The sequence below is a fragment of the Peromyscus californicus genome, unplaced genomic scaffold, assembly GCF_007827085.1.
Source record: "Peromyscus californicus insignis strain IS unplaced genomic scaffold, ASM782708v3 Scaffold_23__1_contigs__length_62951481, whole genome shotgun sequence".
NCBI classification, from domain to species: domain Eukaryota; kingdom Metazoa; phylum Chordata; class Mammalia; order Rodentia; family Cricetidae; genus Peromyscus; species Peromyscus californicus.
In genome coordinates this window covers 58,240,477-58,312,565 of record NW_026294534.1, presented here as the reverse complement: position 1 = coordinate 58,312,565, position 72,089 = coordinate 58,240,477, and the positions used below count along the sequence as shown (strand labels likewise).

General features: G+C 39.4%; 1 protein-coding gene across 1 annotated transcript; it reads right to left on the bottom strand.

Annotated features, from left to right (window-relative positions):
• Positions 1-17,237: 17,237 nt before the first annotated feature.
• Positions 17,238-43,784, bottom strand: LOC128119182 (zinc finger protein 431-like). The gene is made up of 4 exons (XM_052752430.1): positions 43,609-43,784; positions 20,591-20,717; positions 20,336-20,396; positions 17,238-19,198 (listed from the first exon to the last, which is right to left on the bottom strand). Exons 1-4 carry the CDS (start codon positions 43,645-43,647, stop codon positions 18,157-18,159), a joined length of 1,269 nt encoding a protein of 422 aa, XP_052608390.1. The 5' UTR covers positions 43,648-43,784; the 3' UTR covers positions 17,238-18,156.
• Positions 43,785-72,089: the final 28,305 nt, after the last annotated feature.

Here is a 72,089-nt window from a genome sequence, read left to right as displayed (position 1 = left end):
ATCTCTTTCTTTTCTTCTGATCAAATAACTCACCTTTTCATGCAGTGCAACTCATTGGTAGAAAGCTCGCATACCATCCAAATAAAGCAATTTTCTACATTTTTAAACTATACTATAATAGCGCATTTGCATCTCCTCTCTATGACAGCTGTGATATTTAATTTTTCTTCTCCACATACCAAATAAACAAATGTTAGAAAAACCCTTTGAAGGTGATTGTTTCAGCCCTTCATTTTCCATTGCAACCTGCAGTACAGAGATGGCTGAAGCTTTTTATCCATGTGACAAATAAGAGTGATTTAGAGATTAAAATCAGATGAAAGAAAGGAGTGGGTTGACAATGTCTAAGCTGAAATTACATGCTGCTTCATGACAGATACAGCACCAACTGTAAGAGTCCTTTATAAGTGAATAATCCTGTAACCACTGCTACAGTCTTCATTCATTTAGCACAGTTGGCCTGCTGAGACACCAAGCTGGTCCTCAACAAGTAAACATCTAGGTTATTTTCATATTTAGGCCACCATGAATATAACTGTAATGAGCATGAGAACTCTGATGCTTCTCAAAACTAATTCTAATCATATGGAAACTATACTGAGAAGATTGCTGGGATCTATAGCAATTGTGTCATTTTATGAGAACTCTATGCATTGTGGACACACAGAAACACATGGATATAATGAAAATGTCTAGACAACATGGTTTACTGTGTTGTTTGTGGTAATGGGGTTGGTGCTTGGAGGTAATATGTCCAAATGCATCAGAATACATACAGATAAAGTGCAATTTCACATCAGCCTTAACAATGCAACACGGTTTTAACTAACTTTGATATATGTGGAAAATCCCAGCTTAATGCTATCAGAGTTTATTTTGCATGCTAATACACAATCCCATGTCACATTCACATTCATTGTTCAATTCTGGAGCATGTTTTATTTTCACTCTTTTTGTTTTCTCAATTAAATCATACTTAGTGGGATATCTTTTATGTGAACATTAAATGAATTCTGTGTCACTACAATATACTATAGTGCTCTCTCTATGGCTTTGTACATTATTTCATATCAGTTTCAGTTTCACACACTTACTGTAGTTTGATAAATGAATGATTTTATAGAACAATATCTTTTACACTTTTATACCACTGTAAGCAATGTCATTAAAATGATGTATTTAAAAACAAAAGATGTTGGATATGTTCAATTTGTATCATAATTCAATACAATCCAAAGAAAATTCCTAACAATTAATAACAGGAAACTTGATTCCAAAGCTATATGCCATATGGAAAAACTCAGAATCCTCAATAAGATTATGAATAAATAGTACACACATTGACACAATGTGACTTCTATACTCACCACAAAGCTACAACAAACAAAAATGTATATACTATTGTAGGTGGACTTTTCTTTCCCACTACCCAGTTCCCAAATAACTGACATGGAGACTTAATTATCAATGCTTGGCCAATAGCTCAGGCTTGTTACTAGCTAACTCTTAAAACTTAAATTAACCGCCGGGCGGTGGTGGCGCACGCCTTTAATCCCAGCACTCGGGAGGCAGAGCCAAGCGGATCTCTGTGAGTTCGAGGCCAGTCTGGTCTCCAAAGCGAGTTCCAGGAAGGGCGCAAAGCTACACAGAGAAACCCTGTCTCGAAAAAAAAAAAAAAAAAACAACTTAAATTAACCTATTTATATTAATCTACATTCTGCCACGTGGTGTTACCTCTCTTTCATCTTGCACCTGCTGTTTCCCTTCTGTGTCTCATTGGTGACTCCTCTGACTCCAGACTTCTTCCCAGTGTCCTTAGTCTGGTTCCTCTGCCTAACCTTGTCCTATCCAGCTACTGGCCAGTTAGCTTCTTTATTAACCCAATCACAGTGACATATATTCACACAGTATAAAGAAATATTCCACATTTCCCCCCTTTTTGTCTAATTAAAAAGAAAGGTTTTAACTTTAACAGTAAAATTATATACAACAAAATAGTTATTAAGTAAGAATTACAGTTACAATATCTAGCCCATTTTATTTGGTAAATTTAAAGAAAATATTCTATTATTTATCTTATCTTTGTGAGTCTAAAGTTTTATACCTAATTTATATTTTGTCATAACTAAGGAAAACTTTAACTATGATTATCTAGTCTTCAATTCATCAAAGACCCCAGAAGGGTGAAATGTTACCTAACCACAGGGACATCTGGATGCCTAGACAGTCACCCTAGGTTCTTCTGTAATATTAGGGCATCTAACATTGGCCTACAGGCCTGGTATATCTGACAGACATTTCTGAGAAGCAGGGAATTTTGAAAGACTGTTTTGTCTTGGCAAAGTTCAGCAGTGCTTTTTTGTGTCCTGCTGGTCCAGTTTGGACAGTATATTGTCAGCAATTGAGGCAAGAGCAGTTTCTTTGCCCAAATGGCTAGATTTTGCCATAAGATAAGCAAATTTCATATGGATTTTCTTCAATGTCCATTATCTTCTCTGAAGCAAATTGATGCTTTCAGGAGCAGAGATGTCTCACTGTCAAGAAAAGTCTTACATTATTAAAACATTTTAAATGCCAGACTCTGTAGGTCTTTGAAGTGTTTGAAGACCATCTATCTATTAAAATATATCTGTTTAACCTTGAAAACATACCTAATATGACTATAAGTTTGATTACAGATGACTAAATACTAACCTGTATTTTTTAATTATACATTACATTTTCAAATGAGTTGTAAAAGCACAATATCCTAAACAAGAGTAGAAACATACATATAGTATAGCAAAAATAACTTTAAATTTGTATTAATAAACCAAAATCTATACCAATGTAAAATATTTAAGAATAGTAGTTGCTTTTTTAGTTTAAAAATAGATTCAATAATCTACCCTCTTATCCTATCATTTCTATATCCCCCTTTTTCTTTTCAGAACAAGATTCCTGAATCTAAACTCCTTTGTTCAGTTTTTCCCTGACCATTACCAATAGCAACTTGTAACTAACCCCCTTAAATGATAATAAACACCCATAATCCATCTTTTGGGAATGTAGGTGTCATTCTCCAGACTACTTCCTGTTGTTTGTGGGCACTGGTATTTTGGGAGGAACCTTGAGAAAATCAGGATAACTGCTAGATCTTGGCTAGAATAGTTTGTGAGGCAGGATCATCTCAGCCAGCAGTCTTGAAGCTGTTTTGGATACAGAACTCTGAGACTATAACAGAGGCATTTTCATTGGATCCCTTGTTCTAAAAACATGTAAACTTTTCAAAATAACGTACTTTACAAGTATGGAATATGTGGTGTGTACAGTCAGTTAAAGATGATATTTTGTTTTATGTTTGAGCAGGTAAAATATATGTTATATTTTGTAGTTTTTTTAGGTTTATTTCTTTATGTCTGTAGTTAGGATTTTCAGGGGGTCTTCCTTGATCAAACTTGATCATCTTTAACATGGAATAAATCCACAGCCTCTCATTTCCTTTGGAAAAAAAAAGCATAACCCCAAACCAACACCTTGGTTTTTGATCATATGAGATGAATCTTAAACTGACATATCAGTTGCCAGCATGGTTCAGCTTAGTGCATGGCATTGGCAGCTGGATCCTCCCACCTTTAGTTCCCTGAGAGCTTAGCTTCATAGCAGAGGTATAGGCAGGAGCCATTTTTACCATCTCACCTCTGGGAAGTTGTTGGGTCCATGCTGCCACTTAGTAACGTGCCAACCACTGCTCATGAACCCTATTAAATTGTCTGGTAGCCGGGCCTCCTATAAGAGCTGTGCTTATAGCAGCCAAGAAATCCACCTCATAAAGGAGCCATGCCTCTGTCTGTCATTAGTATTGAGTATTAGTACCCAAGAAAAGCCAGTTGTCAAGAAGCCTCATTTGGCTCCATTTTTGTGTGCTTAGAATCTTTTCTTTTAAGGTTTGTTAGGTCTTATGTGAAAATTGTAGCCCCCACATTGAAATGTCATATGTAGGCAGACTTTTCTTTCCCACCCCCCAGGTCCCAAATAACTGACATGGAGGCTTAATATTAATTATAAAGTCTTGGCCAATAGCTCAGGCTTGTTACTAGCTAACTCTTACAACTTAACCCATTTACATTAATCTACATTCTGCCACATGACGTTACCTCTGTTTCATCTTGTACCTCCTGTTTCCTTTTCATGTCTTGCTTGCAGCTCCTCTGGACACTGCCCTTCTTCTTCCCAGTGTCCTTAGTCTGGTTTTCCCATCTAGTCTTATTCACTCAAGCTATTGGCCACTCAGCTTCTTCATTAACCCAATTACAGTAACATATATTCACATACTATAAAGGAATATTCCCACACACTATTTGTGAAAGAATAAAGGGATGGAGAGAAAAATCCAAGAACACAAGCACAAAAATATACTCAAGTTTTCCTCAAAAGACCTAAGGAAACTCAGCCAGAAAAAAAAATGTGCACTTGACCCATGTTACCTACAAATGTGGATACAGAGAAATCAAATAAAGACTTTACAAAAGTGACTCAAAGTAGCTACTAACCTGTTATATTTCTGATTTTCCAGCTACTACTGATCTCTCTTCCAAACAGAGAGGCCCCATGCTCAAAAGCTATCTCTGGAAATGGAGGTCATCACAAAGGTTGTCTATGGCTCTTTAGCCCCTCCCTCATGCTCCCTTCTGGTTTCAGGCAAACCCAGCCCCACTGATGCCTACACATAAAACAATGTTGAAGAATAATTTAATGTCTGCTTCTGGTCACATGATGTGGAATCTGCCCTATAAACCTGTTGAAACCTATACAACCTGAAAAGCCTCTGCAGTTCTGAAATTCGTTTTGTCCCCTGGAATTGAATTTCCCTGAATCATGCCATTGTAGCTGATGGTAGAGGAAAATTAAAAGCATTCTAGTCAAGTATTGCTGAAGGATGATCCCCATCACCTCCTGTTTCTAAACCATTTGTAAAATTTATCACACAACCTGAATATGGAATCCAATGTTCAGGACTTTTAGAAACCAGACCTTCAGTTTTCCAATCTATCTTCCCACTGTACACCAAAACAATGTCTGTGTATGCACACTGGACAGTGATATTACATGCACCACAGTTTTCTATGTCCAGGGCTGCAGAGCTTCTCCCTCTCCAGTCAACCACACTCAGGGAGACTAAGAGGCCAAGGGCCACTGCACAGGTCACCACACAGGCCAAGAGAGCCACAGTCTGGCTCATGGCCCATCCCAATCCCAGCAGCTTGGACTCTCATAGCTCAGTCAACCTGATGTTCCTGGTCTGGGGACAGTGGCCCCATACTCACTATGACATGACTTCTGGTCTTCCTCACTGCATCAGAGGAGATTCCTGGAAAGGACCCACAAGCTACCACCCACTCAGATGCCCTCCTTCCCAGAGTTCCTCATTACCTTGGGCCACCCACTTGGACCTCAGGAGTGTAGCAGCTCCACCACTGGGTGAAAAGATATAAAAATGACTCAGACAGGCCTTCTCAGTTCTGCCCTTCTACTCATGGCCAGACAGGGCCAAAGTCTGGAAAATTTACATTTTAGTAGAAATTCTTCTAGTCTCCCAGAGCACTTCCTGTCCCTCTTCTAAAGTACAGGGTCCTTTTTGTGCACATTCCATTACACACACAATGTTGGGTGTAGCCACCCCTTTGCTTCATAGCAGGGAGATCCTGCAGCCAAACATAGGTCACTTTCAAATAATAACTTTTGTTACTGTTGAACTGTTGTTAAAGCAAAAAAGGACATGGATTAGAAAACAATGAGGATAGGCCGGGCGGTGGTGGCGCACGCCTTTAATCCCAGCACTCGGGAGGCAGAGCCAGGCGGATCTCTGTGAGTTCGAGGCCAGCCTGGGCTACCAAGTGAGTTCCAGGAAAGGCACAAAGCTACACAGAGAAACCCTGTCTCGAAAAACCAAAAAAAAAAAAAAAAAAGAAAACAATGAGGAGTCTATGGGAGGGCTTGGATGCAGGAAAGAGATAGCAGGGTTTATGTAATTTTAGTCCCAAAACATTTTTAAAAAGTTTAAACAGGCCATGTGTTCCAGAGACTAGGGATTTGTATTAGAGAACATCAGAAATTACTCATGTCTTTTCTCTCAGACTATACATATTAAACCTGGAAAATATACTCCTGTAAGGCAGGACCATGCCATTTTATCCTGTTTTTCTATTTTGGTGGAACTAGCATAACTACAGTAATTTGGCCTCACAATAAGTTCAGGTCTTTATAGAGAGCAAAGAGCCTTGTGTACACAGACAAGCACTAGAGAAGCCAGAAAGTTAAACATACATAGCTGCTCTTCCTGGAACTCTAGGAATGATGTCATTTTACAACCTTGGTGATCCTTTGGTGTGTGAAGAGACAGGCTCTGCCCTTGTCTCCTGGAAGTTATGTTTTTACTTACCCATGACCTTTTTCCCTAAATCTTGAGCATTGCTTTTAGACCATAAAACCTACTCTTATGAGTGAGGTCACTTGTGCTTTACAACAGCCTAAGTGACTTCTATGTTATCTTAGGGCCAGGCCAATCCTAACACCCACAGACATTATGTTTACCTCAGTCAAGTTTCCTAGACCCTAATTCTTGGACACTATCTCAGAATCAACAATACTTATTCTTATGACAGAAGCCAGATGTACTTTGTAAGGAATATCAATGTAAACATGTCTTAAATTGTTGTGCACTAGAGAGTGAGTTGTTATTTGAATATATTTTTTAAAATTGTGCTATGCTTATATATAGCTAAAGTAAGATGATCTGGGTCAGACTCTAGAAGTCCTGGTCCAGCTCTGGTTACAATAAAATTGGGCTGAGCCAAGCTGCATTCTTTTCTCTTCATTTGTATTCCCTACCTGCTAGAAAGGCTGCAGGGAAATCACATTTATCCATTCTTTATTGCCTGGTCTGTGGGTGCAAGAAGTGGCCATTCAGGACATTTATTGATCATCTATAATTGATTACCTCACTACTCATTGCTAATGTCAACTACTCTCAAAGCAGGAAAGCATTCACCCTCCTTCTTGCCCCTCCCTTTCTGTGCTGTGATTACACCTACATAAAAGTTGGTCAGTAAACTCAATTCTTATACTGTTCCCTCTTCATTTGTAAGTTTCCAATAAAAGTCAGAGGGATTGGATGACACTCATTAACTGATCTATTTTTCCTTCTCACTGACCAGTCAAGGCCCAGTCTGAAAGGAGTAGTAGGACTGTCTTGCCATCACCAGAGAGCAGAGATAGGATTAGGTGTTCAAACAATTCTCAATTACATAACATGAAGCAAGCCTGAGCTATAAGAGGCACTGTTCTATACAAAAATTATCAACAGTATTTGAGAAAAACGGAAAAAAATTCTTAATGACTGGGAAACATTGGAGAATAAAAACAAAAAAGAGATAAGAGCAGTGATGACTTTCAAAAAATCATATTTTTAAAAGGAAACTAGATCCTGTGCCCCTCCCCCAAGCCACTGGAGCTGCAGGGACTGGCTAGCTGCTCCTTTCCCTGCTCCCTTGCTAAGAAGACAGCCCCCTGCAACACCAGTGAAAACTGGAGTCACAAGCCCATCCTGCACTGATTAGGAACAGAATCCATCAGCACAGATTGGACCAAGAGCCCAGATTAGACCAAGAGCTCCCATTAGACCAAGAGTATCAACCAGACCAAAAGAGGCTCCCTCAGACACAGACAGCACTTGCATGGAATGGAGGACAAGATGGGTAGATGCCAGTGTAAACATACAGTCAACAACATAAAGACTAATATGGCACCAACAGAAACTAGTGGTGCTATATCAGCAAGACCTGAACATCCCAAAGCAGAAGAAATAGACCTTAAAAATGACTTTAAGAAGATGATAGAGGCCTTTAAAGAGGAAATAAAAACTACCCTTAAAGAATTCGAAGAAAACACAAACAAAAAATTGGAAGAAATCAATAAATCCCTTAAAGAAAGCCAAGAAAAAAGCAATTAAACGGGTAAATGAAAAAAGTCCAAGATTTGAAAACTGAAATAGTGGCAATAAAGAAGACAAACTGAAGGAAGGCTGGAAATGGAAAATCTGAGTAAATGAACAGGAACTACAGATGCAAGCGTAACCAACAGAATGCAAGAGATGGAAAGGAGAATCTCTGGCATAGAAGATACAATAGAGGAAACTGATTCATCAGTCAAAGAAAACGCTAAAGACATAACACAAAACATTCAGAAAATGTAGGACACCATGAAGACCAAACTTAAGAATAATAGGGATAGAAGAATGAGAAGAATACCAACTCAAAGGCACAGAAAATATACTCAACAAAATTATAGAAGAAAACTTTCCCAATTTAAAGAAGGAAATGCCTATGAAGATATAAGAAGCTTACAGAACACCATATAGACTGGATCCAAAAAAAAAAAAAGACCCCTTGCCACATAATAATCAAATTACTAATCATACAGAATAAAGAAAAAATATTAAGAGCTGCAAAGGAAAATGGCCAAGTAACATATAAAGGCAGACCCATCAGAATAACACCTGACTTCTCAATGGAGACTCTGAAATCCAGTAGGTCCGGGACAGATGTTATGCAGACACTAAGATACCATGGATGCCAACCCAGACTATTATATCCAGCAAAACTCTCAATCGCCATAAATGGAGTAAACAAAATATTCCATGATAAAACCAGATTTAAACAATACCTATCCACAAATCCAGCCCTACAGAAACCACTAGAAGGAAAATTCGAACCCAAGGAAGTTAGATACACCCATGAAAATACAGGCAATAGATAATCACACCACAAATACCAAGAAGAGAAACACACAACTGTAGCTAGAGTTTTCCTGCCTGGCCCACAGTCAGGACAAATCTCTCTCACCCGCCAGTCCCACAGCCGCTCAGACCCAACCAAGTAAACACAGAGACTTATATTGCTTACAAACTGTATGGTCATACCAGGCTTCTTGCTAACTGTTCTTACATTTTAAATTAATCCATTTCTATAAATCTATACCTTGCCACGTGGCTCATGGCTTACCGGCATCTTCACATGCTGTTTGTCATGGCGGCGGCTGGCAGTGTCTCCCTCACTCAGCCTTCCACTTCCCAGAATTCTCCTCTCTCCTTGTCCTGCCTACTTCCTGCCTGGCCACTGGCCAATCAGTGTTTTATTTATTGACCAATCAGAGCAATTTGACATACAGACCATCCCACAGCACACAACACTACCAACAAAAAATAACAGGAATTAACAATCACTGGTCATTAACATCCATTAATATCAATGGTCTCAATTTGCCTATAAAAGACACAGGCTGACAGAATCGATACGAAAACAGGATCCATCCTTCTGCTGCATATAAGCAGCACACCTCAACTTTAAAGACAGACACTACCTCAGAACAAAAGGCTGGGAAAAGACTTTCCAATCAAATGAACTTAAGAAGCAAGATGGTGTAGCTATCCTAATATCCAACAAAATAGACTTCAAACTAAAATCAATTGAAAGACATTGGGAAGGACATTACACACTTATCACAGGGAAAATCCAACAAGATGAAGTTTCAATTCTGAACATTTATGCCCCAAATACAAGGGCACCCACATTTGTAAAAGAAACATTACTAAAGTTTAAATCACACATCAAATCCCACACAATAGTAGTGGGAGAGTTCAACACCCCACACTCACCACTGGATAGATCAGCCAGACTGAAACTTAACAGAGAAATAAAGGACCTACCAGAAGTTATGACTCAAATGGACTTAATAGGTATCTACAAAACATTCCACCCTAACACAAAAGAATATACCTTCTTTTCAGCACCCCATGGAACCTTCTCTAAAATTGACCACATGCTCTGCCACAAAGCAAATCTCAACAGACACAAAAAAAATCAGAATAACCTCCTGCATTTTATCAGACCACCATGGCTTAAAGTTAGATATCAACAACAACAAAATTTACCAAAAGCCTACAATCTCATGGAAACTGAACAACACCCAAATGAATCACCAATGGGTCAAGGAAGAAATAAATAAATTAAAGATTTCCTAAAATTCAATGAAAATTAAAGTACAACATACCTAAACTTATGGGACACTATGAAGGCAGTGCTAAGGAGAAAATTCAAAGCACTAAATACCCACACAAAGAAGATGGAGAAATCTCACACTAGTGACTTAATAGCACAACTGAAAGCTCTAGAACAAAAAGAAGCAAAGTCACCCAGGAGGAATCAATGCCAGGAAATAATCAAACTGAGGACTGAAATCAATGAAATAAAAACAAAGAGAACAATACAAAGAATCAATAAAACAAAGAATTGGTCCTTTGAGAAAATCAAGAAGATAGACAAGCCCTTATCCAAATTAACCAAAAGACAGAGAGAGCATCAAAATTAACAAAATCAGAAATGAAAAAGGAGACATAACAACAAACAATGAGGAAATCCAGAGAATCAGCAGGTCATACTTCAAAAACCTGTACTCCACAAAATTAGAAAATCTGAAAGAATTGGACAATTTTCTGGATAAGTACCACATACCAAAGTTAAATCAAGACCTGATAAACTATTTAAATAGGCCAATAACACCTAAGGAAATAGAAATGGTCATTAAAAGTCTCCCAACCAAAAAAAAGCCCAGGTTTCAGCACAGAATTCCACCAGATTTTCAAAGAAGAACTATTTTCAATACTCTTCAAATTGTTCCACACAATAGAAACAGAAGGAATATTACCAAATTCTTTTTATGAGGCTATAGTTACGCTGATACCCAAACCACACAAAGATACAACAAAGAAAAGAATCACAGACCAATCTCCCTCATGAACATTAATGCAAAAACACTCAATAAATATTGGCAAACCAAATCCAAAAACACATCAAAAAAAATATCTACCATGATCAAGGAGGCTTCATCCCAGGGATGCAAGGATGGTTCAACATACAAAAATCTGTCAATGTAATACACCATATAAACAAACTGAAAGAAAAAAAAAACACACGATCATCTCATTAGATGCTGAAAAAGCCTTTGACAAAATCCAATGCCCCTTCATGATAATGATCCTAGAGAAATCAGGGAATACAAAGAACATACCTAAGCATAATAAAGGCAAATTACAGCAGGCCAAAAGCCAACATCAAAGTAAATGGAGAGAAACTCAAAGCGATTCCACTAAAATCAGAACAAGACAAGGCTGTCCACTCTCCCCATATTTTTTTCAATATAGTACTTGAAGTTCTAGCTAAAGCAATAAGACAACATAAGGAGATCAAAGGGATAGGAATTGGAAAGGAAGAAGTCAAACTTTCACTATTTGCAGACGATATGATAGTGTACATAAGTGATCCCAAAAATTCTACCAGGGAACTTCTACAGCTGATAAACTCCTTCAGGAATGTGGCAGGGTACAAGATTAACTCAAAAAAATCACTAGCCCTCCTATATACAAATGATAAATGGGCTGAGAAATAAATCAGAGAAACATTACCCTTTACAATAGCCACAAATAATATAAAATACCTTGGGATAACTCTAACTAAGCAAGTGAAGGACCTATATGACAAGAACTTTGGGTCTCTGAAGAAAGAAATGAAGATATCAGAAAATGGAAAGACCTCCCATGCTCATGGATAGGTAAGATTAACATAGCAAAAATGACAATCTTACCAAAAGCAATCTACAGATTCAATGCAATCCCCATCAAAATCCCAACACAATTCTTCATAGACCTGGAAAGAACAATACTCAACTTCATAAGGAAAAACAAAAAACCCAGGATAGCTAAAAGAATCTTGTACAATAAAGCAAGCTCTGGAGGCATCATGATCCCTGACTTCAAGCTCTATTATAGAGCTATCGCAATAAAAACAGCTTGGTATTGACATAAAAACCAACATGTGGACTAATGGAATCAAATTGAAGACCCTGACATCAATCCACACACTTATGAACACCTGATTTTTGACAAAGAAGCCAAAACTGTACAATGGAAAAAATAAAGCATCTTCAACAAATGGTATTGGCATAACTGGATGTCAACATGTAGAAGGCTGCAAATAGATCCATATCTGTCACCATGCACAAAACTTAAGTTCAAGTGGATCAAAGACCTCAACATAACTCCAGTTACTCTAAACCTGATAGAAGAGAAAGTAGGAAGTAGTCCTACTTTCACATTGGCACAGAAGATCACTTCCTAAATATAACACCAGTAGCTCAGGCACTGAGAGAAACAATTGATAAATGGGACCTCCTGAAACTGAGAAGCTTTTGTAGGGCAAAGAACACAGAAAATAAGACAAAAGGACAGCTTACAGAATAGGAAAAGATCTTCACCAACCCCACTTCTGATCAGACAGAGGGCTGATCTCCAGAATACATAAAAAACCCAAGATACTAGACATCAAAATACCTAACAGTCCAAATAAAAAATGGGCTATAAAGCTAAACAGAGAATTCTCAACAGAAGAATACCAAATGGCCAAAAGACATTTAAGGAATTGCTCAACATCCCTAGTCATCAGGGAAATGCAAATCAAACCAACTCTGAGATACCATCTTACACCTGTCAGAATGGCTAAGATCAAAAACACTGAAGACAGCTTATGTTGGAGAGGATGTGGAACAAGGGGAACACTCCTCCACTGTTGGTGGGAATGCAAACTTGTACAGCCACTTTGGAAATCAGAATGGTTATTTCTCAGAAAATTGGGAATCAATCTTCCTCAAGACCCAGTTATACCACTCTTGGGCATATACCCAAGGAATGCTCAATCATACTACAAGGACACGTGCTCAACTATGTTCATAGCAGCATTATTTGTAATAGCCAGAACCTGGAAACAACCTAGATGCCCCTCAACTGAAGAATCGATAAATAAAATGTGGTATATATACACAATGGAGTACTACTCAGCAGAGAAAAACAATGACATCATGAGGTTTGTAGGCAAATGGATGGAACTAGAAAACATCCTGAGTGAAGTAACCCAGACTCAGCAGGACAAATATGGTATATACTCACTTATAATTGGATACTAGACATAAAGCAAAGGATAAGCAGACTGCAATGCACAGCTCCAGGGAGGCTAGCTAGTAAGGAGGACCCTAGGAAGGACACATGGATTGCTCAGTGATGGAGAAATGGATGAGATCTACATGAGCAAACTGGAGGTAAGGGGGGTAATGGAGGGTAAGGGATGGGGTATGAGAGCTTAGGCAAGTGGGAGGTTTGAGCTGGAACAGGAACAGAGTGGGAGAGCAAGGAAAGAAATACCATGATAAATGAAGACACCATGGGAATAGGGAGAAGCCGAGTGCTAGGGAGGTTCCCAGGAATCCACAAGAATGACTCCACCATAGTCTACTGGCAATAGTCAAGAGGGTACCTGAGCTGGCCTACTCTGGTGATCAGATGGCTGAATACCCTAATTGTCATCATAGAATCCTCATCCAGTGACTGATGGAAGCAGATGCAGAGATGCATGGCCGGATTCCAGGCAGAGCTCCAGTAGTCCAATCAATGAGAAAGAGGAGGGATTCTATGAGCAAGGGATATTGAGACCATGATTGGAAAAAGTACAGACACAACTAGCCAAACTAGTGGAAATGCATGAACTGTGGACCAATAGCTGAGGAGCCCTCATGGTACTGGACTAGGCCCTCTGCATAAGCAAGACAGTTGTTTAGCTTGAACTGGATAGGGGGCCCCCAGGTAGTGGGATTAGGACCTGTCCCTAGTGCATGAGCCAGTTTTTTGGAGCCTAGTGTCTATGATGAGACACTTTGCACAACCCTGGTGCAGTTAGGAGGGGCTTGGACCTGCCTCAACTGAATGTACCAGGCTCTGCTGACTCCCCATGGGACACCTTGCCTTGGAGGAGGTGGGAATGGGGGGTGGGTGGGTTAGGGGTAAGGCCGGGTGCCAGGAGGAGGGAGGACAGGGGAATCTGTGGTTGGTATGTAAAATGAATAGAAAAATCTCTTGATTTAAAAAAAAGGAAACTAATAATTACCTTTTTAAAAAGATAAATATAATTGAAAAAGGCACAAAGCTATACAGACTTTTAAAAAGAGAAGGCCATTCCCTGGTAGAGGGAATGGCATTCGAAAGATATTGTATGACCTTGTATCTATGTGCAATGTTAGCTACTGAGATCTGACACACATAGATTCAGCCAATGGCCTATATCTCAATCTTTTCAATTGACTTAACTGTGTCAATCAGGATGGCAAAGGAGATATGTCAAACATGTGCATAGGAGAGTTCCCTAATTGGAAATTCAATTATTCATTGGCTCAAGCTAACCTTCCCAAATTGTACACCAATCTGTTCTGCCTTCATTTATATGACACGAATTAATACAAACTGGAATGTGGTGATATTGTGTTCCCCAATATATTGTGCACGCTAATAAACTTATCTGAAGTCAGAGAACAGAACAGCCACTAGATATAGAGGCCAGAAAATGGTGGACACATGCCTTTAATCCTAGCATTCTGAAGGCAGAGATCCATCTGGATCTCTGTGAGTTCAAAGTCACACTGGTAACAGCCATGCATGGTAACACACGCCTTTAATCCCAGGAAGTGATGGCAGGAAACAGAAAGGCATATAAGGCATGAAAACCAGGAACTAGAGATGGTTAAGTTTTTAGACTTTTAGCAGCAGTTCAGCTGAGATTCATTCTGGATGAGGATTCAGAGGCTTCCTTCCAGTTTGAGGAAACAGGATCAGCTAAGAAGTTGGCCAGGTGAGGTTAGCTGTGGCCTATTCTGTTTCTCTGATCTTTCAGTGTTCACCCCAATACCTGGCTCTGGGTTTGTTTTTATTAATAAGACCTTTTAAGATTCGTGTTACACTGGAAAATTACAAAACCACTCGCCCTGCCACAATCAAGTCCTTCTTCATAATGATGACTCCAACAGATAATTACCCACCCTGTTTCCCCCTGGGGTATACACAAGAAACTATTCCTCCTATTCTGGTCTAAAGGCAGAAGCTATGCTCCACATGCAAATCATTTTCTTGTTACTGTAATGGACAGTTGACTACATGACTCAAATGGGCAATTTTAAAACTCAGTGATGGTTGAGCCCTTAAAGAATTCAGTTGGTTTGATCAAGAGGACAGCAGGGTCACTGCCCCGTGGAGCAACAGAGTGTGATCAAGGTTACCTAAGTCAACATAGGAGAACTTGTCTCGGAAACATTTTTTTTTTCCTAAAAGGCTGGAGGTATGGCTGTTCTAGACTTATTACACTTTCCAGAGAGAAATCACCCCAAATACTTAAAAGGCTAATAAAAATCTTTGTAATAACAGTGTGTATCTAGCTCTGGGTAATGAATGCTAAAGGAGGAGCCAGCCTAGAACAGACTTCGCATTCCACACATGCTGTCATCCTTAAATCTATTTTAGGTTCAGGTCCCAGGTTATACTTTGAACAGGTTAAATAGGGACAGGAGCATGCAAGTCTAGCCACTTAGGCAGATGGAGATTTACATAGCAAATCCATTTTTTAGATTATATGATCTAAAATATACACTGAAAAGATGTATCAATGTCACAATTCTCACACATACAAAGGACAGAGAACACAAATTCTGAAATCACCAAGGAAAAGTCCCCTATCAGCACTGTGGATGCTGCTCTCAGATGAACAGTCCTGCCAAGCTACTCAAACTTCAGAATAAAGCTGTTTTTGCTTCTGAGGATGCTAGCTTAGAGGAAGGCCACAGCTGCTTCTGTGTAGTAACAGAAAGAGTTCATTTTACCTAGCACTGATTATCTCAGGGTTGTGACATCATCATAAAAAATTCCATTTTTTAAACAAATCTTTTTATTTGTTCATTTCTATTTTATGTACATTGGTGCTCTGCCATGGGTGCTGGGTTTCCTGAAATTGGAGTTAGATAGTTGTGAGTTGCCATGTGGGCGCTGGGAATTGAACCCAAGTCTCTCTCTCCAGCCATTAGAATTTCATTTTTAAGCTTTATTTTTGTAATGGATATGGGTGTTTGTCTCCATGTATCTGTGCAAAGTGCCTGCAGAGGCCAGAAGAAGGCATCAGATGCCTTGGGAGTGGAATTACAGCAGGTTGCTAGCTACCGGGAGGTTTCTGGGATTGGAACCTGCATTGTTTGTAACAATGTCTTAACTCTTATCTCTCTAGCCACCCTTTAACTTAAAGTTCATTTTCATATTTTAATTAAAATATTGTATCACTCTTCCCCTCCCTTGTCCTCTATCCCTTCCCAAATTCTTCCCTTCCAATTTCTTTCTTGTTAAGTATGTGTGAATAAGTATGCACAAATACATGAAGAAAACTGACTGAATCCGTTTCTGTAAGTTGTGTGTGTGTGTGTGTGTGGTTTCACAGCTGAACACATTGCACTGGATATGCTATTATCATATCTCATCTCTTCCTAAGGCTAATTCTCCCACCTGCAGACTTCTACTCTTTAACGAGCAACAGCATTCCAACTCTGAAGTGACCTAGGCTGCCTTGGACAGGAAACATTATCAAGAACAGAAAATTTTGGGTGGTAAATACCTCAGCTAATACTTGCTGGTCTCATGGCCCTGAAGTTCTCATACCGCAGGGAAGACTAGGGACATTGGCCAATCACAGTCTCCCTAGGTTCTCTGGGCCTCTCACTATCCCCACTGACCATTCTCACCTTGGATGACTTCTAAATCCTAAAATTCCTGCCTCCACTTTCTAAGTACCATGGTTACAGGCTAGTGCCACCATGCCTGGCTTAAGTGGCTTCAATTTCATTTAGTGAGGTGTTACTTATTTCTGTGAGCCTAGGTTTCACCATTTGAAGAATAAGGACAGAACTCTAAACTAGTCCTTTGATGAGTTATAACAGACTCAATGATCAAGAAAAATAATATTGCTCATACTTAGAAGACAGTGGACTTTAAAGCAGGAGGCCTGCATTTAATGGGAGCCTCCTGTTACTGGAGTTAGGACCAGAGCCTGTGTCATGGCTACCCTAAACAGCCAGGTTCAGCCACTCATCTTTATTAGGCCAATTAAAAGAACCAAGTTGTCCAGTTGTGACATGTCCACTATAATGCAGGAACTCTAAAAGCAAGATGGGCAGATCTCTCTGATGTTCTAGGACAGTCTAGTCATAGAGTGAGTTTCAGACCAGCCAAACATTCATAGTGAGACTATTCCCTTAAAATAAAAATAAATAAACAATAGGAAAGGAAAAAAAATTGAAAACATCTTTATTCAGTATGACTAATGTAACAGTAATGAAGATATAAGGTAAATAATCAATCCCTGGAGTACAAATAGGTTTAGATAGATGGCAAGAGGTATGCATAACTAAGTAATCTAACTAAGCCATATAATGAATTTTTTTCCATCCCTAAATCCCTCCCCCATTCTCAGCTTTCTGTGTAAGGTATTCATATAAGGAGTACATGTTTCTTCAGCAGAAAAGTTTTTCTTCTCTCCCCACCCCAAGACTCAATCTTTGCCCAGAATGAGATTCCTGGGAAATTAGAATTTCATGGGGTCCATTGTATCATTAGTGGTTAGCCAAATGGAGATAAAATGTCTAATGTTTAAAACATCTCTACTCCTACCAGGCAGAAAGGTGACAGGGGTGAGAGTGTGGGGAGCGAGGAGCTTTAGGGTCCAAGTGTAGTCCATGAAATGGGGGCCTACAGGGTGCTGTCACTGACAGCTGTATGTAGTTGCCAAAAATGGAAAGACTGAAAGACTTGGAGGGGATAGAATCACTACACCCATGAAGTTTTACACCTGTATGAATTATTTCATGTAATTGAAGTGTGAAATCTAAATTTAATTATCATTTAAATTCATAGGGCTTTTTCCACATGAGTTTAGAGGTGCAAATAAAAGAGGTACATCATCATGCTTGAACAGATTGTTGACACTTGTCAGATTTTTTTCTTCAGAATAATCTTATTTAACTGAATGTAAGTGTGTTGGCTAATGGTCCTACAAAATTCTTTACTTGGTTTCCATTTGGTGTGAATTCTTTCAGGTTCTCAAAGATTACCATTGTATGCAAAGTCTATAACAGATTGATTACACACAAAGTTTTCCTCTTGTATAAAGACTCATGAAGTGCAATGACTTTTCCACACTGATGACATTTTTAGGTTTGTTCTCCAGTATGATTTCTTTTCATGACTTCAAAGACTACTGTTAGAAGCAAAGGCTTAACCACATTACTTGCATTCAAAGGGTTTCCTCCAGTATGTGTTCTTTTGTGTATTTGAAGACTTCTGTGATGTGCAAAGGCTTTACAACATTGAGTACATTGGTAGGGTTTCTCACCAGTATGTGTTCTTTCATGTATTCGGAGATAACTCTGTTCTGAAAAAGCTTTATCACATTGATTACATTTATAGGGTTTCTCTCCACTATGTATTTTTTTATGTATTCGGAGACTAGTGTGACGCGCAAAAGCTTTACCACATTGACTACAATTGTAGGGTTTCTCTCCAGTATGTGTTCTTTCATGTATTCGGAGATAGCTGTTATATGCAAAGGCTTTGCCACATTGAGTGCATTCATAGGGTTTCTCTCCGGTATGAATTCTTTGATGCCTTTGAAGATAATTGTGACGTGCAAAGGCTTCACCACATTCATTACATTTGTAGGGTTTTTCTCTAGTATGCGTTCTTTCATGCTTTTGAAGATGACTGTGACTTGCAAAGCCTTCACCACATTCATTACATTTACAGGGTTTCTCTCCAGTATGCGTTCTTTTATGTACACGTAGAATATTGTGTTGTGAAAAGGCTTTGCCACACTGATAACATACATAGGGTTTCTCTCCGGTATGTGTTCTTACATGTATTTGGAGACTAGTGGGTTGTGAAAAGGCTTTGTCACATTGATTACATCTGTAGGGTTTCTCTCCAGTATGTGTTCTTTTATGTCTTTGGAGGCTGCTAAGATGTGCAAAGGCTTTACCACATTGTTCACACTCACAGGGTTTCTCTCCAGTATGTGTTCTTTTATGTATTCGGAGATAACTGTGGTTTGCAAAGGTTTTTCCACACTGATTACATTCATTGCGTTTTCTTCGAGCAGAAATTCTTTCATGTCTTTGAAAATGACTGTGATATGGAAATGCATTGGCACTTTGAGTATATTCACAGGGTTTCTCTCCAGTAAGACTTCTTTCAGACCTGCGAAGATAATTGGTACATGTAAAAGCTTTACCACATACATGACACTCATGAATTTTTTTTTTTTTTTTTACCTGAATGAATTAACTTTACAATTTGGTCTAATTGTAAAGAGGAGTCAGATCTTAAGGTTTTACCACTGTGTTTACACTCATGGTGTTCCCCCTCATTAAGCATTGTTTTCCATCTTTGAAGAGACCAGTGATGGTAAGAGCCTTTATTACATGGCTCACATTTTTATTCATTTTTATATGTTTTTTTCACATATTTAAAGAGAACTGAAAAAACTCAGAGCTTTGCCACATCAATTGCATCTGTAAATATTCCTACACTATGAATCATACATTTGCAAAGTGAACCAAGACAAACCAAAGAATTTCCACATTTCTAATATTCATAGGGATTTTCTGCAGTGTGCATTTATTGATGTATTCTCAATGGAATTAAAAAACTAATTGTAAACTTGTATCACATTCAATAAGTCTACTAAAAGTAGAGACTACTATATAACTTCCAATTACTCTGGGAAAAAGATTACTTCTTTCCATATCTCTATGCTCACATGGCTTGTATCCAGAGTGACATATAATATACCTAGTAAAAGAATAACAAATAAGGGGTTTCCACATTGTGTTCACAGTTTCACTTTCTATTCCTCACGGACATGTAATATAGGGATTAAGGTTTCTCTACAACTTTCTTGACTCTCATAAACTTCCCCTCTCACTAAACTTAGCATAGTTGCTACAAGTATATGAGTAATACCAGCTTTACTATGAACTATTTAGTTATTAGAAGATTTTGGACATATACCTTTAGCAATTGTGTATACGTTTAGCAATATCTGAATGGTATGAAATTAAACAGATTGGAAGTTCTACAGCATAGCTCCCATGGAGCTATGATTCAAATGGTGATATGTGTTAAGGCACTGTTTCTTCGTCTTCTTTCTTATAAGAATGACAGGCAAACACAAATCAGCTCCATGACATTGAGGTACATGATTTTGTGAGAATTTAATAATCATCAATACACTTAAGGCTGTGCTTATTTACACTGTTGCTTTCCCTTAAAACTTCCAGACACATTAAAATTTACTCAGAGGCACATTTGTATCCACTTGCACATTAAAATTACCTTCCATGTCTTCTAGAACTTTGATAATAGTCTTCAATATTATGGTCTTTCCAATTGTAGCCTAAAATATAGTACAAGAAAATATATGACATATTATTGGAAATTATATAAAATTTAAGTTATTATCTTCAATGAACCCTGACTGATTTATTCAACTCATTCTTCCTCTTTCTCAATCAAAATTATAGAAGAGCATTAACAACCAAGAAACAGTTATCCCTTTATTTTAAAAAGTGAAGGAAAATTCAATCTTACCTATAGTAGTGAGGTTCCTGTAGGTTTCCAGCATCACATCTTTGTAGAGATTCTTCTGGGTAAGATCCAGCAAAGCCCACTCTTCCCAAGTGAAGTCAATATGTACATCATCATAGGTCACTGCATTCTAAAATATCCCATACATGTGTGTAACAGAAAGCATGATCATAACAGTGTTGTAAATATATACTTCTTTGACAATATATTCATATATTTCTGGTCACTTCAGAAGGAAACTGAATAAGAGGTTCACCTCTTGTCATTTCTGCACACCTTGCAAGAAATATGATAATTAACAGACTTTAAAAGAGAGAGAGAAGCAAACAGATCAACAGTACTGAGTAAACACCAGAGACACTGTATACTAACTAAAAAAAAAAAAAATGGGTGTATTGGCTCATGCCTATAATCCCAGCACTCAGAAGGCAGAAATAGTATGTATTTCATTGAGTTGGATGCCAGTCTAGTCTAGGCAATGAGTCTGAGGACAGCCAGAGGTAGATATTAAGACCCTGTCTCCCCCACAAAAATCAATTAATCACAGAAAAACACAGGAAGAACTCAAAGATTTTTACTGAAGTTCCTAAAAGATGTATGCCTTCACTCCAGTTCTGTCTTCATTTTCCAGTGCTCCAGTTTAACTGTAGCATTAATAAAATCTTATTAAAAAGGGAATATATGTCTAAACAGTTACAAGTGGACAAATGAAAACATTAGCAATATAAATGTTGATCATAAATAAACAGTGTAGGGCAAGAGAGATGGCTCAGCAGTTAAGATTGCTTGCTGATCTTGCAAATGGGTGGGCTCAATTGCCAGTACTTACATGAGGGCTCACAATTATCCATTACTCAAAGTTCAAGAGTTCTGAGGCTGTCTTCTGACTACTGTGAGGACAATGCACACATGTGGTGCATGTTGATGCTTACAGGCAAAATACTCATATTTATTCAAAAAAATGTCAAAACATATACAACAGATAGGAAGAATGCCACACAACTGCAATCCAATAACTCACACAACTACAATCCAACAACTCACAAGACTCAGGTAGCATTAATGTCATGAATACACGCTATCCTGGGAAATAGAATGATAACCTCTGCCAAATTTCAAAATTCAAGATGTGGCTGAAGATCAGCACAACACCATATGTTTGACATTTACAAAAACCTACATTCCAGGCTATGCCAATAGTATAAGGACAAAAAGAGCAAGGCATGCTGGTCCACCTTTAATCCTAGCACTTGGGAACTAGAGTCAGGTAGATCCCTAAGTTGGAGGCCAGCCTGGTCTACACACCTCCTTTCAGGACATCCAAGGCTACATAGATAAACCTTCTCTTCAAAAACAAAAACAAAAAATTAAAAAAAATAAAAAATAAAAACAGCAGGCCAGCAAAATAGTTTAGCATTGAACAGCAATTGCTTGTAATGTAACCTTTGTGATTTAAGAATACAGTCTATAATAGTAGTGAAAATGTAACAGCATGAAAAGGAAGATAGTTTATAAGTTTCAACCACAACACAGTAGACACAAAGAACAGGAAATAGGTTGAGGCTATATACATGCAAAGCCCATCCCCAATCAGGAATTTTATCCAAAAAGCCTCCTCTCAATAAAGGTTCCATAAGCATAAAGGTTCTAAGGTTTCTGTCTTGCTTGGTCACTATCTCATGATCAGCAAGTTCTCTTATCAAGCCCAGACTCACTTGCTTAAGGATACAGTCACAAAGAAAGCCACCAAAGAGAGACAAGTGTTCAAATGCAACATCCTATGTAGTAGGTTTTTCAGCCAATCAACTACACTCTGACCTGGGTCACTGTAAGGTCATGGTCATCCCATGATGAAAATCCATTTAGTCTAAAGACAAAGATCTTCACAGTCTGAACAGTCCCTACACAGTTCAAATGTGCAAAGTTTCTTCTGAGACTCAAGGAAATTTCTTGACTATGACATCTTGTAAAATCAGAAGACAAGTTACATCTTTCCCACATACAATGGCACAGAAGATTCATTCCCCTTTCCAAAAGAGAGGAATGGAGACACAGTGAGGGAATATTGGACCAAGGCAAGACTGAAACCCAGCAGGGCAAACACCAAATCCTGTATCTTTGTGTCAGACACGTGGGGCTTCAGTTTCAAAGGGCTTAGAGAGCTCTAGCCCTGCAACTTCTCATGCATCTCTCTCTTAGGTAACTTTCACTCCCTATATGCGGCTCTCAACAGGTGTCTCAAACTTAGGTATCTCAACATCTTGTAGTCTCAAAATGCAACCCAGGCTTCATCTTCACAGCTTCATGCAATGAACTCTCAACACTGGATCTCTGACTCTGCCAAACATAGATACGTGCAACAGTGCTGAACTGAAACCACAGACTAAGAATCCATAATCTGAAATTATGATTCTTTCTTGTTTCCAGAACCGGTACAACATGGGTGATTCCCCTGAAAATTTGTCTTCTAAGTTGTGATGGATCTTACCACACTTGGACCAGAGTTGCAGCAGGGTCTGTATGAAGTTACTTCCTGGGACTAAGAATCACTTTGCCTACTCCTACCATTAACTGAAGGCTTAGCAGGATGGAGTGTTACCCTTAGAGCACCTACTCAGGCTTCCACTGTAGAGCACAGGCCTCCTTTTTAATGGTAACAATCTCCTTGGAAATTCCTACCTCTGTTTCAGCACTTGACTGCCATCTTAAGCTAGAATCATTTTTCTCTAAAACTCATAGATTTTTCATTTATTTCTATCACACTTGTTGCTTTTTTTTCACTGTAGTCCTGAATGAGTCATCAATAATTACATTCCAACAGATTCAATATTCCATCTAAGAAATCAGTCCATTATTTTTTTAGTTCTGCCACTCAATTTCTCAGTGCATGAGCAGAAAGAAGAAAGATTTGGGGCCAACTTATCACACAGTGACCTCCAGCTTAATTATTCATAGTCTATTTCCACTGAAATCCAATGACCTTGACCTCCTCTGTCTGCCATTACTCTCAACATTCTCATCTTCCTGGTCCTACAAGAACAGCCAATTCAGCTATATGTACAGCTTCCTATGGCTTTTGCCATTTAAAGTCCTGATATCTTCCACATTCCTCCAAAGCAATATCCCCAGGTTCTGCCCAGCAACAAAATCTCTTTTGTTGTGCCATCTTTTGCTTCTCTGCTTCTGTGATTAAATCCTCTAATCAAAAGCACCTCAGGTAATAAGAGGGTTTATTTGGCTGATTCTGTCAGATCACAGTCCATCATTTTGGGAGCTTAGGATAGAAACTTAAGCTAGAAAATGAAGACAAAACCATGGACAAATATTGTTTCCTAGCTTTCTCTCTTGCTTGGTCACTGTATCATGATCAGTTAGTTCTCTTATCGAGCCCAGGCCCACTTGCTTAGGGATATCGTCACACTCCCTCATCAATCATCAATCAACACAATCTCTCACAGACATAGCAACCAGTCTTCTTATAGGGAGGGGCACATGCTCAATTGAGGCTCACTCAGAAAACTAACTGTAGGTTCTGAGATGTTGACAAATGAACCTAAACAGAACACAGAGACAATAATATGTAAGAAAGTTTAAAAAATCCAAAACCAGGGGCTGGAGAGATGGCTCAGTTCTTCCAGAGGCCTTGAGTTCAATTCTCAGCAACCACATGGTGGCTCACAACCATCTGTAATGAGATTTGGTACCTTCTTCTGGCATGCAGGCAGAACACTGTATACATAATAAATTAAGAAAAAAATCCAAAACCAATGTGTTAACCATATCAATACTTAAAGTTGAAAAAACCCAAGATGATTACAACACCTGGAAAAGATGGATGTGTCAAGAAATGAGGAGAGAACCTTTAGCATTAAGAAGAAAAAACTAAAACTATTTCCCCATAGGAAGTCCCCAAACAAATAAAAACTCAAGGAACTCATAATATAATATAGTAAATTTTTAGAATATAAAAATAGGTGGTCTATCATTTCTCAGAGAAACAAAATAATTAGACTATAATTAATAAAATCACATAACATAGGTGGCACCACCAATAAAGGGGGACACAAAGACTTGATACAAATTTAACACAGTCCCTTAAACAAGAACTACAAGATTTTAACCAAAGATCAAAACCAAAGAAATCACTGGCCAGCACTCATCTTGTACACTCTGCTTTTTTTTATTTTCCAAAAATAGAAAATGGGTTTGGCAAGAAGGGCTGTTCCACCAAAATTAGAGTGATTCACTTGAAGCCCTCTGATGTTTTGACATTGTAGAAAATAGTTTTGCTTACTTAAAGTATCTCATTCCCTTATGATAAAGAAAAGTATGTCTATTAGTATTACTTAGACACTATTTTGTTTCCAATGATTGAAAATTGGATGGAAGTCTGCAACTGACTATGGAAATGTAAATTTTTAAAAACCAAATGCAAGATCATAGATTTTTAAAGGAATAATGTATGATTTGTATTATACATCTAAAGCAACTTGTTTTGCTCTAATTACTTTATAAGTCACAAGCACTTTTAAAAAAAAAATCTACCCTCATCTTTATGTGTATGTTTGTGTATGTGAAAAAGAATGTCTTCCATGTGTGTATAGGTGACACACCAGAGAAGAGAATGTCAGATCCCCTGGATTTGGGGTAGCAGGTGGTTAAGAGCTTCCTGACTTGGGTGTTGGTATCTGAACTTGGGTCAACCCCAAAAATAATACTTGCTGAGTGACCTGCTCAGCCCACATAGTACTTTTTATCCAATAAACTGAAAGTCTTTCACAGATTAACAACAACAACAACAATAAAAACTAAATAAAAAAAGTATATAAATGATCCCAGAATCTCAGATGCTGAAGATATGGTAGAATAAATGGGTATATGAGATATGAGTCAAAGAAAACATTAAATCTAAAAAATTCCTGACACAAAATATCCAAGAATTCTGGCAAACTATGAAAAGATCAAGCAAGGAGAAGAATACCAGCTTAAAGGTCCAGAAAATATTTTCAACAAAATCATAGATGAAAATTTTCCTAACCCAAAGGAGATGCCTATCAAGCTGGTACAAGAAGCATACAAAAGACCAAATAGATTGGAATAGAAAAGAAAGTCCCCTTGCCACATAATAATGAAAACACTAAACATACAAAACAAAGAAAGAATATTAAAAGCTGCAAAGGAAAAATGCCAAGTAACATACAAAGGCAGATCTATGAGAATTATACCTAACTTCTCAATGGAGACTCTGAAAGTCAGAAGGGCTTTGGACACATGTGCTGCAGATTAAGAAACCACAGATCCCAGCCCAGATTACTATACCCAGAAAATTTACATTCACCATAAATGGAGATAATAAGATATTCAATGATAAAGCCAAATTTATACAATATCTATCTACAAATGCAATGCTGCAGAAGGTGCTAGAAGGAAAATTCCAAACCAAGGAGATTAACTCCACATATGAAAACAAAGGAAATAAATATGTCACATCAGCAAAAGCAAAAGGAAGGCACACAAACACAAACACATACACACACCACCAACAACAAGAGCAACAACAAAATAAGAGGAATTAACAATCATTGTTTATTGATATCACTCAGTATCAATTGCCTCAATTCCCCAATAAAAGACACAGATTAACAGAATGGATGAAAAAGAAGGTTCATCTTTCTACTGCACCTAAGAAACACACTTCAACATAAAAGATAGACATTACCACAAGGTTAAGGATGGAGAAAAGATATTCCAAGCAAATAGACCTAAAAAGCAAGCAGGTGTAGCCATTTTAATATCAAACAAAATAGAATTCAAACAAAAATTGATCAAAAGATATAGGGAAGAACACTACATATTCAAAGGGAAAATCCAGCAAGATAACATTTAGATTTTTTACATCTATGCCACACGCACAAGGTTAACAACTTTGTAAAAGAAATACTTCCACGGCTTAAATCACACAGCCTCACACACTGATAGTGAGAAACTTCAATACTTCACTCTCAACAATGGACAGGCCTTCCAGACAAAAACTAAACAAGAGAAATGCTCGAGCTAACTGACTTTATAAACCAAATGAACCCAACTGATATTTACAGAACATTCCATCTAAACATAAAAAATAAACCTTCTTCTCAGCACCTCATGGAACTTTCCCCAAAATTGTTGACATACTCAAACACAATGCAAGCCTCAACAGATACGAGAAAATTGAAATAATCCCCTGCACCCTGTCAAAACACCATAGATTAAAACTAAACATAAACAACAACAGAAAAAAAAAACAGAAAGCTTACAAATTCATGGAAACTGAACATTTATCTAGTGAATGACTACAGGGTCAAGACAGTAATAAAGAAATTAAAGACTTTCTAGAATTCAATGATAATAAATACACCACCTTTTGCATGAATTCTAATTGGTCTTAATAATAAAAACCTGGAGCCAGAATAAATGCTGAAAGATCAAAGAAGCAGAGTAGCCAGCCACTAGAAAGACTTCTTACCTCTCCTGAATTCTCAGCCTGAAAAACTGAGTTCCTTTCTCCTCCCAACTTATATTGCTTTCTCCATCTAGCCATATCACTTCCTGTCTCAACCTCCCTAGTGCTGGGATTAAAGGCGTGTCTACTTCCCAAGTACTGGGAGCAAAGACATGAGATCCCAAGTGCTGGAATTAAAGTTGTCTGCCACCACTGCCTGGCCTCTATGGTTAACTCACGGCTAGCTTTGCCCTCTGATCTTCAGGCAAGCTTTGTTAGATCATACACAAAATATCACCACACATACCCAAATTTATGGGACACAAATAATGCTAAGAGGAAAGTTCATAGCACTAAGCACCTACATCAAAAAAAAAAAAAAAAAAAAAAACATGGTAGAGATCTCATACTAGCAACTTAACAGCACACCTGAAAAGCTCTACAACAAAAGAAGTAATGTTGGTTAATTGTTTCATGTGGGACAACTGAAGAAAGAGAGACACTTGAGGATATAATGAAGCCTTAAAGAACAGAGAGGTCAGCCTCAGTGGACTGAACTCCAAGCAGCTTTGCAGAAGTGTTTTTATTGTTACATGAACAGTACTTTTTACCAAGTCAATTTCCACATACCAGAACCATTGATCTGATCTAAGAGTTGTCTGAAGGATCACATTACCAAAGCAATTCCCAGCCATTACAAGACTTCCTGGTTTGTGAAGAATGTCTTGTGACTGAAGACATGCAAAACCTCTGAAGCTCCTACAGGAAAAACAACTCCATAAATCTCAGATAACAATCACTGATTATTTTCAAAAGATTACTACAAAACCTAGGTGAGCCATTACTCCAGGGTTTACATCAGGTACAAACAATGGCTCTACTAAATTTTCCACTATAAAGTAAGCATAACAGCAAGTAGACAGCAAGAAACTATCCAATTGAGGGCTAACATCAATAAAATAGAAAAACAGAGAACACTACAAAGAATCAATGAAACACAGAGTTGGTTCTTTGAGAAAATCAACAAGGCAGACAAACCCTTACCCAAACTAACTAAAATACTGGGAGAATATCCTAATTAATAAAATCAGAACTAAAAATGGGGACCTAACAACAGACACTGAGGAAATTCAGAGAACCATAAGGACATAGTTTAAAAACCTGGAAAATCTAAAAGAAATGGATAATTTTCTCAAAAGGTACTACTTACCAAAGTTCAATCAGGATCAGACAAACAATTTAAACAGACCTGTAACACCTAGTGAAATAGAAGCAATCATTACAAGTCTCCCAACCAAAAAATCCCAGGGCCAGACAGTTTTAGTGCAGAATTCTACCAGACTTTCAAAGAATAGTGAATGATAATACTCCACAAATTATTCCACAAAATAGAAACAGAAGGAACATTACCCAATTCATTTTATGAAACTACAGTTACCAAGATACGCAAAGCACATAAAGATGCAACAAATAAAGAGAATTACAGACCCATTTTTCTCATGAACATTGACACAAAAAGTTCAATAAAATATTTGCAAATAGAATCCAAAAACACATTAAAAAGATCATCCAAAGTGTTCAAGTAGGCTTTATCCCAGAGATGCAGGGATGGTTCAACATATGAAAATCAGGAAATGTAATCCACCATATAAATAAACTGAAAGAAAAAATGCACAGGATCATCTCATTAGACACTGAAAAGGAATTTGACTAAATGCAGCATCCTTTCAAGATAAAAATCTTGGTTGAGATTAGGGACATACCTAACACAATAAAGGCAATTTACAGCAAGCCTACTGTTGTAGAATATTATTTTAAGGTGTATTACTTTTGTTTATGTTGCATTTGTTTAATTCTGTGAACCTGTGTTACTTTGCCTGTCTAAAACACCTGATGGTCTAATAAAGAACTGAATGGACAACAGCAAGGCAGGAGAGACAGAGAGAGGCGGAGATGGCAGGTAGAGAGAATATATACAAGGAGAAATCTGGGAGGAAGAAAAAAGAGATGGAGGAGTGAAAGGAGAAGGAGCCAGAGAAGGAAGAGGAATCCAGGGGCCAGCCACCCAGCTACACAGCAAGCCACAGAGTAAGAGTAAGATTTACAGAAGTAAGAGCATGGGAAAAGCCCAGGGGCAAAAGATAGATGGGTTAACTTAAGATAAGAAAAGCTGGCTAGAAACTAAGCCAAGCTAAGGCCAGGCACTCATAATTAAGAATAAGCCTCCGTATGTGATTTATCTGGGAGCTGAGTGGTAGGCCCCCCAAAATGAGTAAAAAAAAAAATTGAGCCGGGCGGTGGTGGCGCACGCCTTTAATCCCAGCACTCGGGAGGCAGAGCCAGGCGGATCTCTGTGAGTTCGAGGCCAGCCTGGTCTCCAAAGCGAGTTCCAGGAAAGGCGCAAAGCTACACAGAGAAACCCTGTCTCGAAAAACCAAAAAAAAAAAAATTGGTGCCCAACATGGGGTGTATTTCCACAGGGCCCGAGAAAACTTAAAAGTAAAAAAGAAAAAAGATGGCTCCCTTAAGAGGTGCTGCTGTTCAGCTGGCAGCACTAAATAAAAAGGGAGAGCTAAGTAAAAACTGCCTGTGGCAGCACAGGTACTGGCTTCCACAGCTAGGACTGTTAAATGCAGTTTTCAGTCACAAACCTCTGACTGAGCAGTGAACTTTAGATCTGGCTTTCATGACCCAAGATGCGGGACAAGCCAGGAGAGAGCTGTATGCCGAGGATCCATGTGTACCTTATCAGTCTAAGGTTTGCTTGTATGGTCAAAAAAGACTAGATAGGCAGTAAAAGAGATCCAGATGGAAAAAACCTCTAAACAGGTTACAGTGTGTTTAACAATGTGCATAGGCTTAGGAAAAGGAAAATAGTATAGTGATAGGAAAAAAATGAATAGTTTATCAAATAAAATCTTTAAAGAGAGTAAAGAAAAAAGCCAGGTAAGATGGGAAATACACAAGTAGTCTGGATCTGTATGTTATTGTTTTGATTTTGAATTTTTTGATTGTTGAAAAGCAAACCATAGATGCTAAGAAAGAGGGAATGATGAAATAAACCTGTTTTTATACCTTAGGAATGCCTTAACTTTTTAAAAAAAGTATTAAAAAAAAACATTTGTCAAATGAAAATCAAAAATACTTGGAAGTTTGGTTCCCACAGGAAATAAGAGGCTGTGGATTCCTTCAGTGTTAATATGGCTCATGTTTGATCAGGCTAGACCTCCTGAAACTTGACAGGTGATATCTATCAGCAAAGGTTACTGCTGGTCTTCCCAGGACTTGGTCATTATCTCAAAATTTTCTCTCTGGGACCCTAAAAATGCTTCATCCACAGAGAGCGGGAAGCAGTATGGAGAAAACTATATTCACATTTCCAAGAGTTGGGGGGCGGTTGTCTTTGGTTATTTGGTGGGTTATGGATGTTTGTTATCATTTAGGAGAATATAAAATATTGATACAAAGTTAAAGTTATTTTTGTTACACTGTATATATGTTTCTTCTCTTGTTTAAATGGCTTTTGTATACTGATAAAAATTTAAGGTTGAGCCGGGCGGTGGTGGCGCACGCCTTTAATCCCAGCACTCGGGAGGCAGAGCCAGGCAGATCTCTGTGAGTTTGAGGCCAGCCTGGTCTCCAAAGCGAGTTCCAGGAAAGGCGCAAAGCTACACAGAGAAACCCTGTCTCGAAAAACCAAAAAAAAAAAAAAAAAATTTAAGGTTGTTTTTGTTGCAACATAGTATGTATGTTTCTATTCTAGTTTAAGGTATTGTACCTATGCAGTTTATTTACAAATATAGGATAAATTTCTAGTTTTTGAAAGTTATTATTATAAACTACATAGGATAACCAGGAACATTGGTTAGTGGTTAGTCGCTTATAACAATCAAAATTCTAGATATGTTAGGTATGCTTTCCAGATCATATAGAGAAATATTTTAGATAGATAGATGATCTTCAAACCTTTCAAAGTCCTACAGAATATGTTATTTAAAATGTTTTGTTAACCTAAGGTTTTTCATGACAATGAGACAATTCTGCTCTTGGCAACACCAATTTACTTCAGAGAAGGCGATGGGCATTGAAGAAACTCCTTATGGAGTTTGCTTTCATTGTGTCAAGGTTAGCTACTGGGCGAAGAAACTTTTCTTGCCTTTGATTGGTGACAATGTGCTATGCAGGTTGGACATGCAGGACACAGAGGAAAGTGACTGTTGAACTTGGCCAAAAATAAGGCAAGACAGTCCTTCAAAATTCCTACTTCAGAGAAGAGTCTGCCAGGTATTCTGAAGGACACAGAAGAAAGTGACTGACGAACTTTGCCAAAACAAGGCAGGACAGTCCAATGTCCCTGCTTCATAGTAAAGTCTGCCAGATACTCTAGGCCTGTAGGCTGAAGATGGATGCCCCAACATTGCAGAGAAACTTTGGTGACTGTCCAGGCAGCCAAATGCCTTTTTGTTAGATAATATTACATCCTTTTGGGTCTTTGATGGAATTGAAGACTAAATAGTTACAATTGCAGTTTTCCTTAGTTATGATAGAAAGTAAATTAGTTGTAAAATTTTGGATTCACTAAGATAGGATAATGTATTATTTTCTCTGAATATGCTAATTACAAATGGACAGAATATTGTGAATATAATCTTTACTTGATAATTGTTATTGTATATAGTCTTACTATGTTTAATTTAAAACTCTTTCATTTTTATTTAGACAAAAAGGGCAAAATGTTGTAGAATATTATTTTAAGGTGTGTTACTTTTGTTTATGTTGCATTTGGTTAACTCTGTGAACCTGTGTTACTTTGCCTATCTAAAACACCTGACTGGTCTAATAAATAACTGAATGGACAATAGCAAGGCAGGAGAGAGAGACAGGCAGGGTCAGCAGTCAAAGAGAATATACAGAAGGAGAAATCTAGGAGGAAGAAAAAAGAGATGGAGGAGTGAAAGGAGAAGGAGCCAGAGAAGGAAGAGGATTCGAGGAGACAGGCACCCAGCTACACAGCAAGCCACAGAGTAAGAGTAAGATTTACAGAAGTAAGAGCATGGGAAAAGCCCAAAGGCAAAAGATAGATGGATTAATTTAATATAAGAAAAGCTGGCTAGAAACTAAGCCAAGCTAAGGCCAGGTAATTAAGAATAAGCCTCCGTGGAAACGCATGAACTGTGGACCAATAGCTGTGGAGCCCCCATGGTACTGGACTAGGCCCTCTGGATAGGCAATACAGTTGTTTAGTCTGAAACATTTAGGGGGCTGCCACATTAACTCCAGTGTCGTCCGTGTGACATGAACAATTATGTCAATAATAGCGGACGGGAGATACGTGTCCCATGGGACTAAGCTCCCTGGAGGTCCCTGGCAGAGTGTCTGTGTTATGTCTCCTTCTTGAAGGAGACGTGCTTCACGGATCATGAGTTCCTTGGGCTATGGGTTGTGTATAACTGTTTTTTTGATAATGTTTTAATTAATCTATAAAACACAGCCAAAACTAATGAATGTCTGGGTTGTGAACTATGGAGGAAAGGGGAAGCTAGACATGGACCTTATTTAGATATAGTAGAATGAGCTATTTCTTTAAGACCCCAAGCCACTAGATATTAGAAAGTATAATAGTTCAGGCATTTCTAGGGAATGAACACTTACCCACTAGGAATCCTTTAGGAATCCCAACTAAAGTGATTTATGGCAAAAAATGTTATCTCATAGGAGGCAGATGATGGGCCCCTACATTGAGAAAGTTCAATATGGAAAACTTAAGGACTACAACAGAACCCCTTCCCCTTACAGGAGTAAAAGTACAAGAGTCCATATTTTAACAGGTAAAAAGGTTTTATATTAAAGAGATATGTGATAAAAGAAGTAAAGAAAGACTTAGGGAGGATCTGTAACATCCAAATTGGCTAAGTGGGTCATGAGAACCAGAAAAGTAAAAATAAATAATAAACTAGCGAGCGGCTGAGATAAAGATGAAAGACACAGCCGCAACCACAAAGAAGCCTTCACAAGTCTAGGAACTGTACTGAGTTTAAAAAACACAGACTGTTCTTTGGGTCATAAAGTTCTTGTGGGTGAAAGGATAGTCTAGTGCCGATTAATAATTGTGTGCTTGCTGTTTTTTAAAGATGATGTAATTGAATTATTGCCAAGCTCTTGTTGCTCCTTGTATGACTTGATAGTTTTCTTTTCTGTATATAAACTACTGATTTACAGAAGTAAAATTACAACAGATTCAAACCACTTCTGAGTGTGTTGTCTGTCTGTCAATCGCCAAATCCTTGCCTTCCTGACTACCCAAGCCCTGATTCTCCTACGGTCGTGGTACTCCCAGTGGGCCAGTCCATGACAGGGGGCTCCTAAGCAGTGGAATCAGGATCCATCCCTGGTGCATGAGCTGGCTTTTTGGAGCCCAGTGCCTATGGTGGGACACCTTACACAGCCTTGGTGCAAGGAGGAGGGGCTTGGACCTGCCTCAACTGAATGTACCAGACTCTGCTGACTCCCCATGGAAGACCTTACCTTGGAGGTGATGGGAATGGGGGGTGGAAGGAGGGAGAAGAGGGAGATCTGTGGTTGGTATGTAAAATGAATAGAAAATTTAATAAAATAAAATTTAAAAACAAGAATAAGCCTCCACGTGTGATTTATTTGGGAGCTGGGTGGTAGGCCCCCAAAAAAGAGTAAAAGAACAACAATAGCCTATAGCCAACATCAAATTAAATAGAGAGAAACTCAAACCAGTTCTACTAAAATCAGCAACTAGACAAGGCAGTTCAGTCTCTCCATATCTATTCAATATAGTAACTGAAGTTCTACCTAGAGCAAAAATACAACTGAAGAAGATCAAGGGGATATAATTTAGAAAGGAAGAAGTCAAAGTATCATGATTTGCAGATGATATGATAGTTTACATAAGTGACCCCAAAAGAATCTACCAGGGAACTCTTACATCTGAAAAACACCTTTAGTGAAGTGGCTGGATACAAGATTAATTCAAAAAATCAGTAGCCCTCTATACACAAATGACAAGCAAACTGAGAAAGAAATTAGGGAAACAAAATCCTTCAAAATAGCCTCAAATAATATAAAATATGTTGGGGTAACTCTAAAAAAGCAAGTGAGAAAGACTTTTATGAAAGACCTGTCAGAAAAGTCCTTTGAAGATAATTGCTTCAGATAGATTCTGTGTTCTTTCTGCCCTTCATTTTTCTATTACTACCTTTAGTAGAATATTATTTTAAGGTGTGTTACTTTTGTATATGTTGCATTGTTTAACTCTGTGAAGCTATGATACTTTTCCTGTGTGAAACACCTGATGGTCTAATAAAGAACTCAGTGGCCAATACCAAGGCAGGAGAAAGGATAGGCAGGGACAGCAGACAGAGAGAATATACTAAAGGGGAAATCTGGGAGGAGGGAGATCTAGAAATGAGAGTGGAAGGAGGAGGACTCCAGGAGCCAGCCACCCAACTACACAGCAAGCCACGGAGTAAGAGTAAGATTTACAGAAGTAGGAGAACAGGAAAAGCCCAGAGGAAAAAAGGTAGATGGAATAATTTAAAGTTAAGGAAAGCTGGCTAGCAACCAGCCAAGCTAAGGCCAGGCATTCATAATCAAGAATAAATCAGTGTGTAATTTATTTGGGAGCTGGGTGGTGGGCCCCCCAAAAGAGCCAAAATACCAACAACAGTTACCTGTAGTATAGACAAGATGTCTGAAACTCTTACCGACAAATGATTGTGCATTTGTCAGATTAAATCCAGATAAGAGAAACAAATGGCTTGACACTGTCTAAGCTGTAATTACATTCAGTTTCATGCCTGATACACCACTGACTGTAAGAGTCCTTTAAAAGTATATAATCCCTTAACCACTGCTATTGTCTTCATTCATTTAGCACAACGGCCTCCTGAGACACCGAGCTTGTCCTCAACAAGTGAACATTTAGGTTATTTTCATATTTAGGCAGTCATTTTCATAACTGCCATGAACATGAGAATTCTGATATTTCATAATACTAATTTTAAGTGCATGGAAGATATACTGAGGAGACTGCTGGGATCCATAGCAATTCTGTCATTTTATGAGAACTCAGTACACTGTAGACACACATAAACACATAGATAGAAAAAGGAGGTCTAGACAACACAGTTTACTGTGTTGTTTGTGGTAATGGGGTTGATGCATAGAGGTAATATGCCCAAATGTATCAGACACACACCAAATATGTACAATTTTACATCAACTACAAGAATGCAACATGGTTTTAACTAATTTTAGTTGATATCTGTGGAAAATCCCAACCTACTGCTATCAGAGTTTATTTTACATGCTACTACACAGTCCATGTTACATTCAGATTCACTGTTCAATTCTGGAGCATGCTTGATTTTTACCTTTTTGTTTTCTCAATTAAATCAGACTTAGTGAAATATCTTTTATGTGAACATAATAATGTATTCTGTGTCACTAAACTCTACACTGGAGTCCTCTTTCTATGGCGTTATACATTATTTCACATCAGTTTCAGTTCCACACTTACTGTAGTTTGCTAAATGAATGATTATGTAGAATACTGTCTTTTACCATTTTATTACTGTAAACAACACCATTAACATGATGTATTATAAGAAAGATGTTGGGTATGTTCAATTTGCAGCATAAATTCAATACAATTCAAAAAAAGTTCCCAAAATAATCTAACAAGAAAGCTGATTCCAAACCTACATACCATGTGGAAAAACTCAAGAGTTCTCAATAGGATTGTGAAGGATTAGTACACACAATGACACAGTGTGACCTCTGTACTTACTACAAAGCTACAACAATAAAAAATGTGTACAATATTTGTGAAAAAATAAGGGGATGGAGAAAAAAAGCCAAAAACAAAAGCACAAAAAGATAGTCAAGCTTTTATCAAAAGACTTAAGGAAACTCAGCCAGGGAAAATGTGAACTTGACCAATGTTACCTATGATTGTAGGTGCATAGAAATTAAATAAAAATAGACTTCACAAAAATAACTCAAAGTGGCCCCTAAACTCTTATATTTCTGACCCTCCAGCTACTGATTTCTCATCCAAACAGAGAGGACCCCATGCTCTGGAACTCTCTATAAAAAGGAGGTCTTCAGAAAGGTAGGCTATGGCTCTGTAGCCCCTACCTTATGATGCCCCTATGGTTTCAGGCAAGCCCAGCCAGGCAGATGACCATACACAAAGCAATGTTGAAGAATAATTTAAAGTCTGCTTCCTGCCACATAAACCATGATACAAGGTGTGGAATCTGCCCTATTCACCTGCCTAACCCATGCACACCTGAAAAACCTCTGCAGCTCAGAAACTCCTTTTATGCCCTGAAATTAAATTTCCCCAATCAAGTATTGCTGAAGTGTGATCCCCAACACCTCCTTTCTATGACTTTCTATACTATTTGTAAAGTTTATCACACTAAGGAATATGGAGTGCAATATTCAAAACTTCTAGAAAACATACCTTCAGTTTTCCAATCTCTCTTCCCACTGCAAACCAAAAGCAATGCCTGTGTGTGCATAATGGACAGTTACATTACAAACACCACAGTTTCTCATGGCCACGGCTACAGAGCCAAGCCTCTCCAAGGAATCTGCACTCAGAGAGGCTCGGAAGCCAAGGGCTACTGCTGTAGGATGTTCTGTATGCTGTGAATGTGTTGCTCTGATTGGTTGATAAATAAAAAGCTGATGGCCAGTAGCCAGGCAGGAAGTATAGGCAGGATAAGCAGACAAGGAGAATTCTGGGAAGAGGAAGGCTGAATCAGGAGATGCCAGCCCGCCGTTCAGGGAGCAGCATATAACGGCACACAGGTGAAGCCATGGAACATGTGGTAACATATAGATTAACAGAAATGGGCTGAATTTAAGTGTAAGAGTTAGTCAGTAGTAAGCCTGAGCTAATGGTCAAGCAGTTTTAATTAATATAAGCTTCTGTGTGTTTACTTGGGTCTGAGCAGCTGCAGACCAGGCGGGACACAGGAAAACTTCCAGCTACAAATGGCACCAAAACATGGGACCTAAAACCTGAGAAAGCTTTCTAAAAAAAGATTCTAAAACGGAGCTAAAAACAGCTTCCTAGATGTGTCTCTCAGGCAAGCCGTGAGCTACAGTATGGCTGGTTCGCAGCAGCTTATGGGCTTGAGTGCAGCATGGCAGATTCCTGCCACTGTACACAGTGGTGTCTGCAAGCCATGCAGTGCACCGTGTAATGGATTCAGCTTTTGCTAGTACAAAAGAAAAAAGAGGGGCTGGAGAGATGGCTCAGAGGTTAAGATCAGAAGTTAAGAGCACTGACTGCTTTTCCAGGGGTCCTGAGTTCAATTCCCAGCAACCACATGGTGGCTCTCAACCATCTGTAATGAGATCTGGTGCCCTCTTCTGGCATACAGGTATACATGAGGGTAAAACACTGTATACATAATAAATAAAATTTAAAAAAAAAAAAGAAAGAAAAAAGAAGAGGTTTTGGGGCTACATGTTGCTGGGTGGAGGCATAGACCCACTGCCTCCTAGAGTCCAGCAGTGAGCATGGTTCCCCCAAAGCTGGCAGTAAATGTAGCTCCACAGTTCCTCCATGTTGGAAAGCTGAGGTGGACGGAGCCAACAGCCAAAGCTGCCATTTCAATCCTAGTCATTCTACAGTTTAAAGCAATCAATTCACAATACAGATTCAAATTAAATAAACCCTAAACAGTTTACACTATGTGTAAAAATGTATGTAGGCTTGAAAGAGAATGAAAAAGGAATTTAGACAGTTATATTAAAAGAAAAAAATTTTAAAAAATAAATTCTTTAAAGATAAAGTAAAAGTAAGATTAAAAAAATAAGCCATGTAAAGATGGAAATCACACAGAGAGTCTGGATTATATTGTCTTTGGGATTTTTAACTGCAAAAGACATTTGATTATAAAAGCTTCTCAGTTAAACCAATAAGTATATTTTAAAGGTATCTTGACTTCAAAATTTGGATCTAAGGATATGTTGCTTTGGAAAGGAGGCTCTGCTTTTGTTTCCATAGGAAGCAAGAGGCTATGGATTTGTTCCAGGTTAAGATACATCAGGTTTGACCAGCCAAGATCCCCTGAAAGGTCTCTAATGACTCCATGGCCCAGATCATCCAACATCCAAAATCAACTTCAAGGCAACTGGCTCAGAGAATACAGCCTCACAGGCTACTCCAGTCAGGACTTGACCATAATCCTAAAATTTTCTTTGTGTCCCCATAAGAATACAGTGCCCTTTATCGGCAGGAAGTAGCCTAGAAAACTAGGCCCAAATCCCAAAAAATGGATTATGGATGTTTGTCTTTGTTTAGACTGTTGATTACAAATTGTTAATGGTCATACCTTTCTAAAAGAAGAAAGGGGGATATGATATGGAAATATAGGATATTATAGATATGATAGGATAAAAAGGTAGATTATTGAACCTACTTTTAAAGAGTAACCACTTGTTTAAAATGTTGTACATTGGTATAAATTTTAGTTTATTGATACAAATTTAAAGTTAATTTTGTAATACTGTATGTATATTTCTACACTTGTTTGTGTATTATGTTTGTGCAGCTCATTTAAATTGTAATGGATAATTAAGAAATACAGATTAATAATTAGTCTTCTATGATAGTCAAACTTATAGTCATGTTAAAATGTAAAAAATAGGTATACATAGATATAATTCAATTAGGTTGGTAATCTTCAAACATTTCAAAGACCTACAGAATATGGCATTTAAAATGTTTTAAAAACTTAGACATTCCTGAACAATGAGACACATCTGCTCCTGGCAGCACCGATTTACTTCAGAGAGAAAGATGGGCATCAAAGACACTCCATATGGAGTGCATCTTCTTCTTGGCAAAAATAGCCATTTGGGCAAGAAACTGTTCTTGCCTGGACTGCTTGACAAAATGTTGTGTTGACTGGACATGCAGGACCCATAAAAAGGTGACCACTGAACTTTGCAAGGTGAGATGGTCCTTCAGGTTCCTGCTTCGCAGAAGAAACTGCCAGACATTCTACAGGACTCAGGAAGAAGCAACAGAGAGACTCTAGGCCTGTTGGCTGAAGAATGGATGCCCTAACATTGCAGAGGAATTTTGGGTAACTGTCCAGGTAGCCAGGTGTCTCTGTCATTCTAGATTTTTGGAAGTTGCTTACAATGCTCTTCCTGTTTACTTAGATAATATTATATCCTTCTGAGGTCTTTAATGTATTAAAGACTAGATAGCTATAATTATAATTTTCCTTAGTTATGATAAAAGATAAATTAAATATGAAACTTTAGACTCATAAATATAAGATAGATAGAATATTATCTTTAATTTTGTCAAATACAAATAGACTAGATATTATAACTGTAATTCTTGCTTGATAACTGTTTTGTTATATGTAATTTTACTATGTTAAAGTTAAACCCTTCCTTTTTGATTAGACAGAAAAGGGGAGGTGCTATGGGATGTTCTGTATGCTGTGAATGTGTTGCTCTGATTGGTTGATAAATAAAAAGCTAATTGGCTAGGAGCCAGGCAGGAAGTATAGGTGGAATAAGGAGACAAGAATTCTGAGAAGAGGAAGGCTGAGTCAGGAGACGCCAGCCCACCATTCAGGGAGCAGAATGTAATGGCACACAAGTAAAGGCACAGAACATGTGTTGACATATAGATTACCAGAAATGGGCTGAGTTTAAGTATAAGAGCTAGTCAGCAGTAAGCCTGAGCTAATGGCTGAGTAGTTTTAATTAATATTAGCCTGTGTGTGTTTACTTGGGTCCAAGTGGCTGTGGGACTGGTGGGTGAGATATTTGTCCTGACCATGAGCCAGGCGTGACTAGGAAAACTTAGCTACAGGCTACTGCACAGGTCACCACATGTAGCAACAGAATCAGTCTGTCTCATGGTCCACCCCAGTTCCAGCAGCTGGGACTCTGATAACAGAGCCAACCTGCTCTTCCTAGTCTGGGGACAGTGGTCACCATATTCACCAAGGCATGGCTGTGGTCTTCCTTACAGCTCCCTATAGGAGAACCAGAGAAGAATCCTGGAAAGAACATGCAAGCTTCTTCCCACTGGTACTCCTGATTGCTAAGCCTTCTCAGAGTTCCTCATTAGCTAGGGCCAACCATCTGGGCCTCACAACAGCAGCAGCTCCCCTACTGGGTGAGCAGAAATCAAATGACTCAGACAGGATTAGCCTTCCCAACTCTGCCCTTACACCCCAGCAGACAGGCCCTACTCTAGAAATGTAGTTTAGTAGGATCTTCCATTCTCCCAGAGTACTTTCTGCTCCTTTTCCAAGGCACAGGGTCCTTTGTGTGCACATATTATTACACACCCTATGTCCAGTGCAGCCGACCCATTGCTTCATAGCTGGGAAGTCCTAGTCAAACACAGCTCACATTCAAACAGTTGCTATTATTTAAGCAAAAAGAGGCCATAAATTAGAAAATAATGTAGAGTCTATGGGAGGGCTTGGAGGCAGGAAAGGAATGGTGGAAATAATGTAATTATAATCCCCAAAAATTATTTTAAAAAGTTGAAACAGGCTTTATGGCAATATGATCCAGAGATTAGGGATTTGTATTAGAGGACACCAAGTATTACCCATGCCTTTTCTCTTAGGCCGTATATCTTAAACCTGGAAAATACAGTCATTTTAGGCAGGGCCACACCATTTTACCCAGTTCTATTTGGGCTGAACTGGTGTAACTAACTACAGTAACTTGACTTCACAATAAGTTCAGTTCTTTATCCACATTCTTGATTTCCTGGTCATTTACTGATCATGTTATACTGATTACCTAACTACTCATTGCTAATGTCAACTACTGTCACAGCAGGAAAGCTTTCACCTTTCTTCTTATTCATCCCTTTATGTGCTGTGACTACACATGCTTTACACTTGGTCAGTGAACTCCATTCTTACTCAGGTCCCTCTTCATTTGTAAGTTCCCAATAAAAGCCACAGAGGTTGGAGGACACTCATTCACTGGTCTAATTTTCCTTCTCAATGACCAGTCAAGGCCCAGCCTTGAAGCAGTTGCAAGACTGTCTTCCCAGCACTAGGAAGCAGAGACAGGATTAGGTATTCAAAGCAACTGTGAATTACATAGTATGAGGCAAGCCTGAGTTATATGAGACATTGATAAAAACCAGTGGTCCTCAACCTTCCTAACCTGTTATCCCTTTAATACAGTTCCTCCTGTTATGGTGACCCTCTCCGTTATAAAATTATTTACACTGCTACTTTATCACTATAATTTTGCTACTGCTATGAACTCTAATATTAATATCTGTGTTTTCCAGTGGTCTTAGGCGACTCTTGTAACTGGGTCATTTGATCCCCCAAAAGGATGCCTCCACCACCCCAGGTTAAGAACCACTGCTCTACGCACTACCTATGATGGGACACCTCACATAGCCTTGAGACAAGGGGAGGGGCTTGGACCTGCCTCAAATGAATGTACCAGGCTCTGCTAACTCCCCATGGGAGGCCTTACCTTCTTGTAGGAGGGAATGGGGTTGTGGTTGGGGGGGGGGGGAGGCTGGAGGAGGTGGGAGGAGGGAAGAGGGGGATCTGCGATTGGTATATAAAATGAATAAAAAAATTTCTTAATAATAAAAAGAAAAAAAAACAGTGCTCTAAACTGATATATATATATGTCCTCTAATACAAATCCCTAGTCTCTGGATCATATTGCCATAAAGCCTGTTTCAACTTTTTAAAATATCTTATCACTTAAGATAAAAATGGAATGAAATTCTTAGTGACTGGGAAACATTGGAAAATTGAAAAAAAAAATAGAGATTAGAGCAGTATTGCATTTAAAGAAAATGAAACTAGAAAAACTAATACCAATAAAACTGACTTTTTAAAATGATAAAAATAATTGGACGAACACTTAGTTATACTAACTTTGAAACTGAGTAGGCAATTCCCTGGTACAGAGAATGCCATTAATAAGAGATTGTATGACTTTGTCCATGTAAAATGTTAGCTGCTGAGTGCTGTAAGCTGACACAGATTTAGAGCCAAACGCCTGTGTCTCAAACCTGTGATCTGACTTAACTGTGTCAACCAGGATTGCACATATCTGCACAGGAGAGTTCCCTAACTGAAAAGTGGATATGCAGTAGCTCAAGCTGTCCTCCCTAAATTATACACCCATCAATTCTGTCTGTCTTCATTCACATGGAAGGAATTAATACATGTTGGGAAATTACACAGAAAGTCACTCACCATTCCCCAGTAGGCCCTTCTTTATAATGGAGACCCCTGTAGCTCACTGTCTTAAACTTCAGTCTGTGATCTAGCTATTGTCTAGTCTGTTTCCCCCTGTAGTATACACTGTTCCTCCTCTTCTGGTCTGAAGGGAGAAGCCATGCTCCAACATACAAATCTTTTTCTTGTTAGTGCAATGGACAGTCCACTATGTGACTCAAATTGGTGCTACAGACCTGTAATCCGAGAATTTAGGGTGGTTAGTCAGAAGAGCAAGGGCAATGCCCTATTGGGCTACAGACAGGGTTCAAGTCCACTTCAATCAACATAGGAGACCTTGACTCAAAACTACTTTTCAAAAAGGCTGGAGATGCAGCTGTTCTAGAATTAATATAATGGCACACCAGGACTAAATGTTGAATGTTGGTATGACCCTCTAATGATGTCCTGAGCAGCACCCAAGAGGCCTGTTCTTTGATTGGGGAGGGGGGGTTGGCTGGTTGTAAATCAAAGTTGTCTCTTTGTTTATGGCGAATATAGCTTAATGCCTGCTTAATCCTGGTGAATATTTATATCTTATCATACTAATCTAATAGGCATGGTTTGCATACTACTTATCTTTGGGGTATTTGGGAGTCAGCCCTCCCTTAGCTAAATTCTACTTTGTGTGACTTAATGTCTCCTAAGAATTAGTAAATCTTTTCTTTTGGGGGGGGGGTCTTTATACCATCAATTTTATTACCATCAAATCTACTCTTCTACATCACAGTTTAGCAGTGGAGTGCTACTCTACACAGGACATACCATTAACAAGCTCCACAAAATTAACTCCAGATGGATCCTACACCTAAATGCTCAATGTTAAACATGCAGAACTTCTGGGTGACACTAGGGAGACCAGGGCTCTCCAAGTTTGGCAAATCTGCCTTTCATAGTGACAGTATAAGCACTACAGGTGCCAGCATTTGACAGTGACATCAGCAACAAGGATATTTCTAAGCGCAGTCCCACTCCCAATGCTCTGTCCAGACGCAGCCCTCAGAGTGAAGTGACACATAGGCTGCCGCCCCAGCCCAGGGAATTGCAAGGGCCACACAGGACACACAGGACCAGGAAGGAACACGCCGAACTTTGCCCACTGACTCCGGCCCAGCCCCGGAAAGGACCCACCACACCGGTTCAGGCGGCTCAGCCGACTACTCCTTCCAGTCTGGGGACAGCTGCCCCTCCTCACCATGGCTGGCCACCCCTCCCCGTCTAGGGACAGCAGCCCCCTTACTCACCGTGCGGTAGCTGCAGAACTCACTGGCACTCTCCCCCATAACTTCCAGAGACAGCGTCTAAGGCACAGCACACCAGCAAACTTCCTACTTCCTCAATGGAGGAGCTAGCGTCTAAGGCACAGCACACCAGCAAACTTCCTACTTCCTCAATGGAGGAGCTGAGCCCGAAGCCTGGTGACCGGAAGAACCCGCCCATCTGATTGGCAGGTCCGCTGAAGGCCCTGATTGGCTAGTGAGGCCTGAGTGACAGGAAGCTGAGTGACAGGACCAGGTGAGCTGAAGGGACACAACAGGTCCCAGCCCTGGCTTCCACCACAAGCACAGACCTATCCCAGATCGGCTGGAGAATTGCACCAAATTCAACAGGTCCCTGTAATATAAATCAATGGGTTTGGTTTTAAATGGAAGTATACAAATTCAGGAAGAGGCTAATCAAAAAATGTTTCACAAAGCCGGGCGGTGGTGGCGCACGCCTTTAATCCCAGCACTCAGGAGGCAGAGGCAGGAGGATTTCTGTGAGTTCGAGGCCAGCCTGGTCTACAAAGTGAGTTCCAGGAAAGGCGCAAAACTACAGAGAAACCCTGTCTCGAAAAAAAAAAAAGTACAAAAAAGAAAAATGTTGCACAAGAGGAAAACAGGGTATCTCAAGAACATTATAGCCGGGCGGTGGTGGCACACGCCTTTAATCCCAGCACTCGGGAGGCAGAGCCAGGCGGATCTCTGTGAGTTCGAGGCCAGCCTGGACTACCAAGTGAGTTCTTTTAAAATGTGTGTCATTGCCACAATTCTCACACACACAGTGAGCAAGAAATACAAATACAGATAAGTCAAGGAAAAGTCACCTACCAGCACTATGGATGCTGTTCTTAGATGAAGAATCTTGTTGAGCTGTTTTAACCTCAGAATAACGCTAGCTGCTTTTGCCGCTGAGCATGTTGGCTCGGAGGAGGCCAGAGTTGCTTCCATGCAGGAACAGAAGGAGTTCCTTTTAACTATCCCTGCCTGTTGTCTGTCTCAGGGCTGTGACACCACTGTAAGAGAATTTCATTTTTTTAAGCTTTATTTGTGTTTGTTTTTGTTTTTGTATATAGTTGTTTGCCTGCAAGTGCCTATGTGCAGTACCTGTCGAGGCCAGAAGATGGCAACAGATCCCTTTGGACTGGAGTTGGCAACAGATCCCTTTGGACTGGAGTTATAGGTGGTTTCTGGGAATGGAACCTCTGTTCTCTGTAACGATATCCAGTGCTTTTAACTGCTAAACTGTCTCTCTAACTGCTTTCTTATTTAAAATTTATTTTCATACACTTTAATTAAAATATATTACATCAATTTCCCCCTTCCTTGTCCTATCTAAATCCCTTCCCAAGTTCTTCCCTTCCAATTTCTTCCTTGTTAAATATGTGTGAATAAGTATGCACAAATATCTGAATAAGACCGGTTGAGTCTATTTCTGTTAGTTGTGTGCATATGGTTTCAGGGCTGAACATGTTGCATTGGATAAGCAATTAGGGAGCTCATCCTTGCCTGAGAATAATTCTCCCACCTGCAGGAGAATTCCACTTTTTACTGAGTAGCAGGAGTCTGACACCAAAGTGACCTAGGCTGCCATGGACAGGAAACATTATCAAGAATAGAAAATCTAGAGTGTAAATACAGAGCTAACACTTGGTGGTGGTGTTGTATTTCTAAGGTGGTGTATGGAGGTCATGGTGGGTGGGAGCCATGAAGAAAGACACACCATGCAGACAGTGCTCATGTGAAGAGTTTTATTAGCGGTGAAGGGGGAAGAGAGAGGGGAGAGGAAGTGAAAAGCTCACTCCTGGGGGGGGGGAGAGAGAGAGAGAGAGAGAGAGAGAGAGAGAGAGAGAGAATGAGAGGGAAAGAGAGAGAGGGGGAGGAGGAGAGAAAAAGAGAGCAGGTGGGGCCTGAGGAGAGAAGAGGAGAGAGGTGGGCAGGGCCCACATTTTATGAGGGAACTTCACACATGCTCAGAGAGACCATGTAACAATGAGCTTATGATGCTGTCAAGGCCCTGAGCAGGCCAGCTATTGCCTGCATATTGACCAGGTCCCCAAGGGGTGGGTCTGAATGCTACCATTCCTCCCTTTTGGTCATTATAAAAAGGATGAGTTATGGATGGCAAGTGGGATGAGCATGAGAGGTGCCAAATTCTTGAGACTGCTTCCTGCTACTTTGGGACAAAGTGGGGAGGGGGAAGATGGGAATCAGGGTCACACACAGTGGGAAGTGTGAGTGAAGGAGCATTCAGTTAGCTGTGGAGACCTCAGGCATCTGTTTCTTGAGGGAGCTGAGAAGGCAGGTTACTAGGAGAAAAAATAGATTGCTATCATCAGTCCCATGAGTGGGGCTAGTCATAGGAAGAGTGATAACTGCTGGAAAGAATGGAACCGAGAAGTGCCCTGGTTGTACAGAAGAGTCAAAGATGAATGAGTGAGACATGAGAGCAGATATGCCCTTCATTGGGACATCTTGGAAAACCAGGTTCCAGTTGCTAGGTAGGTGTCTGCTTGAGCCTGGAGGGGTGGTACCGGCAGTGAAGTCCCAGGAGCTTGGGGAGATGGCATGCCAAACTGAGGGATGATGTGTTCTTCAGGAGTACCTGAGCCATCACATCTGCTGTTTCCCTGGAGGTTAGAAATGCGTCCATCCTGTAAAGGTGTCAATAAGGATTAAGAGATACAGAGCCTTTTTATGAGCAGGCATGTGGGGGAAGTCAACCTGTCAGTGCTCACCTGGTTGGCATCCTTGGAGCTGGTACAGGGAATGGGGTATCTGGAGGGCCCCCTGTGGATTTATCTTGGCATGAGTCTGGCAGGAGGGGTGGACCTGTAGAGGAACTTGCAAGTGTCTGTGAAACAACTGGACCAGATTTATATCTTGGTATCGTAGCCAAAGGCTGGGAGGTTTCCATACACTCTCTAATGTTGGGGGAGTAGAGGGAGAGCTGTAAACTGGCAAATCTATTGGTATCTAAAGGTCCCTGATCATCACACATCACCAGAGCTGAGAAGGATAAGTAAATGAGCAGAAGAAAGACAGCTTTCCCATCTTTACATAAACAAACCTTAAAGCACCTTTTTTTTTTATCTAATTTACCAGGGGATACAGGTGGCTGACCCACTGAGAGCAGTCATCTCTCTTTTTTGAGTCTGGTAGTAAGGTGAACCATGTCTAGCCTTAGGATTAGCTCTAGGAGAATGAGGCCTGTGGATTTTACACAGAGAACTGAGAAGGCAGCTGAAGCCTTGGTTGCTGCTGTTGAACTGGCAAAGTCTGCTTGTCAAACAGCATCAGAGCTCTGAGAAGGATACATTTTTTACCTGAGTTAGTGATTTAAGGTGACAGAGATTTACTTGCTGGCTACCTAGACAGCCACCCCTGTCCTCCATGGTCATTGTGGGCAGAGGTCTCAGGGCAACCTGTCATCTTTGGCTGCCAGGCCTCAGAAGACCCAACAGTTGTGGGGTAGGAAGCTGTAGGGAGGACCAGCCTACCTTATCTAAGCAAAAGTAAGGCAATGGATTCCCCAAAGTCCTGTTGTCCACGGTCTGAAGAAGGCCCTGGCAGCAGTCAAGGCAAAAGGCAGTTTTGCTCAGTGTCTGGAGCTGCCATTCTAGAGCAGGTTCCAGATGGAGGTTCTTCTGTGCCCATCCATCTTCTTTGGAGGAAATAAGGGTGCTGCCAGGAGCTGGCATGTCTCTCCATCACAAAACGCTTTTTAATTAAACATTTTTAGATGCCATATTCTGCAGATCTCTGAGCATTTGGGGATTGTCTGTCTATTCGGTATGAATGACTGACTATCAGCTTGCGTTCCCTAACGGTCTTCAATATGTTAGCAGCTTTCATAAGACTAGGACTTACATTCCATTCCTGTCAGGGTTAGCCTTACAAACATGATTTTGAACAAAGATACCAAAATAGCCCTTCATGGGTAAAAACAGAACAAGTTTTACCAAACTGGTAAAGCTGTCCCCTGAGAAGGCAAGGAAAAGTGACAGGGGAAAGGTCATCAGTGCCAAACGGGAACAGAAAATAGGAGACATTTGAGTTGGGGTGTGGCCCAACTCTGAGAAAAAGATCCTTTTGGGGGACCAGAAACTCCATTATAGAATATATAACTTGTTTACCAAATATCTTATTTATTAAACATATACCATCATTTATTTAAATTCTCTAGAAGCTCGGTGTTGAACAATTGGCAAAGACATAGGTGTGAACCTCTAAGTTAGCATTTGTTAATCTGAATAGAGCTTTATAATTTTAAATTTCTATTTTCATGTAGAGTATATTATAAACTGGAGCTAAAGTAAATAAAAAAGAAGATAAAATGAATAGAGAGGTCTTTAACCTTAATAAACCTTTGTAGCAGATGGCTGCCAGCCACATGACTGTCTACATCGTGATGAGGTCACCAGCTAAGATGAAGGAGAGCCATGTGGTTGTTGCTTAAAACATGATTTTTTAACAGTAGTTACACACACACACACACACACACACACACACACACACACACACACACACACAGAGAGAGAGAGGGGGGGGGGGGAGAGCGAAAGAGTGAAAGAGTGAAAGACTGTGTCAGAGCAGGGACTTGGGAGAGGCAGGCCCCTATTGCTCACAGTAGTCACAATTGTCCCAAAACATATAGCATGGTTCCCATGGATGAGAGAGGAAAAAGGAGTCACTATAGCCTGTAGTCGTGGGCAGCTCCAGAACTAAAGGGAGGACTGAATAAGGACTAAGTGTTAGTTATTTTGTGGCACTGTGTTATTCATTAAGTGGCACTGTTTACCATGTGAGAAAAGCCATGAGGCACAACAAGATGCACTATAAGAGTTTATTAGGGGAAAGAGAACAGAGGGGAGTATGTTTAGGCCTGTGGAAACGACCGTGCAAGGAGAGAGAGGAGGGAGGGGTCTGTGACCCCCTTTTTATGGATTCCCCCGCACACGTGCATATGGGCTTATGTACCTATGCCACATGTGCATAGATTATGTGAACACACAGCACACGGATTACATAGGATGTAAGGCCCTAGGATAACTAAGCCTCTTGCTTGGCTACTGGACAGCGCATGTCCGGTCATGTAGCTGGGGGAGTGGCCAGGAATTCCAACACTAAGACATTTAGAAGGTCATCACCACACTCAACAGGGGTCATGCTTAGTCTGGCAAAGCCAGAGGAGACTCAGTACCTGGTACCAGGCCGTTCATAGAGGCCAGTAGACAAGGACAAAAACCAAGGTCTAAGAGGGATCTCATCCATAGGAAAAGGTCAGGAATGGTATCGCAAAAGTCACCAGGGCCTAAAGGAGCTATGGGATTATGGGCAGCTCTGGAAGGAGCATAATAACCCAGTTGAAACTGCCACTGATAGGATGGGATGGGATGGGATGGGATGGTAGTTGATCGGTGAGCTGGAAGATGGGCCTGTTGTGGGTCCAGGGTCCCAGCGTGCCTCAGACTGAGGAACTGCCAGGAGAGCCGAGTCACAGTACCAATGTTGTATTTTAAAAATGGTGCATGGTGGTCAAGGTGTGTGGGAGCTGTGGAGAAAGACACACCATGCAGACAGTGCTCATGTGGAGAGTTTTATTAGTGGTGAAGGGAGAGAGGAGAAGGAAAGGGGAGAGGATTGCAGAGCTACCTCCTGGGAAGAGACATGGGGGAGAGGGAGAGAGAGAAAGAGAGCAGAGTAGGGGCTGTGAAGAGAAGAGAGAGAAGGTACATGGCGGCCCCACCTTTTATGAGTGGATTTTGTGCATGCACAGAGAGACTATGTAGCAATGAGTGCATAACATTGTCAGGACCCTGAGTGGGCCAAGGTATTGCCTGCATATTGGCCAGGTCCCCAAGGGGCAGGTCTGAATGCTAACAGGTGTCATGGCCCTGAAGTTCTTGAGCTGCAGGGAAGACTATGGACACTGTCCTGAGCCATTCACAGTCTCCCTTGGTTTCATGGGCCTCATACCATCGATCATTCTCACCTTGGATGACTTCGAAATCCTGAAATTCCTGCCTCCACTTTCTAAGTACCATGATTAGAGGTCTGTGTCACTATGCCTGGCTAAGGTAGTTTCAACTTCATTTAGTGAGTCATTGGAATGAAAGGATGAGTCAGATGAGCAGTTGCACTTAATTATATTGAAAACCACTTATCTCTGTGAGTGAGGTTTCATCATTTGAAGAATAAGGACAGAACCCTGCCCTTGTCTCTTGAGTTATAGCAGACTCAATGATAAAGGAAAACAATATTGCTCACAGTTGGAAGACAGTGGACTTTAAGGCAGGAGGGCTGCATTAGATGGGAGCCTTCTTCTGTTAGGACCAGAGCCTGTGTCCTGGCTACCCTAACCAGCCAGACTCAGCCACTCTTCCTCAGTAAGCCAATTAAAAGAACCAAGTTATCCAGTTGTGACTTGCTCACCTATAATGCAGGCACTCTGGAGGCAAGCTGGGCAGATCTTCCTTATGTCCTAGGACAGCCTAATCTATAGAGTAAGTTCCAGGCTAGCCAGGGATTCATAGTAAGACTAGTGTTTAAAAGAAAAAAGGAAATAAACAAACAAAGAAAGGAAGGAAAGAAAGGAGGGAAATTATTAATGAAAACTGAAAACATGATATATATTCAGTTTGACTGATTTGGAAAAGTGATGTAATCCCCTTTTCTTGTATTGTAAAAAAAGGACATTTAATTCTCTCTAGAGCAATGAATGATGTGGATAAATATTAAGTTTGTAGGTGACTGGAAAAATAATAAGTAATGGTCAGTTAATATTGATATGTGATCAATATTTGTATCAATAATATATATTTATAATCTATAAAATGTATTTATAATCAATAATCTATACAGATGGCAAGTAGATTTAGTTTAACCATCTAATAGGTATGTTTGTATATAATTAGAATATCTCTGTCCCAAGAAGGGGGGGCAGAGGAATAACATAAGAATCTATCATTAGCTAGTATATATCATAATATGGCCAAATGTGTCTAAATACTATGATTCTGACTTATCAAAAAGAAATGGTTGGTTTGGAATATTGACTCTATCTATTAATCTCAGGTAATGGTATAAATTTGGTTAAACTGTATTTTTTTTTGTTTTTTTTTGTTTTTTGAGACAGGGTTTCTCTGTGCAGCTTTGTGCCTTTCCTGGAACTCACTCTGTAATCCAGGCTGGCATCGAACTCACAGAGATCTTCCTGTCTCTGCCTCCCGAGTGCTGGGATTAAAGGCATGCGCCACCACCGCCCAGCTAAACTGTATTTTAAAGAGGCATTGTTAGATAAAATTACCTGAATTAGTCATGAGCATCTGTGGGACCAAGGCTGCAATTGAAGCTTACCTAATTTAAATTTGTAATCAATGCAATATTAAACCATTTAGCTGTGAGAGGACAGTAATAACCTATGTCAAGGTATACAGAGCAAGACTTATGTATAGAACAATTGTGAAAAGTACCTGAGAGGAGTATCTGATAGTATATACATTTCAGGATCATGGCCAGAAGGGCAGTCCAGCCCCTAGGCTGGAGAGTTCAGTACAGAAAGAAGGGTAAGTGACATAGGGGCTGTAGAAATCATTCAATACTTCTTGCTGATATGGGGATGAAGCTGAGGATCATGAAGGCTGGAATGCTGTGGAAACCCAGGAAGAGCAGGCTGTTTCAGGCTCTGCAAGGCATGTGTAGCAGGATTTTCTATCTCATGGGCTGGAGGGCGGGGTGCAGGGTTGAGCTGGACAGCACATCTGTGTGGGCTGGAGAATGAGATGCAGACCTGCAGCTAGACAGCATGTACGTGGTCCAGAGGATGACAATCTGTAACTCTTTAAATGATCAGAATTTCTGCTGGGGAAAAATATATGTGCTAATGGTAGAACATGCAGTTGAAGAGCTTTAAAGAGGAAACTTTTAATCTTAGGTGTACCTATGGAATATTAAATGCATGGTTTTAGCAATGAGAGGAGATATCAGGCCAGGGAGAGGGAAAGCTCCCCACCACCACCACCACCAGAGAAAAAAGAAAATTTGTAAGTGGGAGACATAAATTGTAGTCAGGTTACATTCCTCTTGGTCCTTCTTGGCTTGTGAGCAATGATGAATTTTGATCTCCTGAAGCTTATAAGAACCTTCTTAAAAGACAAGAATCTTTTTTTTAATGATTTTCTTGGCTTGTTGCCAATTGATTGAAAAGTTCTTTTTCTTTTTCTATTTTTTTTAATTTTTATTTTATTTTATTTTTAATGCCAAATGCTGTTTATTGAAGGAGGGAGGAGGTTTTAAATACAGGCTAACAGCACAATGGGAGAACCCTGGAGGGCAGAAGTTCGCTACTGATGTTTTACAATATTGCATCTAAGCTGTTAACGCCCATTATGCGGGGATACACAGACAAGGAACTTCCCTTAAGCATTCAGGAGGGTGGAACCCAGGAGGGAATTAGCATAGGGAGGATATCGAGGTCAAGGTCAGCAAGTAAGGCAACAGTTACCCAAAACAGGGGCTAGGGCCCTACAGGTCTCCCCTTTTACTAATAAATGAGCTTCTGACTTAGGTTGCGTGGAACATCAGCAGGTCACCTTACCCGACATGGAGATGCTTGCCCAGGCCGCACAGGCGCTCTGTCTTAGGTTGGTGAGCGCCCCCCAGGCATTACCCATAAAAGACAAAATCTTAAGATATATTAGCAATATGATAACAGTGGTGAATTTTGTCAGAGTAAAATTATGAACCCTTGGAGTCTCAACAAAACAGCAGGATAGCGAGAGAACAAAATCTGAAATGTGTCATTTATATATATATATATATCTCAAGTCTTATTTATCTTTTGATCAAAATTAATAAAAACACATTTAGGACAGGATTATTTCTAATCATATTCCTATAAATTTTGATATCTTTGATAAACAGAGTTCATTAAAAAGACCTGGAATTGTATAAATTCTTTCATAAAATCAAAGCCCAATACTTAAGGACCTATGAGTGATTAACAGTCTGTAATCAGACTGGCAGCTTTAGAGTGCCTTTGTCATGCAGCAGCCTGGTCATATGGTGTGGTCAAGTGATGCAGGATCAGTAAAGGCGAGTCAGTGTCCTGTGAAAACCTGTAAGGATATCCTTTTCTTGACATCATGAAAACATAAACCTTTCCAAATACCAGTAAGAAGGTCCTAGAGGCCTAGGTGTAACTTTGTGGCTTGGCCTGAGGGTAATAAGGAATGCCTGTACTGGGAGATATGAAAGGTTAAGCACCAGTACTTAAAGAGCTCTTGAAGTATATGAAAGGTTGTTGTCCATTTATGAGCTCTAGGCATTCCTAAAATTGAAAAGCAGTGAAAAAATATTATATTACTTCTTATATCATAGCCATAAATTATAAGGACATAGGCCTCATGGGTAAGCTCCCATAGTGAGAGTATATGACAAGGTGCTAGTATATCCTGTAGAGCTATCTGTCAATTTATAGACTTATAAGTTCTATAGTTTGATATAAATATAATATCATCTGTGTGATAAATGTATTGTTATATATATATATATATATATATATATATATATATATATATATTATTGGGTTGGAAGACTGTGAGGAAACTATAATTGACAGTTCTGATAGTTAATCTACACATATAATGAGGAGCTCTGCCTCCAAAATGAGTTCCAGATAAACAATTTGTATCTCTTGCTCTGTATGTCAGCTTTGCCTCCATCATTTGCAGGGTTAGAAGGCAAGCTAAAAGTGAAATGCTGACAATCTTTAGGGTGAGGAGGTATGGTAAAGAACAATTTTGTAAGTCTATGACAATTATTATTTTGATTTCTAGGGATGGCCATAGGAGATGGTAAGCCAAGCTGTGAAATCTTCTTGGTTCTAATAGATTTTATTTAATTTCTTAAGGTCTTGTAACAGCCTATTAGCATGATCTTTTCTAAATATAAATATTTGGGTGATTTGGGATAGTGGGAGGCTTTACATGTCCTAATTTTAAGTTTTTCCTCCATCAGATAGGTAGCAGCTACAATTTTCTCAACATTTAAAGGCCATTTGTTAATCCAGACAGGAGCATCAGATTTACAAGTAATAGGGTCAGCAGTGAACAGTGGCCTCTAGGATAAATTTTGATAACCTAGGCCATGTTTGTCATTTATGATTTCTGGACTAATGTGCTAAATTTTGCCTTGAGCCTGTTTACCCAAGTCCTTTTAAGTTTAAAACCCATCTATAGCATTTGAGCTAATATTAGTCCATAGTAGAGAATAATGATATATCCATTTGTTACAACGTGTCTCTTTTCCATAGTGTGTTAGGTATGAAGGATGACATATGGGCAGAATATGCCATAACTTTCTTCATCTGACCATCTTAATATTCCTGAGCTTCTGGCTACATTATTAGCTTGACCTAGGCCTACTAGAGATGAAGGGGGTAACAGTTGTTTCCCAGGTATTTGGCAAATCTTTTCCAAAAATGCAAGAAATGTCTGTGCTTATGTCAATTATTTTCTTTCCCTGTATTTTAAGCATTTAGTTGGTCTGAAATATTTAATTTTCTGAACCCAGAAAGCCATATCCTTAGAATCCAAACCAGTAGTTCCCTTAGGCACTGCCCTGCATGAATCTGAATTGTTTTTGTAGGGGGTAGTACAATGATTTTAATCTCTCCAGTAAGGTCAGGAATCAATCCCTCCTAGGACAATTTTTATACCTTGTACAGCAGAGGAGTTACAGCCTATTATTAGCCCCATTGTCCCTTCAGGGGCAGGTCCGTAGACTCCTGTAATAAGTTTATTACATAAATATATAAGTTTATTCTTAAATCCTATATATCTCAGACCTTAATAAAAACTTTATCCATAGATCTAACTTAGGCATACATCCTCAGTATCTCTAGGATATTTACTGAGATTCATGTATCATTTATAACATACCTAGATGTTTATATGTTACATTTATCTATCCCAATAGCTGGCAATTCATATATCATAAGTTATTTTTTATCTTTTCTAAACATTCTCTCTATATCAACTTTCACAGCCTTACAAAAACTTTACTTCTAAAAGCATCTGTGTGTTTAATTTGTCAGGAGACATAGGTGATTGATTATTGAGAACAACCAAAGTAAAGTGAATTCCTTTAATCCAGGGGACAGTGCTAAGTCATTTTGAAATCTGTTTGGTGAGTTATCTTTTATTTGAAATTGGATAAGCAAGACAAATTATCTTTAGACCTGGTAAATGGGGATATAATCTAAATGATCTCAAAGTGTAATTTTGACAAAATCCTGGCAATAAGAGACATGGCATAGTTTAAAGTAGGAAGCTTAAATATTTTTAAAATGCCAGAGGTTAAGTAAAAAATTTATTATATCAATATTTAGCATACACAGCATATATATAAACATAGTTTTGCATACATTAGAGAATTTGATCATTTATAAGATGATCAAGCTTTAACTTGTATCCTAATAATTACCTTTAATAGTTTATAATTTGCCAGGCGGTGGTGGCGCACGCCTTTAATCCCAGCACTCGGGAGGCAGAGGCAGGCGGATCTCTGTGAGTTCGAGGCCAGCCTGGTCTACAGAGTGAGATCTAGGAAAGGCGCAAAGCTACACAGAGAAACCCTGTCTCAAAAAACCAAAAAAAGAAAAAAAGAAAAAAAAAAGGAATTTAAAAAAAAATAGCTTATAATTTAAGTATAATTGATCCTTAATAGTTTATAGTTAAGTTGACCAATAAATCAATAAGTTGTATTTTTTAATTATCTTTAATTGTTTATAATTAAAGTAAACTTATTCTGAACAGTTTATAAGTTAATTGTCCTTATAAACTTAGAACTTTAAGTTTTATACCTGCAGGTTTAGCCTTAAAAATACTGTTTGTATTGAAGTTACTTTAGTACAGAAACAAGAGCTCTTATGCAGAAATATAGCATATGAGGAGAGTAACAATTTAATAAATCCTTTATGGTGTAACATGAATTAAGATAAGCACAGTAAAAACCAAAAGTAATTGTTATATGAATGAAAAAAGGGAGAGGATTATCTCAGTTGTACCAGCCAGTATATCAAGTTCACTGCCAGTTACCAGGAATAGCAAGGTGGAGGGGAGGGGTGGAGGTGCTGAGCTGAGGCATGTGCACTGGAGAGTTAGATTCAAAGAGAAAAGAGAAGGCAGATACTCAAAAAGAAGTAAGCATTTATTTAGGTAGGATTTCCCAGTCCCCCAGATGTCTTTGGGGTCCAGGAAACCTGTAGGAATTCAGATAGTCAGAGGTGTCTCTTCCCACATATTTGATAATTAGCTAGAAGTTCTTAGACTTGGGTCAAGATTTTTTTTTTTTTTTTTTTTTTTTTTTGGTTTTTCGAGACAGGGTTTCTCTGTGTAGCTTTGCGCCTGTCCTGGAACTCACTTGGTAGCCCAGGCTGGCCTCGAACTCACAGAGATCCGCCTGCCTCTGCCTCCCGAGTGCTGGGATTAAAGGCGTGTGCCACCACCGCCCGGCTCAAGTTAACCCTTTGGTTTCAGCAAATCTTAGCAGAAAAAAACTGTAACATGAACTTCCGCCTCAGATAAATTAGCAAACCCCATTGTCTCTAGTATACATTCTCTGGAGGTCTCATGGTGTTACCTCTTTGTAAGACCCCAGATGAAATAATGGTGGGTTTCTCCCTAGAGAATACTTTGACAACATTCTAGTGGGAACTTTCATCTCCTTCAAGTGATAGGAGACAGTAGGAGTAATGGGGCATTTTCATCATTTCAATGACTGCCACTTATCACAGTCTGCCAGTAAGTCATTCCATAAGGTCAGCGGCTTTTAGGAGCCTCCCTAGAATTAAGATAATCTGTTGCTTCCTTATCTAAGCCTGTAAAATGACCAGAGCTGACTGAAATGCCTTTCATTTTAAGCCTGTGTCCTGTAATTTCTATCAAAAGCTGTTTTTCTTTAGACTTGTTCTGACCCATGGTGTATTAGAGAAGGGGTTGGTGAAGTGAAAGGGGTTATTCATAGCTACTCACCATTCATGAGGTATGAGGATACCTGGGCCTGCAGAACCCTTTTTGGTGAGGTCCGTTTTGTAGCTGAAACCTTCAGGGGTCACCTTTATGACTTCCTGGGGAAAATGCCTCTTCTCTGGACAGCCTCTGCCAAGCAACACCCCTCTCTCTGGGTGTACTTGGTTACCTACTTCCCCTGGTTCTATGAGTACCATGTTCAAAGGTGCCAGATATCAGAACTTTCCCAGGGGGCTGCCCTGAGAAGATTCCTCCCAGAGTCCTGGGGAAGATGCTATGTCTGGCATGGGGTTATCTGAGGGAAAAGAATCTATGCACACCAAGCTCTTTTGTCCATTTACTTTATTTCTCTAAGACAAAATTCTATCTATACAGCTTCAGTTCCACCCTGACACTCAGTTCCTCTTTGTCCCTTCTTTTTCTGTCCTTGCATAGCCTAGTAGTATCTAAACTCAAGCTTTTGATCTCATCTTCATCCTCTGTTAAGCCCTTGCCAAGGATAAAAGGGATGCTACTATAAGAGGCTAGTGAGCTTACCACTCACAGATCAGAATGTAAGCTCCCATCTAAGGTGTCGGGAACTGTTTGTCAGCCAGAAACTGAGCTCCTCACAAGCACATTCAGCTTAGAAACTCATCTAAACTAGGCTCTCTTGTGTTCAAACTTTAGAAGTTTAAAAATAAAATACTTTGCATCATAAAAAAGATCAGACATTGGTTGGCAACTCCCACAAGTTCTGTACCACAACTGGCCCAGCACATCTTACAGGCAAGACAGATTGTAGGTAAAATGTATTGTGACTGGGCTTGTGTCCCTGTTTCTCTTTTGTTGGCCTGAAACAAAAGTACCTTCCCATAACAAAGAGACTAGAACATAGGGGTGAAGACTCCATGCAGGCACCAACTCGACCTCTCCATGTTCAATGAGTTGTATGAATGTTGTCCTCAGCAATGGGTCCCATTTTAAGTTTTCAGAGAGCAACCTTGGTCCTAGAATCAGCTTGGTTGTTTGGGGATCTCTACGGGACCCCTTTGGCCAACAACTCAACCAAATGCAATGCAGTCTAAGCCTTGCCTGGGTACAAGTGATGGCCAATTCAGACTCTGAATTTTCCATTACTAGGAGTCCTCACTAGGATCACCCTTATAGATCACAGGGAGTTTCCACTGCACTAAGTTTCCACACTGCCCACCAAATGTTCCCAATTCCAACAATCTCTCCCTGTACTCTCTCTCTCTCTCCATCACACCTCACTCTCACCTGCCCACTTCCACTCTCATCCCCACCCACCCCCCACTCCACCACCAAATCTATTCTGTTTCTCCTTCCCAGGAAGACCCATGAATCCCCAATAGAGTCCTCCTTTTTACCTAACCTCTCTGGGTCCACAGATTGTAGCTCCGTTATCATTTATTTAATAGCTAATATCCAGTTATAAGTGAGTACAGACCATATTTGCCTTTCTTTGTCTGAATTATGTCACTCAGGCTGATTTTTTTTCTAGTTCCATCCGTTTGCCTATAAATTTCATGATGCCAATTTTTTTTAACAGCTAGGTAATTTTCCATTGTATAAACTTACCACATTTCTTTATCCATTCTCCTATTAAGGGATATATCTTGGTTGTTCCCAGTTTCTGGTTATTATGAGTAGAGTAGCAATGAACATGGTTGGGCAAATGTCCTTGTGGTAGGATGAAGTGTCCTTTGGGTATATGCCCAAGAGTGGTATAGCTGGATATTGAGGTAGATCAATTCTCATCTTTCCAAGGAACCACCATATTGATTTCCATAGTGACTGTACAAGTTTGTACTCCTACCAGCAATGGAGGAGTGTTCCCTTTGCTCCACATCCTTACCATCATGAGCTGTCACTTACGTTATTGATCTTAGCCTTTCTGACAGGTATATGATGGAGTCTCAAAGTAATTTGATTTACAATTCCCTGGTGGCTAAGGATGTTAACATTTCTTTAGATGTTTCTTAGGCATTTGAGTTTCCATTATTGAGAATTCTATTTAGATTTATATACTCCATTTTTAAATTAGATTATTTGGGTTTTTATATCTAGTTTCTTGAGTTCTGTATACATCTTGTATATTAATCCTCTATTGGATGTGAAATTGGAAAAAAGTCTATTCTCATTTTGTAGGCTGCTGCTCTGTTTCGATTGAAAGTGTTCTTTGCCTTCTTACTGAAGGTTTTCAGTTTCATGGAGGTCTCATTTATTAATTGTTGATCTTAGTGCCTGCACGATGGGTGTTCTGTTCAGGAAGTTGTCTCTTGTGCCAAAATGTTCAAGGATATTCCCCACATCCTCTTCTATCAGGTTCAATGTATCTGGTTTTGTGTTGAGGACTTTGGTCCATTTGGACTTGAATTTTTGTGCAGGGTGAGAAGTATAGATCTATTTGCTTTCTTTTACATGAAGCTGTCCAGTTTGACAAGCACCATTTGTTAAAGATGCTGTCTTTTTTTTTTCCAGTGTGTATTTGCAGCTTATTTATAAAAAAAAAAAAAGTGTCTGTGGGTATTTGGATTTATGTAGGAGTCTTCATTTAGACCCCATTGATCAGTGTGTCTGTTTTTATGCCAATACCATGTGGTTTTGATTACTATAGTTCTGTATTACAACTTGAAATCAGGAATGGTGATCCTGGGTCTTTGCATATGAAGTTGAGTATTGTCCTTTCAAGGTCTGTGAAGAATTGTTTTGGAATTTTGATGGGAATTGCTTTTGGTAGGATGACTTTTTACTATATTAACGCTACTGATCCATGAGCATAGGAGATCTTCCCATTTTCTGATACCTCCTTCAATTTCTTTTTTCAGACTTGAAATTTTTGTCACACAGCTCATTTACTTGCTTGGTTAGAGCTACCCCAGGATATTTTATATTATTTGAGGCTATTGTGAAAGGTGTTGTTTCCCTCATTTCTTTCTCAGTCCATTTGTTATTTATATAGAAGGGCTACTGGTTTTTTGTTTTCCTTTCTTTCTTTCTTTTTTTCAGTTAATTTTGTATCTAGCCACTTTGCTAAAAGTATTTATCAGCTGTAGGAGTTCCCTGGTGGAATTTTCAGTGTCACTTATATATTCTGTCATATCATCTACAAATAATGGTACTATGACTGCTTCCTTTCCAATTTGTATCCCCTTAGTCTCATTTTGTTGTCTTATTCCTCCAGCTAAAATTTCAAGTACTGTATTGAGTAGGTATGGAGAGAGTAGACAGACAGCCTTGTCTTATTCCTGATTTTAGTGGAATTGCTTTGAGTTTCTCCCCATTTAATTTGATATTGGATTGCTGTAGGTTGCCTTTAGTATGTTTAGGTATTTTCCTTGTATCCCTAATCTCTCCAAGACTTCTATCATTAAGGAGTATTGAATTTGTCAAAGGCCTTTTATGCATGAGATGATCATGTGGTTTTTGTCTTTCAGTTTCTTTATATGTTGGACTACATTATTTCTTATATAGGATCACCCCTGCATCTCTAGGATGAAGCCTACTTGGTCATGGTGGATGATCTTTGTGATGTTGTATTTGGATTGGATTCAGTTGTATTTTATTGACTTTTTTTTTTTTAAAGATTTATTTATTCTGTTTTCAGTGTTCTATTTGCATGTATGTCTACAGGCCAGAAGAGGGTGCCAGATTTCATTACAGATGGTTGTGAGCCACCATGTGGTTGCTGGGAATTGAACTCAGGACCTCTGGAAGAACAGTCAGTGCTCTTAACCTCTGAGCCATCTCTCCAGCCCTTATTGACTATTTTTCCATCTATGTTCACACACACACACACAAAATGGTCTGTGATTCTTTTTTTTTTTTGAGTTTTTATGTGATTTGGGTAACAGAGTAACTGTGACCTCATAAAATGAATTTGGCAATGTTCCTTCTGTTTCTATTTTGTGGGACAATTTGAGGAGTTTGGCTTAACTCCTCTTTGAAAGTCTGGTAGAATTCTGCACTGAAACTGTTTGGCCCTGGGCTTTTTTTGTTGGGAGACTTTTAATGATTTTTTCTATTTCACTAGGGATTATATGTCTAGTTAAATTGTATGTCTAATCTTGATTTAACTTTGGTAAGTGGTAACTATTGAGAAAATTATCCATTTCTTTTAGATTTTCCAATTTGGTAAAGTACAGGTTTTTAAAGTATGTGTTTATTATTGCCTGGATTTCCTCCATGTCTATTGTTATATTTCTCTTTTTCATTTCTGATTTTGTTAATTTGAATATTTACTCTGTGCCTTTTCATTAGTTTCCATAGGAGTTTGTCTACCTTGTTGATTTTCTCAAAAACCAACTCTTTGTTTCATCGATTCTTTGTATTGTTCTCTTTGTTTCTATTTTATTGACTTTAGCCCTGAGTTTGATTATTTATTGCCTTCTACTCCTCTTGGGTGTGATTTATTCTTTTGTTCTAGAGCCTTCAGGTGTGGTCTTAAGTTGCTAGTGTGAAATTTCTCCAAATTTTTTATGTAGGCACTTAGTGCTATGAACTTTCCTCTTAGCACTGCTTTCTTTGTGTCCCATAAGTTTGAGTATGTTGTACATTCATTTTCATTGAATTCTAGGAAGTCTTTAATTTCTTTCTTAATTTCTCTCTTGACCAATTTTTCATTCAGTTGAGAGTTGTTTGGTTTCTACAAGTTTGTAAGCTTTTTATCGCTTCTCTTGTTGTCGATACCCAGCTTTTTAATCTGTGGTGGATGCATGGATGTTATTTCAACTTTCTTGTTTTTGTTGCAATTTGCTTTGTGTCTGAGTATGTGGTTGCTTTTTGAGAAATTTCCATAAGATGCTGAATAGATGGTTTATTCTTTTGTGTTTGTGTGAAATATCCTATAAATATCTGTTAGGTCCATTTGGTTTATAACATCTATTTTATATATATATATATATATATATATATATATATATATATGCTTCAGTATTTCTTTATTTAGTTTTTGTCTGGAAGGCCTGTCCACTGGTGAGAGTGGGGTAGTGAAGTCTCTCACTATCAGTGTGTGAGGGTCAATATGTGATTTTCGATGTAGTAGTGCTTCTTTTACAAAAGTGCCTGCTTGTGTTTGGAGCTTAGATGTTAAGAATTTAAATGTCATCTTGGTGGATTTTTTTCTTTGAGTTTTTTCTTTTTATTAGTTTTGGTTTGAAGTTTATTTTGTCAAATATTAAAATGACTATTATACCATTGCTTGCTTCTTAGGTCCATTTGCTTGGAATACCTTTTTCTAACCTTTTTCCCTGAGGTGATATTTATCCTTGATGTTGAGATGTGTTTCCTCTATGCAGCAGAATGATGGATTTTGTTTTCATCATCAATTCTGTTAGTCTGTGGGGATTGAGACCATTGATATTGAAAGATATCAATGACCAATGATTGTTGATTCCTGTTATTTTGTTGTTGTTTTGGGTGTTGGTGGTAGTGGTGTAGGCATGCTCTGGAGTGTGTGTGTGTGTGTGTGTGTGTGTGTGTGTGTGTGTGTGTGTCCCCTTTTTTGATTTTGCTGATGTGAGATTATTTATTTCCTGTGTTTTCATGTATGTAGTTAACCTTCTTAGATTGGAGTTTTCCTTCAAGTACCTTTTGTAGGGCTGGATTTATAGATAGATATTGTTTATATTTAACTTTATCATGGAATATCTTATTTTCTCCATCTGTAGTAATTGAAAATTTGTTGGGTATAGTAGTCTAGGCTGGCATCTATGGTCTCAGGGTCTGTGGCACATCTGTCCAGGTCCTTTGGGCTTCTAGAGTCTTCATTGAGAAGTCAATTATAACTCTAAAAAGTCTGCCTTTAATATATTACGTTCTTGTATAATATTAGCGGGACCAGCCTTAATATTATACATCCCAGGGGCTCAGGAGAGAGAACTACTAACAGCGAGAACTATTTTTGGGAAATAGAATCTCAGCACACCGAGCTCTATAGTCCACTTGCTTTAATTCTTCTGGCATAACATCCTTTATACACAGCTTCAGTTCTGTTCTCATGCCTAGCTCCTTTCTTGCCTGATTTCTCTCTATATTTATCTACTGCTCCCTCTAAGTTCTATCTTAATTCTCTCTTAACTCTGCCTCATCTAGGTCCTTTTCATCTTGTTCTTACCCAGCTAGTACTTCCCCATCTGACTCTTCCTCATCTTCCATCTCGTTCCTCTAGTACTCTCTTCTAGCCCTTCAATCTAGTTCTTCCCCATGTCAGTTTGTTCCTCTCAAGTTCTTACCTGTCTAGTTCTTCCATTCTCCTTTCTCTTCTCCATCCCTTGTGCCCTGGAAGTCCTGGTATATAAAGCCAGGCTTCCAGGGTCAAACAGAAGGGTGATAAGAATCACATTGAGGCCGGGCGGTGGTGGCGCACGCCTTTAATCCCAGCACTCGGGAGGCAGAGCCAGGCGGATCTCTGTGAGTTCGAGGCCAGCCTGGGCTACCAAGTGAGTTCCAGGAAAGGCGCAAAGCTACACAGAGAAACCCTGTCTCGAAAAACCAAAAAAAAAAAAAAAAAAAAAAAAAAAAGAATCACATTGAGAGGCAATAACTGTTAATTATCATTTGCAACCCCAAAGGGAAGTGACCAATGGGGAATGAATTAACTAAAGGCTAAATTCGGGTAATATCTAAGAAGAGGGAATCATGTGCTCAACTATAGTCTTAAACGTGATTAGTAGAAAATGTTAAGAATCTATAAGTTACTAGGTCAATGGGAGAAAATAAAACTGCCTTCTTTATTCCTGTGGCTCCTATCTGTCCAAGCTATCTGCCGTTTTTCTGCAGAGTAGGGGAAGGTGTGCTCAGTCGCTAGGCAACCTGTGTACAGCTAGATGCCTCTGGTGATAGTTAAAGGGAGATCTGGAACTAGAGGTAAGGTTTGGGAAAGGAGGAAGTAAAGCTTAATTAGCACATCCGCCAGGCCTTCTCAAACAGATAGCCTGGATGCTTATCTGTTCTTAGAGAGTACAGAGGTATCTCTGCTAAGGTACTTTCCTCCAACTGGGGTGGACCTGGCCGGATGCTGCTAATGATGATAATTACAGGGAGGCTTGAACCGGGGTTCTGGCTGAGCATAGCTATAGAGGGTTATCTAAATATTCCTAGAAGTGGTTAGGTAAGGAGTTAAAAGTCTATAAAGTTAGTAAGGCTGTAAGAAAGGAGGGTCCGAGTTGAATTATGTAAAGCTATTACTCAACGTCCACCTGACCTAGGTGGTGTCTCCTTGTGGAATTTACCTTAAATCAGGAGACTTTCATGTGGACTGTTATTACTGCTAGTCCTTGAAAGTGGCTAAAGGAGATATCTAATTCCAGAGTGTAATGGCAACGCCCGCATTACCGTCACCCATTCACCATGTCCAAACGAGGGGCTTCGGATTAAAAAATAGAGACAAGAGACAGCGAGTCATTCGCCACGGCTGAATGCTGAATGCCGTTTATTGAAAGAGGGAGGAAACCTTAAATACAAGCTTACAGCACAATGGCGGATTCCCGGATGGCAGAAGTTTGCTACATTTTTGCATCTAAGCTGTTTATACCAAATGCAGGATACAGGAACAAAGAACCTCCAGTAGAACATTAGGTGAGAAGGAAACCCGCAGGGAATCTGAATAGGGAGGACACATGGTTAAGGTCGACAAGCAAGGCGGCAGCCACTCACAGTGGGGGGCCAGGGCCCACACCAGAGAAAGCCTTTCATGAGGCTGTTCTCCAAATGCCTGGAATGTGTATGTCCAGAGAGTGATCAGTCCACACTGTTAACCCTTCTTAGGGAAAAATCAATTGGGAAAACTATGAAGGCACACATGATTTTCATAACAGAAGACAGCTGATATATAACAAGCCAAGTAACACCAAAAACTCCTTGGAATTTGGCTTCCTCTGGAGGAAATCCTTGATCCCTCCAGGTAGTGACTTTGCCATAACCAGCTGAGTTCTTATGATATATTCCTGCGGCCCGCAGTATTACTTGATCTTTTTCTGTTGCAGCTTTGAATGTTCTTTCTTTGTTCTGTATGCTTAGTGTTTGATTGTTATGTAGCATGGGGCCTTTCTTTTCTGGTCCAGTCTATTTGGTGTTCTGTATGCTTCTTGTATCTTTATAGGCATCTCCTTTATGTTAGGAAATTTTTCTTCCGTGATTTTGTCGAAAATATTTTCTGAACCTTTGAGCTAATATTCTTCTCCTTCCTTGATTCCTATTTGTTGGGAGGCCTGCTGGTCAAAGTTTGCAGTCTGCCATAGCTTAGCAGTTCTCCCTGAGCTTGGTACACTATGGAGGACTTCTCCCCCATCCCCACCCCCACCCCCCACCTCACCCCCTCCACCATCCCCAGAAGGGGATTCCTGCTCTCTACCTAGCCTTATCTGGGGGATGTCACTAGGACCGGATGCCTAACTTATCTTAAGGATGACTCTTGACACAGTTCCCTGCAAATGCTCTTCCCCTGCTGCCCACATGGTGATTAAGTAACATGCTCTAGTTATTTTCATAGGGCCACACTGCCACTATACGATAGAAGCATGTCACCTAATGCAAATTAGGTTTTGCCCCAGCTACCATCCCAATCCTATTTATCCACTATACTCTTGAAAAAAGTTGAGCTGACTCACTGAAGTTATCTCCTAAAGAGCTATCCCTGCTGTGTTCACAAGCCATCCAAGGCTCTCTGTCATTGCTTCTGCTCCTTTGTTCTCATGGACTGGTGGCCAACGGACCTCAAGGAAAAAGGGGATACCACACCTATTATTCTTAGGTTTGGTCTTTTCATACTGTCCCTGATTTCTTGGATGTTCTGTGTCAGGAATTTTTTAGATTTAACATTTTCTTTTACTGATGTATCTATTTCTTCTATTATATCTTCAATTCCTGAGATTCTTTTTCCATTTCTTATATTTTATTGGTGAAGCTTATTTCTGTAGTTCCTGTTCAAATCCCAAATTTTTCATTTCTAAAATTCCCCCAGTTTGTGCTTTATTTATTGTGTCTATTTACATTTTCAGGACTTGATCCATTTTATTTTCTTAAGCTGTTTGTTTTTTCTTGGCTTTAAGGAATTTCCTCCAATTGTTTTTGTTTTTCTGAATTTCTTTAAGTGATTTTTTCATTTCCTCTTTAAGGACTTCTATCATCTTTGTATAGTTGGTTTTAAGTTCTTTTTCTTATATTTCAGCTATGTTGAAATATTCAGGGCTTGCTGTGGTAGGATAGCTAGGTTCTAGTAGAGACACACTGTCCTGGCTGTTTTGAGTGTGTTCTTATGCTGGTGTCTAGGCATCTGGGTTTGGGGTGACTATAGGTCTAGGTGCTGATTTCTGAGTTTGTCTCTATTGGGTAGGTGTTTTGTTCCTTGGTTTCTGTTTCCTCTCTGGATTTTCAGAGTATGGTGGCTGTGTGTTGCCAGTTTTGCTGGCCTGCTGGGTTGGTATGCACACAGGGAATGTCTGCTGGTGTTGAGGGCTGGGATGCATTGATGCGTGGGGGAGGGAAAACAGGAGGGGATGGTCTGTGGAATCTATAGGGGGAGTCCAGAGGGAAGGGAGGCTGTAGCTGGTGTTCTGTCACAGCACTAGAGAAGAACCTGAGGGAAGAGAGAGAGCAGAGCATGTCTGTGAGCAGGCTACCTTTTTAAATGCTGTTTTTGTGGTGTTTTTCTTTAACTTCATTTCAGTTTCTCTTTACTACTAGTATGGGAAACTAAATTGAATCTTAAAATCTCATAGATCCTTTATCTTGCCATTCCTTCTTCCCCTTTATAATAGGTTCTGTGGGATTTTCTAGGTAGATGGTTATGCCATCTGTGAAGTAAGGCAGGTTCACATTGTGCTTTCTGCTCTAAGTGCTGTTTCCAAATGTTAGACCCAACTTTCTCCTCATTACCGCCTGTGTTTTCCTACTTCTTTGCCAGTCGTTTTCTTTTTTATTGGAATATTGTGATATTTATCATGTTTTGCTGAATATTTTCATTTTCCAGTTAAATGTGTGAGTTTTGTCCTGGGATGCAGTTAATTGGAAGCAGTTTCTCCCTTTATGTCACACTTTTCAACTCGGTTAGGTGAAGCCAGAGCAACATTGAGTTCAGATCCAATTTCAGCCCCTATCTTAGTTCACTTTCTGACGTTATGACAAATGCCTCAAGCTAAGGACTTTGTAAAGGAAATGGCCTTGTTTGGATCCCTGCCTTGAAGACTGGGAACATCAGACAGCTTCTTGTGTGTGCTGCCTGGATATATCACAACACAGCAGATGACTCTTGAGGCAATTGTGGGAGAGGGAGGAAGCAGTAACATGGGGGGGGGGGAGTTCAAGGGATGTGTGTGTGTGTGTGTGTGTGTGTGTGTGTGTGTGTGTGTGTAGGCCAAAGGACAACCTAAGCCACATCATCATGGTACCCAATCAACCCTTTCTGAGAACTCTATACAAGGTCTCTTGTACAATGACATTCTTCACTCTGTCCTCTGGAAACAAAAATCTTCCCTCAGTGGACCTGAACTGCTTTCCCACATGTCTACTTTGATCAGGACTCACCTGAAGCCTTGAAGATGACCCTCAGTTACACTTCCAAGTCCATGCTCAGATCTCCTCAGTCTCTGTAACTCAGCCTTATTTGTTCTGGTCTCTTCCACCACCCCTCAACTCAGGGTCTTTCTGATTGTGTTCATATCATCTTTGTTTTTGTATCACTTTGTGTACATATCATTTTGTTCATATCACTTTGTGTACATATTATTTGTGTACATATTTTGTATATATGCCTTGTTTGTGTTCATTGTCATTTGCTGCCTGATGTTACTTCATATATTTTATTGGGGTTTTGGTTGTTTCAGGAGGGAAAGAATTAATAATGAGAATCCACCACTGTTATTGTTCTATTATAGAAAAAAACATTTAATTGGAGACTTGCTTACAGTTTCAGAGGGTGAGTCCATGAGCCTGAGCCATAGGCCATACAGTTTCTAATGAATATGAGCCTCTGTGTGTTTACTTGGGACCAAGCAGCAGAGGGACCAGGTGGGGCACCGGAAAACTTCAGCTGCAGTCCACCTTGGTAGGAAAGGCACCCTAGATCCACAGTTAAGAATCAGTAGACTGTGCTCACTTCCTCTGTTTTTTTTTTTTTAAATTTATTTATTATGTATACAGTGTTCTGCCTGCATGTGTCCCTGCAGGCCAGCAGAGGGCACCAGATCTCATTACAGGTGGTTGTGAGCCACCATGTGGTTGCTGGGAACTGAACTCATGACCTTTGGAAGAGAAGTCAGTGCTCTTAACCACTGAGCCATCTCTCCAGCCCCATCTTCCTCTGTTTTATTCAGCCCTTGTCTCAGCCCAGCCCATGGAATGATGCCATCTTCATTTAGCATGAGTCTTCCCATCATTTAACAAAACCTGGAAACTTCTGATAGATATGATCAGAGGTTTGTCTTCTAGATGATTCTAAATCCTGCCAAACTGACCATCAATATTAACCATCATAGCCACAGATATATAAAAAGTAATAAGCAAGTTTATATGATTTGATCTGTGCTATGCTGACAAAATAACTCTGAAATAACAGAAAAATAAAATTGTCCAATTTGGAGCACCTGTCAGTTTTTGTTTTTGTTTTTGTTTTTGTTTTTATAAGATTTATTTATTTACTATGTATACAGTGTTCTGCCTGCATGCCAGAAGAGGGCACCAGATGTAATTAAAGATGGTTGTGAGCCACCATGTGGTTGCTAGAAATTGAACTCAGGACTTCTGGAAAAGCAACCAGTGCTCTTAACCTCTAAGCCATCCCTCCAGCCTGCATTTGTCAGTTTTTTGTAGTGTGACTATTCCTAGTTACCTGACTTGATTTCTTTTAAATATTTACTTATATTTATTTTGTGGGCTTAGGTGTTTTTCTATATATATATGTCTGTGTACCACATGTGTTTAGTGTCCATGGGACCAGAAGGTATCAGATCCCTTGGAAGTGGAGTTATGAGTGGTTGTGAGCCAACAAGTGGGTGTTGGGAATTGAACCTGGATCCTCTAGAAGAGCACCCAGTATTTCTTTTTTTTTTTTTTTTTTTTTGGTTTTTCGAGACAGGGTTTCTCTGTGTAGCTTTGCGCCTTTCCTGGAACTCACTTGGTAGCCCAGGCTGGCCTCGAACTCACAGAGATCCGCCTGGCTCTGCCTCCCGAGTGCTGGGATTAAAGGCGTGCGCCACCACAGCCTGGCTCACCCAGTATTCTTAACCACTGAGCCATTGCTTCATCACCACCTGACCTGATTTTAAGAGACTCCTGAATACAGAATTGGAAAGAGATCAGAATAGACCTTCATGAACTGATGTGGTTCAGCTCCATTATATCATTGCATTGGATCATAGAAACTAACCCTAGAGAAATTAATTTTTTCAAATGATTTTTCTGCAGCTATTGATGTAAACAAGGATTTTATCATTGAGTCTGTTAATGTGGTGTATAACATATTATTTGGTGTATATTGACCATCTTTGCATCTCAGTAATAATTGTACTTAATCATAGTGTGTGATCCTTCTAACATGCTATTCAATTCAGTTTGAGAGGTTTTTCAGGAGTTTTACAGCTATATTTGTCAAGTTTTTTGTATCTCTGTCTGGTTGGTATCAGGATAAAGCTAATGACTCCTTTCTCTTTAATTTTTTGGAAGAGTTTGAAAATGATTGGCGTTAGCTAAATAATTGCCAGTCTTTAAATGTTTGAATTAAGGGTGTTGGAGAAATGGCTCAGCATTTAAGAGGTCTTGTAGAGGCCTTGGGTTCAATTCCCAGCACCTGCATGATGGCTCCATTTCCAGAGGATCCAGTGCCCTCTTCTGGTCGCTGAGGGCTGTGCATTAACATGGTACACAGACACACATGCAGGTAAAAAACACCCATACACATAAAATTAAAATGTTTGATAGTATTCATCCTTGAAACCATTTGGTCCTGGGTTTTTCCTTAAGGGAGATTTCTGGTTACCAGTTCTATATTCTTATTCAGTGTGTGGTCTTCAGATTTTCTGATTTTTTTCTGATTCAACTCTTGTTATTTTATGAGTTCCTATAAATTTTTCAATCTTTTGTTTTGTTTTGTCTTTGTGGCTGTGTTTGTTTAAGTTTGGTTCAGCTTCATTTGGTTTAGTTTTTTGAGACGGAGTTTCACTTTGTATCTCCAGATTGTCCTGGAATTCATAGCAAACCTCCTGTCACTGCACTCTAAGTGCTGCAATTACAAATATGAGCCACCATGCCCAATTTATTGAGCTTAAAACGCTCAATAACCATATAACCATATTAAAATCATAAGTGGTTATTAAGTTATGGCCAAGCACAGACTTAACATTAGGAAGTAAGTAACAATTATCAGGGGAGAAATTAGGTAAAGGAAAACAATAGAAAAGATTTCCTTAACAACAACAACAACAACAAAAAACCCTAAGAATTGAAAAAAAAAGTAAAGGTGATAATCTATTAAATAAACTGAGAAAAAGAGGATCATGAATTTGAGGCCAGCTTGGCCTATATAGCAAGACCCATCTCAAAAAGAAAAGACAACCTTACAAAGTCTTCATAGCAGGAATATACTTCAATACAAGAAAGATCATGTATGATCAGCCTAAAGGTACCTTGCAACCAAGCTTTTCCTCTGTCAAGAACATAACAAAGATGGCCACTCTTTCCACTTTTTTTATATCATTCTAGAAGGCTTAACCAGAGCAATTAGTCAAGAAAAATAAATGAAAGGCACCCACGCTTCACTGGAAGAACTTAAGTTGTCTCTGAAAGATGCATGATCTTATCTGGAGAAATTCTAAAGAATCTACTGAAGGATCTGTGCTTACACAATGGGAACTGATAACTGAAAAACACAGTGTGGAGGAAAATGAATATTCACATTCTAGAAAGTGAAATTTGACCCCACATACAGAAATTGATTGCAAGTAGAAAGAAAAATGGGGCTATAGCTTGGTGGTAGAGCACTGGCTAGCACTGGCAATCGAGAGCACCACGCTAAATAAGCACACTTTAAAACAACTGTAATCTCAGCTACTCAGCTCTGAGAACTAAGGACCACAGTTCTGAGACCAGCCTGGACAACTTAGACCCTATCTCAAAATAAAAATTGTAAAAAGAACTCTCACGTGACTAGAATGTGTCTGTCCCTAGGTTCAGTGTCGAGCACTGCAGAAATGTTGATTAAAGACTTAAACGTTAGGCATTAAACTTCTAGAAGAAAACACAAAGGGAAAAGCTCCTTAGCAATGATGTGAGTGTGAAACTGTGCTGGCAGGAGCGTGAGGCACATGATGCCCACAGTCAGAAAGCAGAGAGAAATGAATGCTGATGCTCAGCATGCTACATCTTTTTTCTTTATTTATTTGGTCCAAGAATCTAATCCATAAGATAGTGCTGCCCATATTTAGGGCACTTCTTCCCTCCTCAGTAACACCTCTCTGGAAATACCCTTATAAGCATACCCAGAAGTGTGTCTTCTAGATGATTCTCTATCCCATCAATCAAAATTAACCATACAGTGTGTGTATGGGGGAGTTACAAAAACAAACAAACAAACAACAACAAAACCAGCTTCCAGTATTTTGTTACAGAAAATTAACCATTTCCTCAGAGACACTCTTTGCAGAATGCTAGGTGCTACAAATTGCATAAAGTGCTTTGTGAAAACTGATCCTTCCTACTCTAAAGTGCAAGTGAGCCAAATGAAAAATCAACCTCAGAAAACTCAAGTGTGTACTGAATTCCCATTGCATACTGCTGTTGCAAACAGCAAGCCATCTTTTGTACAAAAAAGCTCTGTTTGTACAGAGGCCAGCAAACCAAACACAGAACTCACTGGAAGGCACTTATAAAACATTCAAGCTTAGATAAATGGATTTTGATTGAATGGAAAAGAAAGCAAAACGTGTTCACATGGGAACCAGCTTTTATCTGCTCAGGTAGTCTGAAGTCAGAGGCAAAGAGTGCTGATGTTTCTTAATTGGCCTTAAATGGTCCTACAAATACGGATATAGTAGGGCTCCTAAATATAAATGGGTTCATAGTTCCATTTGAGCCATCAAATGAATACTTACGGGCGCTGTTTAACAAAAAAGACACTGGCTGAAAGGATTTCTAGTAAATCAAAAGAAGAGGGGCCCTGCTCCCTGAATACCCAACCCTTGCTCCTGTGAGATGGCCACTCACAGCACTGTTGTTAGGTGTGTTACACCTTTGAGTGATTACATAACACTGTATATTTTATATAAGAGAATGTTCTATGTCTGGACACTTAACACTGTGAATTCTTACTGTGTGCCGCGGGCTTTTCAGGTGGTCTCTCAACATATCTTTCTAAACTTTCTCCACAACAAGTCCTATCTTAGTCAAGTTGAAGTATGTCAAGTAGCCCCCCCCCCCCGCTCCCGAAATTCAGATGTC

What these genes read in the sequence shown, in the direction of transcription:
- LOC128119182 (XM_052752430.1), bottom strand. Translation starts at nt 43,647, where the DNA reads ATGGGGGAGAGTGCCAGTGAGTTCTGCAGCTACCGCACG. An exon ending in AGTTCTGCAGCTACCGCACG is followed by an intron (nt 20,718 to 43,608) that starts GTGAGTAAGGGG and finishes GGGATATTTTAG; the next exon opens with AATGCAGTGACCTATGATGA. An exon ending in CAGGAACCTCACTACTATAG is followed by an intron (nt 20,397 to 20,590) that starts GTAAGATTGAAT and finishes ACTATATTTTAG; the next exon opens with GCTACAATTGGAAAGACCAT.